The sequence below is a fragment of the Homo sapiens genome, chromosome 3, assembly GCF_000001405.40.
Source record: "Homo sapiens chromosome 3, GRCh38.p14 Primary Assembly".
Taxonomy (NCBI): Eukaryota; Metazoa; Chordata; class Mammalia; order Primates; family Hominidae; genus Homo; species Homo sapiens.
The window spans coordinates 152639728-152711816 of NC_000003.12; the positions used below are offsets into that span (position 1 = coordinate 152639728).

The 72089-nt window shown below is 37.2% G+C and overlaps 1 long non-coding RNA gene across 1 annotated transcript, besides 1 other annotated feature; it reads left to right on the forward strand.

The window, feature by feature from the left end:
- The first annotated feature begins 10758 nt into the window (after window positions 1–10758).
- LOC102724289 (uncharacterized) lies at window positions 10759–39733 on the forward strand. The gene is made up of 4 exons (XR_924590.3): window positions 10759–10874; window positions 12079–12257; window positions 38434–38530; window positions 38684–39733. It is a non-coding gene; the product is annotated as an uncharacterized LOC102724289 (long non-coding RNA).
- Window positions 48889–49417: an enhancer, noted in NCBI's record as "H3K27ac-H3K4me1 hESC enhancer chr3:152406405-152406933 (GRCh37/hg19 assembly coordinates)". NCBI's record gives its function as "activates a minimal SCP1, AML or CMV promoter by ChIP-STARR-seq in primed H9 embryonic stem cells {active_cell/tissue: H9 hESC(primed)}" and the evidence as "EXISTENCE:reporter gene assay evidence [ECO:0000049][PMID:30033119]".

Consider the following 72089-nt stretch of genomic DNA (forward strand, 5'->3'; position numbering starts at 1 on the left):
TTGGATATATAATATATAATACCTTTGTACTAGAAAAATAGCAATTTTGGGTATTTTAAATATGTATGATATTACCTGAAAAAGAATACATTTAACAGTTTGGAAACTTCCAAAACTGAGATACCTTCCAAAGAAGTAATTTAATGATCTCTTCTAATTTCAAAGAATTTCCTATGCCCTGATGTTTATTTGCAAGAAGTAAATGGATGAGAAAGAGTATCCATTACTATTTTTCAGGAAATAAAAATAGTAGAGCAAAATACCTTTTGTTTTCACCACAAATTTTCAGTAACAAAAAAATAAGCCAAACAAAAACTGCAATTAACATGACTATGAAGAAATATTAGTGAACATCTACTATATGTCAAGAACAATAATTGACACATAGTAGTTACTCATATTTGTTGAATGAATGAGAGTTTTTGGATATTAATTCCTAGTGAGAATGTAAAGAAACAGCCACATACATAACAATCAGGGTTTTAGAGCTAGTTTATTTAAGCTGAGTGCAGTGTCTCATACCTGTAATCTCAACACTCTAAGAAGCTGAGGCAGGAGGATCGTTTGAGCCCAGGAGTTTGAGACCAATCTGCGCAAAAAAAAATGGGATACCGTTTCTACAAAAAAATAAAAAAATCAGCCAACCGCGGTGCACTCCTGTGGTCTCAGCTACATGGGATGCTGAGGCAGGAGGATCCCTTGAACCCCGTAGTTCAAGGCTGCAGTGAGCTGTTTTTGCGCCTCTGCACTGCAGGCTGAGTGGCGGAGTAAGACCCTGTCTCAAAAACAAAAACAAAAAAGAGAGAGTTTATTCAACTAAAAACGAGCAAAAATATGAATCAGTATAGTTTTCAAAATATTTAAACATGAAATCTGAAAGTTATAACACTGAGTTCAACAAAAACTTGAAATTCTTAAGATGTCCAAAATAAAGCTTTACATCTAAAGAGAAGTTTTGAATAGTGATTTTGTTATGTATCTAGTATTTGGGCCAAAAATAGTAACATATGTTAAAATTACAAACAACAACAACAAAAAATATATTTCAGAGCAGAGCTGAGGAAAAGATAAGATGTAAAGCAATTGAGAAATAAGGAGATAATTCAATGTGATTACTAGCATCTTAGTATAACGTAAACAGTAATTTCTAAGAGCTCTGTTGGAAAAAAATGTATAGCAGAATTGATTACAAGGAAATATCTATAAGAAAATTGAAGTTATGGAAATTGATTTTTAAAACATCAATTTAACCTTTCCAAGAAAAATAATGAAAGATAAACAATAGGGCACTGATGGAGGATAAAGGGAAAAAAAATCTATCACATCTTCAATACTTAATCATAGAGCTTGTAAATCATAAAGGTGTAAGCCCAAAATTCATCTGTCTTGCTTTTAACAATTTAAGTAGCTTTGTTCCCATTTTACAGACAAGATCATTAAAGTCTAAAGAGATTTCTGAGTGAAAAAAAGCTAGTGCAGTTTTTCAATGTAGTAATTTTTACTTCTACCTCTAATTTGAATTTTATTTAAAAATTTGTTATCAAAATATAATTGTGAGGAGCCATTAAAAAAATCAGGAGACACTTTAGGGGTCTATCAGATATCTCTATCTATATCTCTATCTATCTATCTATCTATCTATCTATCTATCTATCTATCTATCTATCATTTCTATCTATCTATCTGGAGATTGTTTGCTTAATATTTTTTTCAGCTCTTCTAAACACATTTAGCTTAATGTTATAAAATACCGTAATATGTTCCTGGTGGTTATCTGTCATTTTATAGAAGTGGGATGCTCTAGACTATTCACTGCATCTTTCTGTGACCCCTCCCTGTCCTTTTAGGAGTCTCCTGCAATGCCTGTACCCTCACATAGTATGTGGTGTTAGTGGCAGTTGGTGTCAGCCTCCCACTGGACAGCCCATGTGTGAGACCTCCCTCACCCTCTAGCCTACTCTTAAACTCAGGACTCCCACAGTTAATCAAGAAATTTTCTTTAGGTTATCCAGGGTCATTTTCTGATGCTTGCAGTCAAGAACATTGAAAAATCACAATATTTATTTGTAGAAAAGATAATGATCATCTTTTCAAAATAATACTAACCCTTTAGACCTTGAACAGTCTTTAGTGATACTCAAATCAATTCACACATTTTTATGAATAAAGAAGCAGAAGCTTAAAGGGTGTTATGGGTTGAATTGTGACCCTATCTCCAAATACAATCACATTCTAAAGTACTAGGATTAGGGCTTTGACATATGAATGTCATAGGAAATTCAAAAATAATTTATTCATATGTTGAAGTTCTGACCCTAGTACTTCAGAATGTGACTGTATTTGGAGATAGAGCCTTTAAAGAAATAACCAAGGTAAAATGGGGTCGTTAGGCTGAGACCTCATGTGATTGATGTCCTTGTAAGAAGAGATTAGTACACATACACAGACAGGCGACCGTGTGAACACACAGAGTGAAGGCAGCCATATGCATACCTAGTATGGAGGCCTCAGAAGAAACCAGCCCTGCTGACGCCTTGATCTCAGACTTCCAGACCCCAGAATTGTGAGAAGATAAATTCTGTTGTTTAAGCCATCTAGTCCGTGGTAATTTGTTGGGCAGCCATAACAAACTAATACTAAAGTTGCTTGGCCACTTTAGTGGCCACTGTTGCTTGGCCACTGTTAGTCATGGGAAACTAGGACAGAAATCCAAATCTAAGAAACCCCAGTCTAGTGCTTATGCTGATTCATACATGCAGCAGTAAATCCGGGGCATGTATATTATGAGAATCACAGATATTATTCCAAGCAGTCCTGTAGCTAATGATGTGACTGAGTAGCATGTCATTTAAAGTTTCCAATTATGTTTACCAATCTGTAAAAATGGCTCTGAGATGGAATACAGGAATATGACGATCCACATACTAATATTCACACAAAAAACGGCTCCCGATTTTCAAACTCCCAAGTCATATGACTTCCAAAACAATCTATTAAATTTGGATAGAGACTTGTTTTTCAAGACCCACATTCTGGAGTATGATTCAGTGTGTCTTAAGAAAAGACCACACTCAACTGTGATTTCAGAAATAAATTACATTCTAAGCTTCTACCAGACAGCTTTATAGCTTCTGCCAAAGTCCATAATCAATCATTTTCTTAACTCATTTTGTAACTTAAATGCTGTTAAGCTACCAAAGGAATAATGCTAAATACAAATACACAAAAAAGAAAGAAAATGCAGCCTCTCCTTAATTCAGTGGAAAAGGGAGGGTGAGTAAAAGCTTCTCTGGGAGAATGAATTGATTCAATTAACTGTCTTAGTTAAATTAATCCCATTAGAGAGCCAAACACCATCCACTGGTCTGGAAAAAGTAACTTACTAAATGGTACTCTGGTCTCCTAGCAATTAATATAATATAGGTAGATAAACACACATACCCTAGAGTGTTTATTCATTGTAGCTCAAAGAAAACAATCAAAATATTCTTATTTTCTGTTCTGTCCTTGAAAGAAGTCCAGTATCTAGACTATTATTGTTGGATGAATCACACTCAGAATTTTATAAAAAGAAATTTCCCTTAAAGCTACCTTCAAAATAACCTCATTCAGTTTCTTACTAAGTACCTTTCCCAAACTTTTATTATATAATACTTCAGAAAAACAGGAACTCTTAAATAAAAAAAAAAATAAGACTTTTTTTTGATGGATTAAGTGAGAGATAGAAAGGAGGCCAAAGAATGTCTTGAAAATTTCAGCAAGAATTTTGAATTAATGAACAGTAGACAATAGTTTCTTAGAAAATTAAAATGAGTGATATGTCCTAATGTAAATATGTAGTCTCCTTAGGAATTAAAATTTAAAAAGCAAGACCATTTAAAGTAGCATCAGAAATATAGAATAGGACTAAATCAGACAAAAATCTGTACATTTAAAACTACATTGCTTGAAGAAATGAAAGAAAATACACTAAGAAAAATTCTTTGAGGTAGAGATGCAGTGAGAGTTTTTGTTGTTGTTTATAGGTTGCAAGACTCAATAGTATTACAATGTCAGTTTTCCCAAAATTGATGAATAAAGTGACTGCAATCTCAATCAAAATACCAATAAACCTTTTTGTGGAAATTGCCAAGCTGATTCTAAATTTCAAACAAAAATGCAAAGACATAGAATAGCTAAAAAAAGAAGTTGGAGGGCTAAAACTACCTGGTTTCAAAACTAATTATAAACGTCTCTGTATATAAACATGTAACAGTGTGTCATTTGTGTCAAGATAGACAAATAGACCAAAGGAAAAGAGGAGAGTGCAGAAATGGAACCACAAATATATGAACAGTAATTTTTTGACAAAAGCTTAAAGGCAGTTCAGTAAAGAAAGCATAACGTTTTCAACAAATAATGGTAGAACAATTAGATATTGATATGTAAAAAAGTTTATTTCTATCTTGTTTAATGTATAAACAAGTAACTTAAAGTAGATAATAAACCTAACTGTAAGACTGAAACCTGTAAAACTTTATAAAAATTTTGTGACTTTGGGTTAGGCAGTGATTCCCTAGTTTTGATATCAAAAGCACCATCCAAAAAAGAAAACAAATGGATTAATTGTACTTCATCAAAATGGAAAATGTCTGCTATTCAAAAGATACTGAAAGGAGAATGAAAAGATGAGCCACACACAAAAATATTTGCAAAGCATGTATTGGATAAAAGATTTGTATCCAGAATATATCCAGAACTTTCAAAACAATAATAAAACCCAAAAACCAAAGTTTAAAAGGATACAAAAAGTTGAAAAGACATTTTACAAAGAATATATATGGTTGACAAGTACATGACAAGATGTTCAACATCATTTGATAGTAGGGAAATGCCAAAAAAAAAGCCACAATAAGATACCACTAAACATCCATAAAAATTGCTAAAATTAGAAAGACTGACCATATCAAGTATTGGTAAGGATATGGGTGAACTGAACTCTTATACACTGAAGTTGAGTATGTAAAGGGGTACAACCACTTTACTGGACCAATCAGATTCACATTGAGGTCTCTTTTAAGTTTTTAGCCTTTTTATTCCTTCAATATCAAAAAGCTATATATATATATATATATATATATATGTCTGTGTGTGTATACATATATATATATAGAGAGAGCAATATATATATGTGAGTGTATATATATATATATATATAGAGAGAGAGAGAGAGAGAGAGACAGAGTTCTTCAATCTGAACTAAATTACAGTAGCCTCCCCTCTTCTGCAAGGGATATGTTTCAAGACCTCAAGTGGATGCCTGACACTGCAGATAGTACCAAGCCTTACAAAAGTACTATGCTTTTTTCTTATATACCAATGACAAAGTCTAACATAAATTAGGTACTCTAAGAGACTAGTAATAATGAATAATAAAATAGAACAATGATAACAATATACTGTAATAAGAGTTACGTGAATGTGGTTTCTGTCCCAAAATATCTTATTGTACTGCATTCACCCTTCTTGTGATGATGTGAGATGATAAAATGCCTACATGATGAGATGAAGTGAGGCAAATGGCGCAGGCATTGTGATGTAGCATTTGGCTGCTGTTTACTTTCTGATGATACACCAAAAAGAGGATCATCTGTTTCAGGAGACCTTGGAACATCTAGCCATGACAATGTCAATGGCAGGATGTCAGGAGCAGGTGACGATGATGACTACTGAGCAGGTAGGGTATGCAGCCTGGATACGCTAGACAAAGGGATGAGGCATGTCCTGGGTGGGATGCAATGAGCCAGCAAGAGATTTTATCACACTACTCAGAACGGGGTGAAACTTAAAACCTACAAATTGTTTATTTCTGGAACTCTCCACTTAGTATTTTCAGACCATGGTTGACTGTAGGTAACTGAAACTGCACATAAAGGGATCTACTGTACCATGTATTATTTTATACTATCAGTAGAATGCAAAATGAGTTAAATTTCTTCAAACTTTCTAACACCTTTCTTTTCATTCCCACTTTTTGACCTACAGAAGCCTTATTACTTTATTTTCTGCTTGTTTCACCAGCTCATGACTCCAACATGACTTACCTGATTTACATTCAGATAGACAACCCCCCTCCTCCTTGATCACTTTAGTCACTTCTGCTAACTTTGCCATGTTCCTTGTGTCCTTTGTCCTTTTCTACACCTCACCTCTTTCGCTTACCTAGCCTTAATCTTAAACCAATCTAATATCTTAAGTCCTTCAGTTCTGGTGTGGAAACCATACCAACCCTATCCACCAGGGCTGGCCTGCAGTCCACTCTGGCCAACCATGTATATGCTCACCGTAAGTAGTCTCTGCCATCCCTCACTTTGGCAAGTCAAAACCACCCACTAGCAAACTGTTACATTGTCCTTCACTTTCTCTGGTGACCCTCCATCCTACTTGCTCTGTGAAAGGAGTATCAGCAAAGTTGGGGTGGACTTTAATTCGGGATCAAATATTTGAATTGGCATTATCTCGAGTTTCCTGGGCTTTGATCACCGGAAGTACATCTAGGAACTGTGCCAAGGCAAAAAGAAACATGCAGAGGAGCATAAGGAGCAAGGTGTGATGCTGGGTGAGAGGAGTGAGATTGACTGGGGAAATTAGGAAGACATAACCTTCAATATAAGCCTTGAGATGGAACTAGTGGAAAAGAAGTTTAGAGAACTTTTCCAGAAAGGAAGACAGTAATGCAAAAACGTGGAAGCACGAGCATATTTGGGGGAGTTCATTAGCTATAGCAAAAAGCCCAAGAGCTCTAGGAGATAGGCACAGTGGAAAGAAGTGGGAAGAGATAAGGCTGCAGCTGAAGGTGATGCAAAATTTTGAAGCCTAAGTTTTGCTAGGTTAAGACACTTTTACTTTATCCTAGAGTAATAGCTGGTAAATAAAAATTAAGAAAACTGCAGAGTAAATTTTTTTCCTAAAGTAGTAATTAACAACAGTAAAAGATGATAGAGTGGGAGATTGGTAGGAAGGAGCAGGACTGGCCATGTGGGCATAAAGCCAGTGGAATCACATAGGGCCCAGCTCAATGTGCTCAGAAGGGTCTACTAGAAGGGATTTAATGCTCTGAGGTTGCTGTCTTGGTATTCTAAATGATAATTTTAACTTTCAACAATAAAGCCTGTGCAGGGGCTTGGAACCTCAGCTTTCAGGCATCCTCCTCCTGCCACTTCTCTTGGACAGCACACATTTTCCACCTCAGCTAACACTGCCATTTTTTCCACCTTCATCCCGGTGCCATGGGCAAGGAAGTGGGGATTAGCAGAGGCAGGCACAAACGCTCCAGGACATCTTTGGGGCCAGACAAGGCAGGGGCTGTCACTGCTCCTAGTTAGCAGCACAATGACATATTCAGCAGGCAATTCAGCCCATGTGGGCCTCTCACTTAGCTCCAATCCAGGTACCAAGTAAGTCCCATCATTGCTACATCGCATTTGCTACCTTCATGGAGGTTACTATAGCTTGGGAGGAGGCCCTGTAGGAAGGGAAGATGATGCCCGGCTCGGCTTTCCTGTTGCTGGTGAAAGCACCATGCATTACTTATTCCAAATGGCATAGGTGCAGCGGCTGGTGGGAAGAGAACCCAGCAACTGGAGGGCTAAGTCAATGTGTATGCTCCAAGTCATGGGGTGGACCACTGGGGGGGACCTGTGAAGGTTGGCTCTTGCATCACTGTGCTGGGGGAATATGACATCAAATAGTAAGTATAAAATACTGTGATAGGTCAGGAGACAGGGACCACAGAAGAAAGGAAATTGTTTTATGTTTTAATACCTTTAAAGGCACATTTTCATTTTATACTGGGCCCCACAAATTATTTAGCAGGCCCAGAGAGGAAATTAGTCGTACCTACTGTGGTCCAGGAAGGGGCCTAGAGTGGGAGAAACAGGATGATTTCTTCTCACCCTGCACTAGGTCAACTGAATTCTAGCAGCTCCTAGATTACTCAATTCCCTAAAATAATATTATGCACACTGCATTGTATTTAGAAGTTCCTAGTCAGTGTAACCTTCCTCCATTAAACTGTATGCTCCTTAAGTGTAGACTATCTTTTTAATTAAGACGTAATCTCAGCTTTCAAAGAGAACAAAATAATGAATCCTCAAAAATTGTGTGTTAAATAGCAGAAGACTTCAGATAGTGAAATACAGAAGAATAAGAAGTAAAAATTATGGATGGATATGTGTGTGTGTTGCTTTAACAGAGACCATAACCTCTGATATTAAGAAACGTGTGTAATCTAACAACCGTAGAGTAGTGGAAGCTTCCCTCTCCCTTATGCTAGAAGCTAAGGGCTATTTTTGCCCTGAAGGTTGTTGTTACCTAATCAGAGAAAGAAGTCAGGATAATTAATATGTTAATGGTAAAGCATCGGTCCTCCTTTCTTGCAGTTTAATAGAAGTTCCACATATCTTGAAAACAAAACTAATATTTGAGGAGCTTATGGGAGGGAAAACTCTATTGCCTTCATTCCCTACCCAAGACATAAAAGGCACAGGAGAGAAAGTGAAGAGGGTTTGGCTTTTTTGAGACACAAATTTCATTATTTTTCAGTTTGGGACAATAATTGTTTTCTTTCCTAATATCTAAAATTGTAAACAATTAAAATATTATGTCAGTAACAAGTGTAAAATATTCTGGCAAATCAATATCTTTACTTAACACAATCTCTGGAGTCCATTACTTATTACTTTGTCGTATGATTGGGTTCCTGCTGAATCTCACCAAATCGCACCAAAAGGGTGACAAAACAACTTCCTGTAAGCAAAGGACAAACAGTTAAGTAAGGTAAGTAAAGGGCAAAAGACATGTGCCAGGGGCAAGGAATTGGGGAGGGCCAGGGGCATGTAGGGCACTCCAGGGCAGACCCCGGATTTAAAAATACATTTTTAAATTTGTATAAAAATTTAATGTAGTTGGAGGAATAGAAAAAGCACAAGGACCTGAGAAAGGGCCTTTGCAGGCAAAATTTATTGAATTTTTAAGCTAAAGAGAGTGAGAAAAAAAAACCTCTAAGCAATACAAACAAATTAAGGTACTGTGTATGTTAGAATGTTAAGAAGTGCAAAGGATTTGGAAAACATTGCTGCAGAGCCTGAGAAGCATTTGCAGGTTGAGGTTACTTGTGTCTCAGAATCCATTGTAAACAAAACATAGGAAAGATAACAGAGTCATGGATCTCTATGGCTCTGTGACTTTAGGCAATTTCAACCTCTCAGATCCTTAATTTCCTTATTCACATGAAGGGTTGGATAATAATAGTTGATAGATTGATAATAATAATACTTGCCTTATAAAATTGTTATAAGGGTTAGAAATAGTTAATGCATGTGAAAGACTTAGCTCAACCTGGCATGTAATGAACATTCGTCACATGTTATCTGTTGTGAATGACAAGAATTAGTGAGAAAAATCTCAAAATTGCCTTTGTGATTCTGGAACTGAAACAGAGGGCAGGTTTTGACTTAGTTCTATGGTGATTAAAAGCTAAATGCTTCTACCTTTGTTTACCATCAACAGCTATATCTCTTTCTCATTTTTTTATCTGTCAAAATTCAATGAAAATATGCAAGTTCCTTTCTCACTGAGTCTTTTTTTTTTTCCTGTGTGTGTGTGCTTAGGGAAACAATATATTTACAAGCATTTGTCTTTCTCCTCAATTACATACTTAAACATTTATCTTTTAAAGAAACGAACAGTAAACACACATACACACACACACACACATGCACACACACTAATGGCAATACTCTTGGACAAATGATAGTTGCTTTTTTTTTTTTTTTTTCATGGAAAGAAGGAGGTTTAGTTTACAGATGTTTGAACCAGCTTAAGCTCCCCCAGGTCTCAACCTCTGTAAGTCTTCTGTTTTCTTCCTCTTTACCTTAGAGTCTTTTCCAATGATACAGTTAGACATATTAACTTTATTTTTTAAATCCATGCCTAATTGGTATGATTGTAAAAGCAACAGTAATTAGTTATTTCTTTGAAGGAGGAGATTAGAATAAAAAGTTATTTGTAAAGGGAATGAAAACAATTGTTTTATCACTGCTATTGTTATTTAGGGGTGGTGAAATCAAATAAAATTTTGTTCTTGGAGAAAGAATGGAGTCTCTTCAGAAGTGCCAGGAACTTTATAGGAATTTTAAGAAAGCCTGACCCAAATTACTTCTAGATCTAAAATATTTGTTCTTTTCTATGTAACATTAAAGTGAAAGTGATAAAATATTGTAAAGGCTGACATAATAACTGATGTTCAGAGCAGTAACTGTAAGTGACAAGGAGCTGTGGCTCATGGAAAATAAAAGCAAAACAGCTTTCCCAATGCTCTGATGATATTGACTAACTAGCAACGAGGGGTCTCATGATATATTTATGATATTTTCTAAATAACTCATGCATTTTTTAAAAAATCGATTCATTTTTCAGGGTGATAAGAGTAGCTGTGGTTTTCTTTCACTTAGGGTATGTGTGTTTATTCCTGATGTCTTTGTAAACACAGAGCTGAGGATGGTGATCCATCTTCATGAAATTCACTAGGCGCAGGCTTCACTGTACTTAAACAGAGTGCCAAAGCTGACATCACCTTCCTTGTTCTCACAGGGCTCCAGCTGGGTGAACTATGGGGCATTTGCCCGGAGTTCATGCTCAGCATCAGGGTCAAAGCAAAGGGAACTCTGACAATGATTCCATTGTGAACTTGTTCTGGGAATGCCATGATGATTCTCTATCATGTTCCTCGTACACTGCACCAGCACCACTGCTTCCCTTCCCAGTGAGAACCCGATCAAGCTTTATCATGCAGCCCAGAAGGGTGGGGGAAAGAAAAAGAATTAGGAGAAAATGTAAGTTGAAACAGTTGCTGTACTAACCTGTTGCATCCCCAAATGATGAATCTTATTTTTCCTGCTTCTGTAATTTCTGCCATCTACTCTAAAATAGAAATATTAGAATAGAGAAAATGTAAATGTCATTTTACATGTAAGGAAATCAGGACACACAGTGTTCAAAGTATTGACTCTAGAAGTGGAAATCAGGGGTTCTGTAATCCATTCAGGAGCTGATTCCTATATATTATTTTAGAAACCCTTAATACATTCTAAATCTGTCTCATTATTGGCTAAGTAGAAATAATCTGAGTACAGTATCAAGACATAGAAAAATGTACAGTTGGTATCTTTCCTAGCTTTAAGAGTTAAACTGTTAGGAAAAAATGTGAAAAACATTTCAATGGACAAAATCATTACTGAATGTTCTGTTAGAGTTATCTCTTTTCCTTGTCTTTGAACTATTTCACAACTCTATGTGTTGTAAAAAAACTAATAATAGGGGCTGGGTGCAGTGGCTCATGCCTGTAATCCTAGCACTTTGGGAGGCCAAGGTGGGCGGATCACCTGAGGTCAAAAGTTCAAGATCAGCCTGGCCAACATGGTGAAACCCCATCTCTACTAAAAATACAAAAAAATTAAGTGGGTGTGGTGGCACACTTCTGTAATCCCAGCTACTTGGGAGGCTGGGGCAGGAGAAGCGCTTGAACGCAGGAGGCAGAGGTTGCAGTGAACCGAGATAGCACCCCTGCACTCCAGCCTGGGTGACAGAGTGAGACTCTGTCTAAAAAAGGAAAAGAAAACTAATAATAGGTATCCATGGCAATGCAAATGAATTGTGTGTGGTAGAACTTAATTAGTTATTGTCAGGTGGATATTGACAGTATCACAACTACATGTATATTCACTTCCAAATTTCTGGGGATGTCTGTTGTATATGTGTGCTCTAAGAATTCTCCTTTGACGTGATTATAACATCTTAGTGGTACTCTCATTAATTAATGAATTAAATAAAATATTTGACAAAGTTTGCTTTCTATTTGTGTGGTAATAGTTTTACAATAAAAAATCCTTCATCAAGAGCTTTAAACAATTTATAGAAGCTTTGTTTTTTCTTTCAATTATAAACCTATAAGTAAAAAAATTCGCCACAAAATTAGAAATGTTCTGATTTGCTTAGTCAACTCCTATTAAATGTTTCTGTCTTTGGTGTTGAACAAAGGTTGTAAAAGTAATGAGATAATATGAGAATGTGCTTTGGGAACTGCGAATCTGGAGTCACTGGTCCATGAGGAATCTAGGATAAGAAGAAGGAAGCTGTGAAGAATGGTTGGCTAACAGTGCTGGCAAGGAATTCAGATCAACATACCTCTCAAAAGAATGGAAGTCTCTTAAACTCAGGTAATTGTTAAATTGGTTCAAGTGTATTATGGCAAGAATGCTTCTCTCTCCTTCCCTAATATAACACTGCCCTAAATGACTCCCTACCTCCCTGTTTTGTCTCACGCTTGACAGTGAAAACAAAGATAAATATTTGAGGAAACATAAACTCAATAATGTCATTTATTGGAAAGCTACAGTTTACAGATTCTTTGCATTTATTACCAGAGCTGTTCCTTACAACAACTTTATCTGAACAGTATTATTAGCTACATGCTGTAGATGAGAAAAGCAGTGCTCAACGAAACTAACTTGCCCTAGAGTATCCATCCAGTAACTGGTGAAGCTGGGATTTCAACTTCCTTTTCTTTTTTCTTTCTTTTTTTAAAAATCTTAATTCTGAAGCTGTTATGCATTATGGAACCTGTGTAGTTCCGTTCTGAGTTCTACTATCTGGTTCAGAATCTTGGCTCTACCACTTCAGCCCTCCCCCTCGCTCCAGGAAAGAAATCACACAAGCTTTTGGGGGGAAAGATTAGAATGGAAAGGTCTGAAATACAAGAGGAAAACCATAAAAGTGTGTGTGCCCAGAGGGAAGAGAGGAGAGAATTTCAATAAGAATGGGATGATTACCTGTGTAATCAGGTAATCAGCTAATATAGATGAAAACAGTATTTTGCATTGCGATATTAGATAGTTATAGGCCAACTTTGCCAGAAAACTTTAGCAGAGTGCAGACAGAAATGAGATAATAGTCTGTTATAGGCAGGGAGAATGTGGAGACAGGAGAAAGAAACTGAAAACACAGGAGAGGGATGAGACGCTGGTAAATATTTCTTAACAGACCCCAGAGAAGTAGGCAAGACCATCTAAAGGAGAGACAGATGCATGAGTCTTGGAAATCAGATGGTAAAAACCTGGTGGCAGGTTTGAATGTCTCTGTGAAGTAAGAGAGAAGGGTGCTGCTAGGGAAAGGGATTAGGGTGAAGGAGCAGCAAGGAAGGTGAAGGACAACTGGACAGTTTGCACGTGGATGGTTTTGACTTGCCATTGTGAGGGATGACAAAAACTGCATTCTCTGAGCATAAACATGGTTGGCCAGATAGTCTGCAGGCCAACTGTGAGTGTAAATTTGGAGCAGCACCTATCTGAAGGGTGGTGTGGTTTCCCCACCAGAATTCAAGAACCTAAAATAATGGAGTGGTTTAGGATTAGGGCTGGGGCCAAGTGTGATAGCTCACGTTGGTAATCACAGCACTTTGGGAGCCCAAGGCAGGAGGATCTGTAGAGTCCAGGAGTTCGAGACCAGCCTTGGCAACATAGCAAGAACCTGTCTCTACAAAAAATAGATAAATTTTTAAAAATAAAAAAAAGATTAGGGCTAGGTAGGTAAAATAGATAGGTTTAGGAAAGGACAAAGAATATGAGGGAAACAGGAATGCTAACAGAACTGGCTAAAGTGATAAAGGAGAAAGAGGGCTGTCTATCTGAATATAAAAGCAGTCGAGCTTGGTTGGGGTTGTGAGCTGGTGAAACAAGCAGAGTACAAAGTAATGAGGCTTCTCTAGGACAAAAAACGGTGGTGATGAAACATCCTCGGTCAGATTTCATCTAAAGGCAAGGTGAGCACACATAGGACATTGCTGATTAAATTGGAAAACTCCCTCTGTGTCTCAACCCTGGAAATATTAAAATGAATACATTATTAAACACTACTTTTTATCCTAATATAAACCATTTTAAACAGACTCCTCTTCCAGCTAAATCCGAAATAGCATTAGAATATGATGAGCTTATAAATCAGTAATGGTCTGTAGATGTATCTTATTATTTCTTTTTCCTTTGGGGGTAGGTAATATTGTTTTTGTCTGTCCGTGCTTTGCTTAGAAGCCATCCAAGTCATCTACCCAAACCCAAGAAACATGATAGCAGAAAGCCCATTTAAGTAATTCTTATAAGTGATATCTTTAGAGTCTTCTTGAAAATATAAAAGGGAAATGAGAAACCACCACACAAATCTCAATGTTCAAATTTCAAGATCTTAATCTATTTTATTTATGGACTTGATTGGGAATAAAGAAAAGCTAGTCACCTTTTTTTCTTTTTCTTTTTCTTTTCTTTTCTTTTTTTTTTTTTTTTTTGAGACAGAGTCTCATTCTGTCTCCCAGGCTGGAGTGCAGTGGCGTGATCCCGGCTCACCACAGCCTCCACCTCCTGGGTTCAAGCGATTCTCTTGCCTCAGCCACCTGAGTAGCTGAGATTACAGGCATGCTCCACCATTCCTGGCTAATTTTTGTATTTTTAGTACAGACAGGGTTTCACCATGTTGTCTAGGCTGATCTGGAATGCCTGCGCTCAAGTGATCCGCCTGCCTTGGCCTCCCAAAGTGCTGGGATTACAGGCGTGAACCATCGTCCCCGGCCCCCAAAACTAGTCACTTTCTATTCACGCACAGGAAAACAACCTATTTCCAGTCAGATCTCTGGTTCTCATGTTGAAAGATGGCAGAAAGCAAAAGGAGGAGGAGCAATTTTGATAGCTAAATAAAACTCATTTATCACCAGTTTCTATATTTTTGTGTGTTTGATAGATTTTCGCCTTGTGTTACTTGTTTGTTTAAAAACTGATGAAAATCTTAAGAAATTTAAAAGGAATTTGTCATTACTTAAGGACAGCAGAAGGGTTTCTTTTTCTTGTTTTCCTCTCACCTCTTTATGAACTCAGTATTAGTTGATTCTCTATGTTAATAGCAATATAGACACTATAAATACAAATCTAGAGAAAATCCCAGACTTAATATTTGCTGAAATTGCCCAAGAAAATGAGACATCAATTCTACTAGTCTTGAATCTGCTTAAACTTTCTCATCTTTAAGGAAATATTAAGTTAAAGTATCAATTTGGAAAACTTGCAAAATAATTTGGGGCAGGGTGGCAGGGCTGGAGGGGTCAGTGGAAGTGTTAATGATGGACTCCCTGAGATGGAGTTGGCAGTGGCACTCTGCAAATCAATCCAGAGTCAGAAGGCTAATGTATGCACACGAGTCTATTAAGCTCTTCTCTATAACAGGCTCAGCATTTTCCTTTCCATTTTTCTACCTGGAAATACTGTTAGTCAGCTAATGCACCTTGCTACAAGAAGCAAGAAAGACTTTTGGGATTTGGAATATAATAATGCCTTTGGTATTGTACAGATTAATTTTCTTAGCATTTTGCCTAACGTAAACTGGCCTAATGCAAAAAGGTTAACTTCTTTTAAATATTATTTTCAAATCTTAATTTTCATTTCAATATTTTAATATATAGCAATATAATTTTAATAATCAATTTCCCATTCAAATCCAAAGGGAAAGGAATGCAAACGAAACAAATGCAGGGAATCATATCAGAACCAAAAGAAGTTAGATGGAATTTAAGGGCCTTCTACATACTTAGTAATAGTTAATTATTTTAGGGATTTCAAATTCTATCTTAATTCAGTAAAATTTTAAAATGAAATTTAAATGAAAACATTTCAATGAATAAAATTTAAATGAAAAATTTTAAGATGAGTCATTCTTTTTCTGAATATGTTCCTTTGGGTTTTAATTAGAATATAGCATATGCACAAGGTAACCATCTGGGATGAGCCCTGAGCAAAGTCAGAACTACATCAGGAAAAGGTGGTTTTCACATTTGCTGCCTTTTCCCATTATCATGCTTTCTGGTACTCCTATTTCATGCAAGTGTTATATAATCAAATATCTTCATTCTTGAATTAATTTGGGGGAAAATTTTAACTTTTTTTCTGGCTTTATTGAGGTAAGTTAACACAAACCGTATAAATTCAAGGTATACAATGTGATGGTTTGATATACATATACATTGTGAAATGTATCTAATTACAATTAATTACAATTAACTAATTGCTGTTAATTATCAGATTAATTAACACATTCATCACCTCACATAGTTAACATTTTGTATGCATGGCAAGGAAGGAATGAGGACACAAGTTCTATTCTCAGCAAATTTCAAGTAAACAATACGGTATTAGTAACTATATTCACCATGCTGTATGTTAGATCCCCAGGACTTACTCGTCTTGTAATTGAAAGTTCTGGATTAATGTATTTGAACATTAACTTGTAAATCATTTTTTTGAGAAAACCTAAAGTGTTCTAGAATGCTATATTTTAAAGAAGAATTCTCAAAGTTTATTTATTTATTTTTTAGCTTATTTTCTTTATGGCTGCCCCATAGCCAGCCCCCTAGCAACTGTCTGCTCTTCGGCCTGATGCAAAATGTCAGGTCACTTGCTGGGAACAGAGTTTGGAGGGCGGGGGTCTGGAAATGAATTTAGAGCCGTAGGATGCAGGTTCACATTTTCTCCTGGATCAGCTATGTTTCTCCAGGCTTCCGGGTACGGATCTTCAGGGAAGAAGTAGCTAGGCACTCCCAAGAAAGCTCTCAGTCTCTTCAACTTCCTCATTTCAGCTTCCCTGCACTCTGGAATTAAACTTTTGTGCAGCCAGGCTGTGAGAACTGATGCATAAATCATGAGATAGGGCTTTATTAGGGGGAGTAAAGAATTCTCTCACATGGAAAATGTTCACAAACAGATCCTCAACAGTTGTTTAGAATGCCTGAAATTTGTTATTAATATATATGTACCACTGAAGAGTTACAGTGAATGTCAATAGAAGAATATAATTTTGCACGTCTCCATTTTGTCACCGTATCTTCAGTGTTTCAAAATCCTTTGCTCCCTTCCAAAAAAGATTCTGGGATTTAGTAACATAATGATACTAAGTTACTTTCTACTTAAAAACATATTAAAGGTAGAACTGAAAGATATTTTACAAGCCAAGACAGAATCCCGGCTCTGGAGTTCTGTTACTCTTGTAACCATTGATAAAATCACTCGACCGGAAGCTGCTGCTTGGAGCTGCATTCTGCAGTGCTAATTTTAAGTGTTTGATGTTATCAGCTGTACCAGGGAAAACCAAAGCAACAATGAGTGTCAAGTCTTGGTAGACCAAAGAAAAAGTATGCCTAGACTATTTTGTGAAAATTCAGATATCTCTAATTACTGTAAATCCAGATTCATGTGCCAGCAAACATTTGTTGCTAAAATTGTTTAAAATTCACTTCCATCACCTTCTTCATGAAAGCAGAGACCAACTTGACTATCATTGTTTATGCTGCCCTTTGAAAACTTTTCTGTGATCAAAGATGACAAAAGCAATGCAACAGCCTACTTCTCTGGGAAAAGCTAGCCCCAGTGCCTAAGGGAAAACATTCACTAACTCTTTTCATATGAAAATCAGTCTTTGTTCAGAGAAGGAGGGGAACAAGCAGAGACTTTTACTGGGACAAGTAAATCAAGCCTTCAGCAACTCAAGGAACAAACATACAAGACAAGCTCAACTCCTCGTTAAGACCAAATTAGGACAACACTACAAGAAAATAAATTGTTTTATCTGGTTGTGGTGCTTTGGGGATAGTTAATTGACTACTCAAATAACAACTTTGATAGTATATGAACTGTGACTGTGTTAGTAGGTTTTAATTAGCAGGAACTTTTTGTAAATTGGACAAAAACTTTTTTTATTATGACTAGGAAAACTGCTGTTTTCTATTTTTGTTTTGCTCTTTTAAGTGATACCGAACTTTAGTTAATCCCTCAGTCCTAAATTATGGCTGTTGCGAATGAGGGCTATAATAGTTATCCCATTTTATTTTAAATTTTGTATTAATGTTGATAGAGATGAAAGAAGAAAAATATTTGCACTCATGCTGAAATTGCAAAGGAACATGTGTGAATGACCTCTTGGATACTTGTTGCTTGGAAATGCGAGCAATAGTTTCTTTATTTTTATTTTATTTTAGTTTTTTGAGACATGGCCTTGCTCTGTCACCCAGGCTGGAGTGTAGTGGTATGATCAGGGCTCACTGCAGCCTCAACTTCCCTGGTTCAAGCAATCCTCCCACCTCATGCCTGGCTAATTAAAAAAATTTTTTTTTGTAAAGACACAGTCTTGCCATGTTGCCCAGACTGGTCTCGAAGGCCTGGGCTCAAGCGATCCTTCTGCCTCTGTCTGGAAAGCAGTAGTTTCTATGCAGTGACACCTATACTACTAACTATAATTGAACTTAACCTAGAAAAGCATTTTGCATGTTTAGCTTTTAAGTGTGTTTGACAGAAAAGGAGAAAGGAACCTGAAATAAGAAATAATCTAGTGATAAAATTGTTGATGTTCTCCTTCACTGTAATCCATTCCAAATATAGTTTATTTTGCTACAGAGCATGTTCTGTAATGTAAATGGAAATAAGATTGTTAAAGAGGGAATGATGTGAACATAACTTGGGTGATGAGAAGGCTCCTAAGGGATTTTCCCCCTGCATTTTGCACTGCCAGCATTTACACTGCAGCAGAGTGCAAAATATGCTAACAAAGCTGCATACAGCAAACCTTAGAAGAATACAGTACTGTACACCATGTCCATTCATCCTATCTTCCCAGGAGGTTGATCATGTGCAAAAGAAACAATGACAAGATAATGATCCAAAATCACCAGCCATATCTTTGCTGTGGTATGTGTGAAACTTGCATCTACTTATTACATAAAATGCTACACCTGTAACTTCTGATGGTGTTGTGCTTTTTTCTGTAATTCAGCAGTCTTTCTTTTACCTCATTCTGATAGCCTACTTTCATTTGTATTTGGAATAAAGTCATATTAGTTACTGTAGTATTGCTTTCTTTATTATGATTTTAACATTTTTTAAAAACTGTGATAAATTGTTATTGAGTAGGATTTGTTATTGTTGTTAATGCTCTGGTCATCAAGTGCATTAAGTTTTGAGTGGTCTATGCTAATTCTATTTTTTCCCCCATTAACTTTGTAACTTGAAGTGTGCAATGTAGCTTAATGCAAGCTTTTCAGAAATGCACGTGTATGTTATATCAGATGTTTGTACTGTGGTAGGACTTTCTCCCTAGTTCAGCTAAAGATGGGGTCCTTGCCATACAGCTATGTAGTATTAGGCCTGCAGACACTTTGAAGGGTGAGAAAAATGGAATTTATTGGAAAAAAGGAAAAAAGGGGAAAGAGGGACCCTCAGCAGAGTGAGAGTCCTGCTAGTATATGCTTCCCGCGTCACAGATTGAATTCCAGGTTCCACCCAGGAAGAAGAGGGGCCAGGCTCCTCCCCAGGGCAAACAGAGTGAACTTCCTGAGGCTCCACCCCAGTGTGCATTCCTCCCAGCACACAGGCCAGTTGGGGGTTCTCCAGTGACTCCTTTATATTTGGCTGTCTCGTTACTTCTAAAATATTTCATATTCATAAAATAAAAATGTTTTAATAATGTTATATATTTGTAAAGGCATTTACAATCTTCAAACTTCTGCATGAAAAATCTCTCAGAAGTCAAAAATGGATTTACTGTCCTGATGTAAAATAACCTGCAAATCTTACTTTCTAATTTTGGTGATATATGTGTAAAAAGAAATAAATCATCTCATGAACAAAATTAAAAAAAAAACAAAAACTGAGAAGTTGCGGTGAGTTCTGAGGCAGTACGGTGTGGCATGAGAATGCAGGCTCTGAATCTACAGACTGCCTGGTTCAAATACTAGCTCTGCCAAAAACTAGTTACATAAATGGAGCAGATTATTTAACCTCTCTTTATGCCTCAATTTTCTCATTTACAAAATTGTTGTTAGCATTAAGTGTGTTAATACTTATAAAATACTTCATATTTATATGTATGAAGTATTATTACTGCTTTAAAATACCATTGACTGATCACATTATTATACAGTACATATCTTCTACTGATATATGAGTTCCTTGAAGTAAGACCTATGTCTTATTGCTGTTACATCTTCAATGCATGAAACATAAGAAATGTTCAATCAGTGCTAGTTGAATTGAATTAAATTTTTTAATTACTATTTTTTGTTTTCCTTTGACTAGATAATTTGTTTGGAGATTCTTCCAAAGATAATCACTTTTCTTCCTGTGCAACCTATATATTTTTTAAAACTATTTTAAATTATTTAGTTTTAGAATTCTTTCTTATCTCTAAAATGTAAAAAGATATCAACAGATAGCATCAACAAATAGGTATCAGATGGTGAGATAAGAGATAACAAAAGCTGATAAATGTAAAAGCAAACAACAGTGAAAATTTGTGATATACAAGTTTCAGTTCCAAAGAAACAACGGATTAAGCTTTTATAAATAGCTAAAATGAATAACAATTCAAGTGAATACCTCTTAAGATATGCTACTCAACAAATGCTTTTTGAGCCAAACACTCTTTTGGATGCTGAGGACTCAGAAAAAGAAAAAAAGTGCTTTTCCTGAAAGTCTTCTGATATTATTAAAGGGATGAAACATATATATTATAACCCTTGACTAACACGGAGTCATAAAGTCTTGAATATATGAAGTCATGTCATAGGTAATTAACCAGATTGGGTTCTAACCTTTAAATAATCTCTCCAAGCCCGTCAGCTGTAAAAAAGTTGTTAATGTTCCTTCAAAATGTGAAATTCTAGAGCTTAATATCTATAAATAGAGCTTTCATTGTTATGCCTCAAAATTCAACAGCTTTCTCAGTTGACAGACATTTGTCTCATATTCCTTAAGTTACCTTTTCCTACTCAGGAATAACCTTTTCTTACTTTTCAAAGAATAAAAGACATACAGATTTGGCAACAAGTAGGTTATTAGTAACATTCAAGCAAATAATAGCGCAACTTTTTAATGATAGTAGATTTAATTATAAAGCCTTATAAAGGAAATTGATAATATATTCCAAATGAGACATCTTATTCGAATGCTCTGTGGATCATTAAAACACATTTATTACTGTTGGTCAAGGAATGCAACCCTATTCCACTTCATATTAAGGTGAGAATTATGAATTAATTCCTTAGTATTCATAATGTTTAAATAGATTAAGATCAATTTCCTTAAACTCCAGTGTCTCTAAATACCTTTCTAATTTACTGTTTCCATTGTCATCCGTTGTATAGCATGGTGTCTTTTACCTGGTCAACATATCACCTCCTCTTGCTGGCTAGTCTATGTATGTTCCAGTTTGACTGTTCAGCTATAGTCTGAGTAAGAACTGGATATGTCCTTGCTTTTTTGATGGCATAGTCCTTGTTGATTAGCTTTTCTTTCATCAGTACTCTTGATTCAGTCTTACTGTGCTCTGATCATGCTGTCTACAAGTAATGGTAAAGGGGGTGTTTTGCCTCCTATACACCTTAACATAGAAAAATAGATCACATAGTTTTTCACTGTGCATGATATTGAGTGGTTGTGTCTGCATTCTTTCTTTTGTGTCTCATACAGCTTGGCTCTGTGTCCCCACACAAATCTCATGTTGAATTGTGATCCCAAGTGTTGAAGGAGGGATCTGGTGGGAAGTGTTGGATCATGGGAGCTAATTTCTCCCTTGTTGTCCCTGTGATAGTGAATGAGTTCTCATGAGACCTGGTTGTTTAAAAGTATGTAGCAATTCACCCTTTGCTCTCTCTCCTGCTGGCCATGTGAAGAAGTGCTTGCTTCCCCTTTGCCTTCTGCCATGATTGTAAGCTTCCTGAGGCCTTCCCAGCTATGCTTCCTGTACAGCCTGTGAAACTGTGAGCCAATTAAACCTCTTTTCTTTATAAATTACCCAGTCTCAGGTAGTTCTTTATAGCAGTGTGAGAACAGACTAATACAATGTCATTTAATAATTTGACTTTCACTTCATCCTAATTTCCAGAGAACTTTGCTCCTAAATTACTTACATATTTATTATTTTATAGGGTTTCATACATATGTAGTATATATGTATGAAATATATATATAATAGGGTTTATATATATGAGAAATACATATTTTGTAGGGTTTCATACATACATATATATACACACACACACGTATGTAAGATTTCATATATGTATATGTATGTATGAAAACCTAAAAAATAATACAGGCAAAATAAGAGTAAATCTTCATGATCTTGGGTTAGGCAATAATATCTTAGATACCACACAAGCATAAGCAATTTAAAAATTTGATAAATTGTACCTAGTGAAATTTAAAACTATTGTGCTACAATAAACATGGTCAAGAAAATGAAATACAATCCATTGACTGGGAGAAAAGTATTTGAAAATTATATCTCTCATAAGAGACTTGTATTCAGAATTTATAAAGAATACCTATAGATAAATAATGAAATAAAAATGGACAAGAATTGAATAGACATTTTTCAAAGTGTATACACATTAACACGTGAAAATTTGTTCAGCACCATTAATCATTAGGAAAATGCAAATCAAAACCAAAATGAGTTACTACTTTACACCACTAGGGTAGCTATAATAAAAAAAACAGAAAACAACAAGTATTGGCAAAGATGTGGAGAGATTGGAACTCTCATACATTGCTTGTGGAAATGTAAAATGGTGTAGCCACTTTGGAAAACCATCTGGCAGTTTCTTAAAAAAAATTAAGCATAGACTTCCTATATGACCCAGCAATTCCACTGTTTATTACCTACCTAGGAGAAATGAAAACATATGTTCACTCGAAGACAAATTTACACAGCAACATTTTTCATAATAACCAAAATGTGGAAACTATTCAAATGTCAATCAACTGGATAAAAGACATGAAAAAACATGCCTTATACACATATAATGGAATATTACACAGCAATAAAAAAGAACAAGGTACCCATACGTACTATACTATGGAGAAACCTCAAAAATATTATGCTAAGTTGAGGGAGCCCAAAACAAAAGAACACATCTTATAATTTTATTTATATGAAATGTCTGGAACAAGCCAATCTATAGAACAAAAAGTAAATTAGTGACTGCCTAAGGCCAAGAGTTTGGGATGGAAAGGGTGGGTGGTGGGGAAGGGGAAGGGGTAGGAATAGGAATAGGGAATAACTACAAATAAGCAAAATATTTCTTCTCAGGGTGATGGAAATATTTCAAAATTAGATTGTGGTGATAGCTGTGCAACTCTGTAAATACACTAAAAAAAATCACTGAATTGCAAACTTGAAACAGTGAATTTTATAGTATTTAAATATCTCAATAAATCTCTTTAAAAGTAATAAGGTACATCCAAGAATTATAAATTCAACTGCTATTTACATACTGCTGAAGTAAAATAAAATATAGAGATGAATGTCTGAAATTAAAATGTTTTTTCTGGGAAGAAAGAATTGCAATTTGGGGCATGTATGCAGACTGGCTGGTCTTGAGTATGACAGAACAAAGAGAAGGTAAGAGGTATTATTAAAAGGAGAAATGTTATGTATTGCTCTTTAAGAAACGTCATTGGCAATAGTGAAGTTTGGGGGAGCTGGTAAACTCTGACTAGTGAGTGATTGAACTGGGTAAAACTCGTCTTAAAGTTGCAGCAGGTTGTTTCAGTAGTCTTTAGATAAAACTGGCATCAGGTTACAGTTGGCAGGTTCAGCAGCCAGGCTTACAGACAATTACATTTTTGGAGCAATGTTATGTGCCCTGAGAGCTTTTCCCTGCTGGCTTTTCAACTCTGTTTTAGTTGGGTGTGATAAGAATAACCCAATATGTATTATCAACTTTCGCAATACCAAAGATGCTCATAGCTTTAACACAGATGTATTGTGAGGGAAAAAGACTCAGTAGTGTTGGAAATTGGAAATTATTCTATAAATTCTTTCTCTCTATAGTACACAAATTCTTCATAAAGTTTTCTGTCTTTTTTGGGGGATAGGGTCTTGCTCTGTCTCCCAAACTTGAGTGTAATGGCACTGTATTAGTCCATTCTAACTTTGCTGTAAAGAAATATCTGAGACTGGGTAATTTATAAAGAAAAGAGGTTTAATTGGCTCACGGTTCTGCAGGCTGTACAGGAAGCATGATGCTGGCATCTGCTCAGCTTCTGGGGAGGCCTCAGAAAACGTTCAATCATGGCAGAAGGCGAAGGGGAAACAGCCACATCAAATGACCAGAGCAGGAGCAAGAGAGCAAGTGGGGAGGTTCCACACTTTTAAATGATCAGATCTTGTGAGAGGTCACTTACTATCACGAAGACAGTACCAAGGGGATGGTACTAAGCCATTCATGAGAAATCCATCCCCAGGATACAATCACCTCCCACCAGGCTCCACTTCCAACACTGGGGATTATATTTCAACATGAGATTTGGGTGGGGACACATATCCAAACTATATCCAGCACCATCATAGCTCATTGCAGCCTTGAGCTCCTGGGCTCCAGCAATTCTCCCACCTCAGCCTTTCGAGTAGCCACCATGCCCAGCTTATTTTTAAAACATTTGTTTTTGTACAGTTGGGGTCTCCCTATGATGCCCAGGCTAGTGTCTTACACCTGACCTCAATTGATCCTCGCACTTTAGCCTCCCAAAGTGCTGGGATTACCGGCATGAGTCCTTGTGCCTGGCCCTACAAAGTTTTTTTTTGTTTGTTTGTTTTTTTTTTTTTTTTTTTTTTTTGAGATGGGGGTCTCACTCTGTCGCCCTGGCTGGAGTGCAGTGGCGCGATCTTGGCTTACTGCAACCTCCGCCTCCCAGGTTCAAGTGATTCTACTGCCTCAGCCTCTTGAGTAGCTGGGACTACAGGCTCACGCCACCATGCCCAGGTAATTTTTGTATTTTTAGTAGAGACAGGGTTTCACCATGTTGGCCCGGATTGTCTCAAACTCCTGACTTCGTGATCTGCCCACTTGGGCCTCCCAAAGTAATTTTTAAATAAAATTTAGTTAAAACGAAAACCAAACACTTCCCATTAAAGATGATACACTAAATTTGCTGTTTGTTTTTCTCACTGCATGATATGTAATTTACTCTTTTGAAAGTATAGACATTTGAAACACATCAGGAGTCTAATACTTCACTTGCTTTCAAATTTATTTTCACTTAAAGAATGAAAGCCACAATTATGAATATGATTTGCTTTATGTTTCATGTACCAACAAGTACATAGGAATGTGTATTTCTTAATCCAAGCTCTGTTACTAACAAGCAGGGTGACCTCAAGCAGGCTTCATAAATTCTATATAATTTTTCCTACCCTTAAAATGACAATAATAAAGGTATAGGCCCCACAAACATGTTGTGGACATTAAATCAATCAATACATGTAAGCCACTTTGAAGAATGCCCAGCAGATAATAAGCACTCAATAAACATAAATTATTATTGCTATATTTCTTTACTAAGATGAAGAGTTTTCTGAGGTCTTTTGTATACAAGAACTCCGTCAGAAATCATTTAATCCTCGTATTCTTTTGCTCACTTTAGACGTCTGTGAAGAAACAGGTAGATACATCTGATTCTAACCAGGTAGGAAAATATAGGCTGTTTTCTTTCAATGGACAGAGCAGTAAGGTAAAACAGAAATAATTGTGTCTACAAACTTTTGTTACAATGATGTGGGGCCTGGTACAATGAGAGCCTCATGGGTGTTACTCAGAGTGGTTTATTTCTTTTCCTTCCTCACAGTGGTACTGTGAGGTTGATGGTGTTGGCTACAACTTTACAGCTAAAGATGACAATGGTCAGAATAGAGAAGGTGATGAGAGGGTAAATGGTGTCCTTAAGGAGGGCTATTATATGTGAGCTAATGTGTCCAATACACTAGGCATATTAACTCTGGGCATAGTGTTACACCTATTTATACATGGAGACACTAGAGCTTAGCGATGGCAATATTCACTCAGTCAGCAAGCTAGATAGTAACAGAGACAAGACTCAGACTTCAAAGAAACTCCTATTATTCCCACAACAACACTCTGTCTTTCCCAAATACCAACCACACAGTCTGATACATTGAAAAAGTCAATTCTTTACTGCTTGAGATAAGTTGCAAGCCACCAATCCTTCCCTCCTGGAAGATTTTATTTGACAGCTGGGTACAGCTTGTGTCTCTTTTTTCTTAATTTTGAAATCTGCTCTTCCCTTTACCCTAGATCTATATAGTTCATTTTAATGTGGTTCTCTGCAGCCCACATTTTCCTGTTTAAATCTTTCCTCTGACAAGTGATCGTTTATAAATGCAATAACAGATATTAGTTGTGACAACTACATTGAAATAATTTGTATGGTAAAATTACTTCTAAATTAGTTTTTGGTAGTGCATAGATTTGCAGCTTAGTATTGTATAATTTGTACATGAAATTGGGTTATTCTGTCTGTGATTACAAAAACAGTCAGGGGCATGGGAGACATAAGAAAAAATTAAATTGATTAGTTTAAAGAGGATACATTAGTATGGCAAGAATATTTTTTTCCTGTCCATAAAATCCCACTTTAATCGTGTTATTCCCCATATCAGAACTCTCAATAATTCCCCAGTCCTTTTAAAAAGCAAACTGTTTATATAGTTTTCAAGTTTATCGGGTACTTCTCCAGTCACATCTCTCATAGCTTCTCTTAAAAACTTCCTGCTCAACCCACTGCCTGTTCAGCACATATCCACCTCTTTCATTTTATGTACTATTTACTTTCACTGTAATACTCCACATTCCTCTCTGGCTATATGCATCCTACTCCTCCTTCAAATCTCACTTACTTCATGAAGAGCCTTCCTTGCCTTCTCTCTCCTCTGAACTCCTATGTTCTTAGTGTAGTTGTCATTTACATGATTTTAGAGATAATTTGTAAATCCTGTTATATTTTAGAAGAGGAGAATGAAGATAAATTAGGTTGTGCAACATGACCTCTTTCTGATTGAGCTCATTAAGAACAAGGCTCATGCTTTCCTACGGTTACAACATCAAAAGGAAAAAAAAAAAAAAGAAGAACAAGGCTGATTTTAATTGCTCCAGGTGGTGGTGGATGCCTACAATACGGAAAGCATTGTGCTAAGAGCTTCTGGGATGCAAAGTGAATAAGATTATCTATATGAATTACCTACTTTCAGAACAAGGCTTTCTATGTCTTAAAATAAAGGAAGAGAAGGTATTGTCTGATATTTTCTGGCTTTATGACTCTGAAGGCCCTTTTATAGACTTCAGGAAAAAGTTTATATTAACACTAAGGAAAGATGTGAATGGTTTATTTGTCATCCAGCTTGGGAAATTCACTTCTCTGAGTGTCTTTCCAAATGTGCATATTGGCTGATGTGATGATTAATTTTATCTATCAACTTGGCTAGGCCAGGGGACCCATATATTTTGCCAAACACATCCTGATGTTGCTTTGAAGGTGTCTTTTGGATGAGATTATATAAATCAGTTGACTTTGAGTAAAGCAGATAACCCTCCATAATACAGGTAGGCCTCATTCAACTCATTCAATCAGTTGAAGGCCTTACTGGAAAAAAAAAAAAATAAAGACTGACTTCCCTAGAAGAGCAAACTCTACCTGTAGTCTGTCTTTTTATTCTTTCTTTCTTTCTTTTTTTTTTTTTTTGGATATGGGGTCTTGCTATGTTGCCCAGGCTGGTCTCAAACTCCTGGGCTCAAGCAATTTGCCTGCCTCAGCCTCCTAAAGTGCTAGGATTACAGGTGTGAGCCACCATGCTTGGCTCCTGCAGTCTGTCTTTGGTCTCAAGTGGCAATATCAACTCATCTCTGGGTCTCCAGCCTGCTGGTCTACCCTGAAGAATATGGATTTAGCCTCCACAATTGCATTAGCCAATTCCTTAAATAATCTCTCTCTCCTCTCTCTCTTCTCTCTCTCTCTCCCTCCCTCCTTTCTCCAACTTATTGATTATTTTTCTCTGGAGAAACAATACAGCTAAGGCCCAGTTTAGCACTAGTTGCCTATGATTTATGTATAAAATAAAATTTATTTTTCAAATTAGGGTTCAACTTTGTACACAAATCCTTGTCTGCATTAATTACTTTTCCTTAGTTTATATCCTTGAAGTGGAATCACTACATCAAAAGATATTAACATTTTTAAGATCCTTGATACTTATTTAGGTTGTATAAAATACCACAGGGCTTTGTGGCATGTTCCCTGAATTTATAATTTTGCAATTTGAATAGCGTAGAAGAAATAATTACAGAATTTTTGCAATTTGCATAGTGTCATTTATTTTACTTCTCTTTCTTTTCTATGAGGTGCTCCCTTTTCATTCTATGCCTTCGTGGATAACAGCAGCAATACTAGTCTATGAATATCAATTTTTTCCCATAGGCCTTAATCTTTTTCTGCTTGTGGCTGAGAAGATACCTCTGTCTAAAGCCACTCATATGAGAAACGAGTAGCTTCTAAAATACTGTTGGAGCAAAAAGGCACTTTCTAGCTACATGTGTAGGACAGTATACCCTTACAAAAAAGTTTAATTCAGTTCTCCTAAATATTATACATTCATTTTTACTGAACATTGACCTGAATGCACCCACACCTGTTATGCTGTTGTGCCATGTTTTTCTCTAAGTCTCCACTGATAGGACTTAGATTCATATTAATGCATTTTTCTTTAATATATTTATTCAGCAAATAGTTACCCAGTTTTTAGTATATGCCAGACACTGGGATACAGCATGGAGAAAACAGACTTTTGTCTGCTCTGTGGAGCTTACATTCTAGTGGGAAAAGCATATCTTTGCCAAATGCACAAAAGTTTTAAAAATTAAGAAAGTAAAAAAAAAAGGTAAAATGAAATGGTTGGAATTACAAAGTAGGAATGGGTTGCAGCTGATTTTTCTTCTTTTTTTCTAAGGTACATGAGCCATGGGAACATTGTATTCATGACCCTTTTGTAACATATAGCCTTTGGAGGGTCTGGATTCTACTTCCGAACTCTCACTGTTCTCTTGGGCTTGGTGGCCTCCCAGAACCCTGCCGGGTAAGCTAGAAGACGCAAAGCTTTCAAGGGAAGTGTTAGTACATTTGATAGAGTTATTTTAAATTTATAAAACTAAATTATGTGCATTATCAAAGCTTCATAAAATAATCAAGGAGAAAGAAAAATTGACAGTTCAACTTACAATCAAGAGAGAACCACTATAACACTTTAATATATTAAAATATGTAATTGAAATAAAATATGTACATATAAATGTACATACTTTCAACACCAGGCTCATATTGTACATAGTATTTTGTAGCCTATGTTTATACTTAAAATTACGTTGTGGGATTTTTTGCTGTTTTTAAGTATTTTCTCAGAACATGATATTGAATGACTGTAAGAGTGTTCGTAATGCACCTAACCCATGTACTATTGGTGGGCATTTATCCTTTCTTTATCTGTTTATCTTATTATAGCACCTCTGATTACTTCCTTAAGATAATTTCGTAGAAGTAAAATTATTTTATCATTCTTGATGCATATATCTACATACTCCCACCAACAATGTGTACAAACACTAAAGAGGTTATATTAAAGGGCAAAAATCAACCAAAGACTGGAAAGTAAGATGAACAGATAAATGACAGCAGTGCACAGTCTTACAGGTATCCACAGTGATAATTGCTGTCTTTGGTGAGGACTGTCTCTGTTCGGGTCCAACCATGTCTTTAGGTCCATGTTCACATTGGTTGTTTAATGGGCTGAGTAGTATTTTACAAGTAAGATTTGGGCATTCTTCCAGCTCTGGCCAGTATTTATATAGTCAAACTCATTTCTTTGCACAAAACAGCTGAAGTGAGACTCTTCCCTTGAAGGTTTCTGGGAGTCTGTAATGTGTTACTGGCAGGAGAATCGCTTGAACCCGGGAGGCAGAGGTTGCAGTGAGCTATACCCTCAGCCTCATAGACCTTCTTTCTGTCCCTTGAACTTAATTAAGCTCATTCTAATTCCAGTACTTTGCACTTCCAGTTCTGTATTTCTCTTTTCTCATGTCTCCTCTTCTCGATTTTACTGATTCTGACGTAAATGATCTAAAACATCTCCCTCCCCCCATTACTGCTCTCTTTCTTAATACTCTGCTTTATTTTCTTCTTAGTGCTTAGCATTATTGGAAATTACACCATTTATTTATTTGTTTTTTTCTTGTCTGTTTCTTCTTGATGGAATATAAACTCTATGAAGGCAAGGATCTTCTGTGGCTTTTTCAATATTTGCTATATCACTCTGCATTTTGAACTGTGCTGAATATAATAAATATGTGTCAAATGAATGAAGGCAAAAAGGAGTAAATGACAAGTACCAAATATACTAGCTCTGGGCTGGCAAGACACTCTACTTTTCTCCTAGTGTGCTCATTTTAACACAGAAAATTTAGCCTTTAGTTATCTCTATTCATTCAGTCTCAGCCTGTTTCTAAGTAAAGCTGTATTCAAATATGCAATTTAAAAAATCTTAATCTTATATGTCTTGAGAAGTGCCTTCCGTTCCTCAAGTAAAGCTGGAAGTTCTTACCTTTATCATCAGAGATAACTTTAAAATAATCCTATGCAAGTTTAGAGTTGTCCTACATCCTAATATTTGCCCTACAACATATTTAAGAAATTAAAGTCACACATCATTTTTTTAGTTATTCTTTAATTATTTTTAAATTTTTGTGTAAAGTTTCACATTACATTTTTGATCTCATTTTATTTACTGTTTATCTACTTTACTCTCCAATTTCTTAAATAAGATTAAAAGGCAAAACATACCAAAAGTCCTAAAGAAGTTGATTGGCACATGGCAGGCCCTCAAAATGGATTAATTATCTCTCTAGGAGTGTATCTCTTTATTTTCTGAAAAGACATAGAATGAAAAAAACCAAGAAGCAGATATCAAAACAATATGTGAAGGAGGGAAAATACTGTTATTTTTCCTTTTTAATCTCTCTTTTTAAAAAGCGTTATTGCTTTCTGTATCTTCTTTTCCAAAATTTGATAAATTGGGAAACTCATTCCAATAACAGTTAAGGAATATTCAAGAGAAATAGGATTTATACATTGATCTGAGCTCTGCCTGCTAATCAGCATATTGCTAATGGGCAGACATCTGGAATGCTGTTTTCTTAATGCAAAACTAGAGGTTTCAAACTGGTGGTCTCTAAGATGATGATGTTAAAGAAAAACTAACTGACTACAAAACTGGGTTACTTTACACACGTACAAAAAAATTCTTGTTTTTGGTTCTCTCAAAATAATGATTAGAAATCGGACAGCACTAACACCATAGTTCTAAATGGCAATATTTGGCTGCAGATATATACTGTCAGCTCTGTCCACATGGGGTATATTCTCTGCAGTGACCCACACTCATTTTTGTTAGGCTTTGCTCATTTACGCCACATTCTTGGCCCTGGAGACATCAGAATATGTTCTTCCTGAATGATGCGCTCTCCCAGGTACCTTATTTCCCTGACTCAATGGGACCTTGAGTATCCACCCCTGGCTTTGTTTTGCTTAGCCCACTGCCCCAACCTTACCACATTAAGAGAGACCAGGACTATTTTGTGCATTCTGGACTTGGGCCTGCACCATGGGTGAGGGCTGTGGTTTGTCTTCAGTTTGTGCCCAAGTTGAGGTGAGACACTTGAGAGAAAAAAAGAAAGGGGTGGGGAACCAAACAGTCAACCAAACAAGCAAAATGAAACAACCAGGGAATTAAGAGAAAATGGTAGAGAAGAGAAGTAAATCAGAGTTTTGGCTTTTCTCCCTCATCTGTCTGACTAAATTTATGTTGACTTTGTCTGTATTTAATTTATAGTGTGCCACTCATTTAGAATAGGCTTCAAAAATGTGAACTCCCCTCCAAATTTTGGCCTCGTTAGGAAGTGGAGAGTGTGTGATAGCGTTATCATTAAGAGGAAGTTTAAAAAAAAGCCAAAATTACACTTATGTATGTATTTTTGAAGAAACTCATTTTTTGTGCGTGTGGTTTGAGAAAAGCAAAATTTGGGAGGAATTTGGAAAAGAGGATTACTCATCAAAAGGTAGATGATGCTTAAAAACAAAATGGGAACGACGACCTTAAAAATGGGAACGACTGGGGAGAAAACTGACAAGGACACATTAGAGCTGCACTTCACTAGCAGCATGAATGTGGTAATGGTGAAAGGAGAACAATATCTGAAAGGAAATGAAGGTCTTATCATAGGAGCCACAGAGATTTCATTTTTGTTTTTCTGAAAATTATCATTATCAGCTGTGACTGCTGATGAAGGACCACTTAGCATTCCCCCCAAGGAATAATTGCCAACCTCCTCTTTGGCCCGACCTCACATGGACTAACACGACAAAGACATAATTTTGCCCTAATTCTGAAAAGAACAGGAAACAGTGATGTAATCTATTTGTTTAATTCTAGGAATCTTTCCCTAAAGTCTGCTTTTGCACTGCCAAACTGGGAAGGGATGTCTGGGGGAGTAATTAAAGGCTTTAAATGTGGAAGAAAGAGATTCTTAGTGCAGTGTGGGGAGTCTCAATGAGATTAATGGGAAACAAGGGAAATTTAGATGGACAAGCAAAAGCCAGTGGGAGTTATGTCAATACTGCACAAGGTGTTTAAGGTCGGTGCCCATGAGGGCTGGTCAGCTCCAGTTTACCCTTGCACAGTCTGTGCTTAGCAAATGAGTACTTTAAACAAGGTTGCCAGAGGCAGAGAAACGTCTGGGAAAGAGGTCTGGGAAAGAGAACAGGCTCCTGAAGGACTTGCGCTGCTTCCTGTTGCTTATAGATTGGTGTAGATAATGCATAAAGTCCTTTCCTTAGAACTTCTAAGTTTAGACTCATTAGAGTTACTGGTAAGACCTGAACACATAAAGTGTGCATGTAAAAATTACATTCTGTAATGCTAATTATATATATATATACCTTCAAATATATATACAGTCAGAATCTAATCTGACACACACATATATATATATATATATATATATATATATATATATATATATATACACCTTCAAATTAGCATTACAGAATGTAATTTTTATATATATGACAATTCTACAGGCAATCTCAGCTGGACATAGTCAAAACTGAAGTCATTTGTTTTCCTCCTGCTTTGCTGGCTGATTTGTTTTTCCATCTCCTTTACTAGTCTTTCCTCTTCTTTATAACCCATATGTGTTTGCCGAATTCAGAGACTGGTTCTCAGTATTCATGCTTCTCAGGTGAACTCACTCAGATTTATGGCTTTAGTGGTAGATATACTCTTACTGCCAAATTAATATCTGCATCGCTGACCCAATTCCTGAGTTTTGGGTTTATATGTTTAACTGCTTACTGAACGTCCCTACTTTACGGTTTCCAATCTTTTCAGTATCTAATAGATACTGTGTTACATGTATCTATTAGATACAAGTGTTACATGTTCAGAGAACTCTTGAGTGTAAACTTGATGATGTTTGGGGAAGATTTTTTTCTAGAGAAGTGCTAGAGATGTAGTCAAAACTTGCTACATATGTGGTGAATTAATAAATATCCTGATTTACTCCCAAACCTGTCTTTTGTCCAGTATTTTTTAAATTTTAGTTAATTTTACAGCTGTATATCTAGCTGCCTAAGCTAGAAAACTTGGAGGCATTCTCAACTCTTCCTGTACCTCACCTTCCATGTCAGATCAATCATTAAATTATCTTAATCTACATTAGAAAATTATCTGTAATCCATTTTTTTCCTATCACCACCATCACTGCATATTCTTGTCTTCTCTAACAAAGGCATTATACCTTTTGCTATGGACTGGATTGTGTTCTCCTTAAAATTAATATGTGAAGTCCCAACTCCCAATACTTCAACATGTAACTGTACTTGAAAATAGGGCCTTTAAAGAGGCCAATGGGGGGGCCTGAATCTAATCTGACTGATGTCCTTATGAAAAAAGAAAATTTGGACATACAAAGAGACACAAGAGATGCATGCACACAGAAGAAAGACCACGTGAGGCTACAGTGAGAAGCTGGCCATCTGCAAGCCAAGAAGACAGGACTCAGAAGAAACCAACCTTGTCAACATCTTGATCTTGGACTCGTAGCCTCCAGAAGAGTAACAAAATAAATTTCTGTTGTTTAAGCCACCCAGACTATAGTATTTTGTTATGGCAGGCTGAGCAAACTAATACATTCTTCCTAAAAAGATCCTCCAGTCTTCCCTAATAAGATGTCATCTTATCTCTCTCTCTCTCTCCCCCCCCACCCCCCACCGCTTTCTCTCTCTCTCTCTCGCTCTCTGTCTCTCCATCCGTCCGAAGTGGATTATAAAAAGAAAAAAAAAGTAAAGACAGAAAAATAAATATAAATAATACATACTCAAAGAATAAAACAGGGTCTCATGTATCTTTCTCTGTGGTCTTTATGCTTCCCTATGTGATCTTTCTTAAAGATGATCACAACAGTAAATGCGGATGTTACTTCATTGCTTCAAAGTGTTTGGCTCCTTATATCCTGACAAATTGCAAAGGCTTAGCAGTGTATTCAAATGCGATTTACCATTTGTTTTCCCCCACTTGCCTTTCCAAATCCATCTTATCTGTGGCCTAAGAAAGAGTAAAGCAAGAATCAGAATTCCAGAGAGAAGCAAAGAGGAGCGATAAAGACACAGATAACCGGGCTCCCATTGGAAACATGTCATTAATTAGAACACATTGACAATTCCATATTCATTGTCGTAGTAAATAAAGAGTAAAGAATATTATGGGAGGAAAAAGAAATAGAACTAAATTTCAAATGGGAAGCCTTAGGAATTTACCTGGAGCTGTCAAGGAATGATGCCTTCTGCCTGGAAAAACTCTTAATATCCCATAGATTCTAGGACTGGTTTAGAAGAGGCATGTGGAATCCAGAATACTGGAGATTTCTTTGATTGCATCTCTGTCTCCTCCTCTTTTGTCTCATTTTGCTTTTTCCAGATGTACTTGTAATACTCTTAGAGAGAAATAGGGTGTTTTTTTCTTTTTCTTTTTTTTTTTAAGGTTGGGCTGGAAATAGAGGGCTTTGGTCTTCTTGTAAATCTACTAGATACATGGTGCTAACATCCTAACTCTCTGCTCATTTCAATTTTGAGCTCAGAATATAGGCTTACAAAGATTGCCTGGGATTTGACAATTCTTGAAGCTCTAAGCATTTTTGAAGCATAAGGGTTCATTGCAGTTTTCTATACCAGAAGAACGAATATTACAGCTCTAAAGGTTAGTAGAAAGGATCTACTCTTATATAGATTGAAAAAACAATAAGGGAAAGAACTGCTTCCTGGAACTGATAAAATTTTATATTATCAGCATTACTAACTGAACAAACCCAAAAAATCTCCAGATTTTTTTTCTTTTTAGCTTGTGTTCCTTGTAAGTGTTAATTCCATAAAGGAGTATAGGTTTGGAGACTGAATAGAAGTAAGGTAATCTGGTGAATTCTAATAATTCCCCCTTCTTTGTCTCAGAAGATACAAGGGTATCCCATGTACTTCCCATAAAGAAAATATTAGAGAAGGCAGGTATATGAATTTTAAGTATTTCCTAGCAGAGGACCTTATGGTAAGAATATCTGATATCTCTACTGTTATGTCTCAGTAGGTAAACATACACACTTGCCTATTAATTAGCAGATGTTTCTTCTGTAACAATTACCAATATATTAAGACCTCTAGGACTGTGAGTGATACTCCAGGACAGAAAATCATTGAGTAGATCAATTTTTTGAATACTAAAACACTTATAAATTTTTTATTATAATTCTTACGAGAAAGTTAAACAACCTCAGCACTCAGCATTCAACATAATTTCAAACATATGAGAGTTCTTATTTGGGCAATTGTGACTATCATTCCTAGAAACAAAAGGGAGAAGACCTCCTTAATCAGCTCAGCCACATTCCCAGAAGCTAGGGTTGTGGAGCCAGGCTCAGTTTTGGCTCAGCCTCTAAGAAGTCTCCACCTGTAGGATAATGGGTTCTGTAGGTACTTGTGGAAAGTGACTTCTGTAGCTTTACAATGCCAGAAATAGTGCCATTGATTTTAATGATTGTACTTTTTCCAAGAAACTGAGTGAGTGGCCAAGAATCTGGGCAAAGTCACAGACAATGAGACATTACAGTCACCATGGATAGGTATCCACCTGGGGGCTGGCTGGAAGCCTTGCAAAATCTATCTAGAGTGGTAGACGTTAAGTCAGTGAGTGTTTAGGGGCTGAGGAACGTCAACGGCAGTAGAAAACTTTCTGGGCTGATGGAAATGTTCTATATTTTGACTGGGGGCTTGGTTACATGGTTATATACATTTGCCAAAACTCATCCATTAAAACTCATTCACTAATTAAAATGAATGAATTTTATTGTAGCTAAATAAAATTATGCCAAAGAATTGTTTAAAAATAAAAATCAGAGTTAGGATGGTGACTAACTTTAGAGGCAGGATCCTGAGAAAAAATAAGGAGGCAAAGAATATCCTGGAAATTTCCCTTTTCTGAGCCCTATGAGCCTGTTGTTCTTTCTCTCCCTGCCCCATAGGTAGGGTTCCCTGGAGGACCCCTCAGACTCCTCAGGCAGAACTTGTCTGCCTCTCTATTCTCTTCACAAAATTATTTACCCTATCTTCCCATGTTTGAGCTTATGATCTATTTTCACTCCTCATTTTAACCCTAGCACCTAGGTACTCTACAAATATGTGTTGAGTCAATTAATAGAAAAATAAATAAATGAAGGATGGAAAGAGCTCACTAAATTTTCAGCTCACTAAACTAGTTTCCTCATCTATAAGAGGCAGTTAATATTGCCTTTTCCATGAAACTGTAAGAATTACATGAAATAATAAGCTTGACATTTGATAGTTATTTTATCTTTTTCTTTCTTGATCACTAGATACTCCCCACACTAGAACAACCAGTTGTGCACTAAGAGTCAACAGAAACCCTGACAGAGAACCCCAGAGACAGGTGGTCATTGGACAGAAATGACAGGGTCAACTAGAGGGAGAATGATGGTGGCATAGACAGGGCTGTGAGGTGTATGTACTAGGTGATAGAGATGAAGGAGTGTTCCTCTACATCACAGTGTCCCTCCTTAGTTAAATGACAAATATTCTATTATAAGAAAATTAAGAGTTAAATATATCCTGTGGTGTAATGCTCTGTGAAGACAGGAATTAATGCCTGTATTGTTCCCTGCTTTATTTGCAGGGAATAAAGACTGGCACATTATAGGCACACAAATATTTGTTGTATGAAAGAAAGTCAAAACCAAAAAATATAGTCACTTTAAGTAAGACCAGAAGAAATGGGTAATACTTTTCTTTTTAAATGGCTTAGGATTTGGATTGCCATGGGAACTTTTCAGAATGGACTTTCACAAAAGCTTTGCTCTGAGAGCATGGAAGTTGGCTACAACGTTGCCTGGGAACAATACAAAGGAGGATGGTTTTGAATGTCAGTAACTTTTCTGAATATCCAGCCTACAAAATAAAACTTTTTCTTTAATTGTAAAGTAACAAAAGACCTCTGTAAATATTTGAAAAAGAATAGAGAAAATTAAACCATACCATTCAGATATATATAAGTTTAAGTTGTCGGTGTTTTTCCTTCCAGTCTGTGTTTTTAAGCAGAACATGAATAAATATATGCATACATTTTCAGAGTTGAAATTATAGTGTGGATGAATTTTTGCTTTCTGATTTTTACTACAACATCTTTTATGCATTTTGTCCTTAATAATTCTTCATACATTTTTAAATTTCTTCATATTCTATAGAGTGGGTATCCAACATTTATGAGAAATGAGTTTAGATGTATTGCAGAAAGATCGAGTCCTGGGCAGGTGCCATCAATAATGGCCAGCTCCAGAATGAAGCACGTGTACCTCTGTGATAATGATGTCATGCCCACCATGCCACTGAGAAGTAACACTTCCAGGAGTCAAAGAGAATGCATGTCAGACTAATTATATTACAAAGACAGCTGAGGACCTAGAGTTGTGAGGAAAAGAAATAACTTGTGAGGAAAAAGACCTACAGGAAAGCCAGAAAATCAATGCTTAATGCTCTGTCAGCCTGTCAAAAGTATTTTTGGCACCAAGAGTACTGTCCATTATTAAGGAATAGAGGTAATGACGTATTTGTATGAGTGCTGGCATCCTTCTCCACCTACACACTTGAGCAGCCTTGAAAGAAGAGGTTTCTAAGTGAATTGTAAAAGCTCTCTAAGATGGATTATTTTTGCTGTAATGATAGCTAACATTTACTTATTGCTTATTGTGTACCAGTATCTGTTCTATGTTCTTTCCACCCATTAACTCATTTAATCCTTACAACAATTCCAATAAGTACTTTCCATTATTATTCCATTATCCATATTTTACAGACAGAATAAAGGAGGCACAGAGAAGTTATACAAATTGTCCTGGCACAAAAAACTGATAAGACTTAAGCCCAGGAGTACTGGCCCAAGAAGATATTAGGTTGGTACAAAAGTAATTCTGGGTTTTGCATTGTTGGAATTTGCCGTTTGATATTGGAATCCATTCTTAAATAAATGTGGTTATGTTATACATCAATTTAACGGGCATTTCTTACTTTATGTTTTTTTGCTGCTTATTTTATGTTTATTTTAGACTATGGAAATGATGTTGGAGAAAAAGCAAATTTGAGCGATTTTCTTATTTGAGTTCAAAATGGGTCTTAAAGCAGTGGGGACAACTGGCAACATAACAATGCATTTGGCCTGGGAACTGCTAACCAACTCTTAGTTCAATGGCGGTTCAAGAAGTTTTGCAAAGGAGACAATAGCCTTGAAGATAAGGAGCATAGTGGCCGGCCATCAGAAGTTGACAACGACCAATTGAGAGCAATATTTGAAGCTGATCCTCTTACAACTACACGAGAAGTTGCCAAAGAACTCAGTGTCGACCTTCCTATGGTTGTTCGGCATTTGAAGCAAATTGGAAAGGTGAGAAAGCTCCATACATGGGTGCTGCATGAGCTGAGTGAGAAGAAAAAAATCGTCATTTTGAAGTTTTGTCTTCTCTTGTTCTTCACAACGGTGAACTATCTCATGATTGGATTGTGACGTACGATGAAAAGTAGATTTTATATGACAATGGGCAATGACCAGCTCAGTGGTTGGACTGAGAAGACACTCCAAAGCACTTCCAAAAGCCAAATTTGCACCACAAAAAAAGGTCATGATCACTGTTGGGTGGTCTGCTGCCACTCCGATCCACTACAGCTTTCTGAATCCTGGCAAAACCATTACATCTGAGAAGTATGCTCAGCAAATAGATGAGATGCACTGAAAACTGCAATGCCTGCAGCTGGCATTGGTCAACAGAAAGGGTCCAATTCTTCTCCCAACCGCGTGTTGCAAAACTAATGCTTCAAAAGTTGAACGAAGTTTTGCCTCATCTGCCATATTTGCCTGATCTCTCACCAACTGATCACCACTTTTTTAAGCATCTCGACAGCACAACTTTTTGCAGGGAAAATGCTTCCACAACCAGCAGGATGCAGAAAATGCTTTCCAAGGGTTCATTTAATCCTGAACCATAGATTGTTAGCTACAGGAATAAACAAACTTATTTCTCACTGGCAAAAATTTGTTGATTATAATGGTTCCTATTTTGATTAATAAAGATGTGTTTGAGCCTAGTTATAATGATTTAAAATTCACGGTCTGAAACCGCAATTACTTTTGCACTAGCCTAATAAGTAAGTGTGTACTTGTGTGTGTGTGTGTATTTAATATATATTTGTATATATAACTCATAGTGTGTGTGTTTGTGTAGTTTCCCTATTGGTGTCTTTCCTAATCTAGTGAAACCTTGCCTGTGTTCCCCTCCAACTATGGCCCAACTTCTTATTATCTGTTTACAAAACTTGGAGAACTGCACTGGCTATAGCTAATTTTCTTACCTCACATGTTTATTCCAGCCCACTGGAAACTTTATTTATTTCTCACGTTGTATTAACATAGTTCTCTATAAGACCACCAACAGCCTTCCAGATGCCGTGAAGACTTTTAAGACATTGTACTATTGGAGCTCTTTGTAGCTTTTAAAACAGTAACTTCTTTCAAGATATTCTCTACCATTTAGTTTCTATATTGCTGAGCACCCTTGTTTCTTTTTGTATTTTTATAATACTTCTTCCTCTATCTGCTTAATACTTTCTTCCACTTGGGACCCTTAACATTGATATTCTCCAGATTTTCATTCTCATCCCATCATTTTTCTCACTTTACACATTTTCCAAGTCTAACATCATCATTTTTGAAGTTTTTGTCTATCGCCTTTATGTGATAATTCTTCAGCCTGTACTTTCCAAAACTGGACATAAGTCTATTCAGACTTTTATATCCACCTGTCAACTGCATGTGTTCTGAATGGCTGATAAGCACCTTAAATTTAACATGTGTAAAGCTCAACTCATTATCTTTTTCCCAAAACTTGCTTTTTCTTCTGTGTACTTTATCTCAGTTAATAGTACCATGCTCCATCCTTCACTAGCTAGAATATTAGTATCATTTTCATTTTCTCACTTTCCCATCCCCACATGGCATTAGTTTTCAAGACCTTCTTATTTTATTTCCTAAATATTACCCAAGTCTTGTATAAATGATGACACTTTAGGTTCTAAGTAACTGAAACAAAACTCAGCTTCAATTTCTCTTAGGCAAAAGGGAAACTATAGGCTTATGTCACCTTGATTGGGGGAAATATAATTGGGAGAGAAGGGAATTAATGCTATCAGGTGTCTCTTAATTTCTCAGTCTCTCTCATATTACCCCCACACTGTTTTCTGCCTTTCTCTGTGTGTTGGCTGTATATCCTTCCTGGAAATTGCAGAGTTACAGCTTCATATAGAGATGAAAGGGTCCTTCTTCTTTTAATGCCAATCCTAGAACTGATTTTTATTGACCCATCTAGTGTTATGTCTCCCCTGCTTGGCCCCAGTTAGTGTGGTGGGCTGGAGAATAAGAAGATAGAAGGAACTGACAGATTTGATCCATCCACATAGTAGCCCCTGTTAGAACCACACTGTTGGCATGGTGGAGGGCAAGTATTTAATCCCTAAATGGAGAAGTTGGTTTTATCAGAAGAATCAGAGAAAGGGGTGCTGCACAGGAAATCCTACACGTCCATTACAAATTAATTTCTCCCTCTCTAACCTTATGCTTCTCTTGTCTTTCTTTTCGCAACTAAAGTACCATTAGAACTTTCTTTCTTAACTGCCTGAGTCCAAGTCTTTTCCTCTCTAAATATATTAACACAGAGATCTGATTTCATAAAAATGAATAAATAAGATTTGTGTGTGTGAAATCATTACCCATCTACACAACACTCTTCCAATGGCTCCATTCACTTCCTGGTTAAAGTGCATATTTCTTCTTCCTCCAAGAAGCCTAGACTCATACTTAGCAATTCAACCTGAAGAAGAGCTTTCATTTCAGGTCCAATATTTTACCCTGTAGTAATATCAATAGGTTTTGTTTGTACTGAACACAATTAATTTTTCCTTTGTTTCTGCTTCTCAGATTAGTTTGCCCTTCTGTCTTTCTTCTATGACTGATTCCTTACTCTCTCTGCCCAACTCCTATTCAGTCTTTAATGTTCAGTTCTTATATAAATCACCCAGGAGATCTCTCTAATAGGTGTTGAACTTCCTCAATAATTTGTGCATATTTGTATCTTTGCAAACGAATGCTTATGTTTTTATCTTCTCCACTCAAATGCAAGCTCCTGAGAACAAGAACTAAATTAAATTATCTTGACATCCCTCATACAACAACATTGTCTGGTGAATGATAATCACTCTAGAAATACCATGAAAATGAAGTTAAGAATGGAAATACCACAAACTCAATCAATCATATGAGTTATTATTTCTGAGCTACCTGGAAAAATTCTACTCTAACACATTTATAAATCACATTTTTTACTTATGTGAAACCATGTTACTTTTTAAAAATTATACCCATTATATCTGAGGTTCAATTTAAAGACCTTTTGTTTAATTATCTGTTTTGAAAATTAGATGAACTGATTATTTTGATTTTTTAAATAAGTGGATGATTTCCAGAATCATATGCTAGTCTATATTTTCCAACAGAGCATATTGGCCAAAATAAAATTTTTCTTTGATTCTGAAACTTATACTATCCCAGCAACACCATAATTTTGTCACTTATATGATGCTTTTGTCACTTATACAATATTTGAAGAAGGTTTTGGATTTTAGGTCGGATCTCTACTAACCCTGGAATTCTTTAAAAATGAATACTTTGGCCTGGCATGGTGTCTCACACCTGTTATCCCAGAAATTTGAGAGGCTGAGGCAGAAGGATCACTTAAGGCTAGGAGTTTGAGACCAGCCTGGACAGCCTGTCTGTACAAAAACTTTTTAAAAATTAGCTGGACGTGATGGTGCCTGCCTGTAGTTCTAGCTACTTGGGAGGCTGGGGTGGGAGAATTGCTTGAGCTCAGAAGGTCCAGGATACAGTGAGTGAAATCCTTCCTCTAAATAAGTAAATAAATAAATATCTTTATCAACCTATATTAGTGCAATCTGTTCCATAGCTTTATTTGTCTAAACTGATCACTCTTTTTTTCCTTTTTTAAAATAATGCTTACCTTTTCCTTCACTTGCTTCATGGAAAACTTTCTCAGTCTCCTTGGCTGCTCCATTCATTCATTCAACAATTACTTCCTGGGTCCTTCCTGGGAGCTGTCTGTCAGTCCCCCTGCTCACCAGCCACTTTCTCCCATATGTCTCTCTTGTTTACTCCCATGAAGCCATGTTGTGCTGAACAGGGACCTCTCTTCTGAGCTCCAAAACCATATATCCATTTGTTTGCTTTATATCATGGATTTCAATTGCTACCTCTGACTCAGCATATTCCAAACTGAACATAGGTTTTCCTCCCCAGTTTTTGCTTTCTTTTCAGTGAATGTCACCATTACTCATGAGATATACAAGCCCAAACACTGGGAATAAGTCTTATCTTTTTCCTGTCCTTCATCATCCTATCAATCACCAAATCACATTGACCTTGCCTACTTGATAGCTATGTAATCATTCCTTATTTTTATCTCTACTATCACGATCATAGTCTCAGTCACCATTACTTATTTTTTTGCACTACTCTAATTCACTAGTAAATAGTCCCTAGCATCTATTTTTACTCATCTCCAATCTATTATTCACATGTTTACCCAGTGATCTATTAAATAAACATTCATTTGATCATGTTGCTCTCATGCTTAAAACTCTAAATAATTTCCCATTACTTTTAGGACAAGATTCAAAATATTTAAAATGGCCCACAAAGTCTTACCTTCCTTTCCAAGCAATTATTATTTCTCTTCTGCATCTGGCTCTATGCATCAATCATGAAAACTTCCTTTTGTTTCTCAAAGAATGCTCTTTCTCACCTCAAGGCCTTTGTACACATTTTAAAATTGCATTTCTGTTCATATTAAGGCAGAAATAAATTATCCACATGGCTAGAAAACTAAAGCAGCACAAAAATCTGTAAAATAAAAAACTAAAAGCTTTCCTCTCACTCCTCCATGTCACTCTTCTCCAAATAACCAATGTCATTTGCCTCTTGTATATTTTCCTAAAGTGTGTGTGTGTGTGTGTGTGTGTGTATTTTGGGAGACGTGGGAGAAATGGGTGTGCTCTATACTCTGCAATATAGTACAATGATTAAAATACAAATTTAGGAACTTGCCTGCCGAATTCGAATCCCATTGTCTCGGGATGTTTAGGGTGTTGGTTTTCCAGCCAGAAACCTCTGTGGCCAGTGGTGCCTTTGCCCAAGTTTTCGCTGAGGCCTGCTGGGCTCATTCTGCCCATTTGGCCTGGCAGGCTGCACTCAACTCATGCTACCAGCCCAGATCCCACAACTGCTAAGGGTGAGCCAGGCGCAGAGTGGCAAGCAGTGTGTGAGCGAGCATGGGGTCCAGCCACTGTGCACAGCCAGGCATGCCAGCTGCAGTGGGGTGGGCAGCTGCAGGCACTGGAACAGGTGCCGGCTCCCTGCAAGGCTGCGGCTGGACCAGGCATACCACAAGTGGCTACCACTGCAGGCACCAGGGAATGTGGTGGCACCCAGAAGCTTGGAGTTGCCAGGAATTGCAGAGCCCCAAAGAGGGAGTCATAGCCCTGGCTCAGGGAGTTCCTAGGTCTGGGGTCACCGAAGGGCTGCAGTTCTTCTCTTCTTCTCATCACCTGCAACATGGCAAGTAGGGAGTGTGTTTCAGCCCTGTTTGTGTTACAGCTCTTTCAGTCCCATCATTTGGCAGGTCCTGAGTTCTTGCCCTGTGTCCAGGAGGAATGAGGTATGCGGACAACTGGAGGGTGAGCAAGGTGGAGAGGTGCCTCATTGAATGACAGAACAGCTCTCAGGAGACCTGAAGTGGGTAGTTCCTTTCCACAGGCAGGTCATCCCAATAAGCACCCAGCTCTCAGCAGAGAGGATACCCATAGTGGGTATCTCCTTTCTGCAGGCAGATAGTCCCAAGTGTCCAGCTCTCAGTGGAGGGAGACCCAGAATGGGTAGCTCCTTTCCACAGGCAGGTCATCCAATGAGTGTCCAGCTCTCAGAGAAGAGGGGACCCAGAATGGGTAGCTCCTTTCCACAGGCAGGTCATCCCAACAAGTTGGGGAGACCCAAAATGGGTAGCTCCTTCCTGCAGCCAGTAGTCTCAATGTCTGCGTGAGTCTGACTGAGTCCAGGATTTTTATGGGCTCAGAAGGGAGGAAGTGCATGCTGATTGGTCAATGGGTGGCCATGGGCAGGCCCAGAGAAAGCATCATAAGTTCTCATTCTGGGCTGTGGACTCTACCTGGAACTGACAGCTCAGCCTCCAGGCTTCAGGCCATCCCTGGCTTGAAGAGACCAGGGACCCACCCCTTTCTGCCCAGGAACCCGTCTGCCTCCTGCCATCAACATGTTGTCCATGGTGTCCAAGCTGTTCATGCCAAGGGATGCCTGCAGGCCCATGCTGAGCTGCCCTCAGCATCACTCCTGGCCTCTCTCCCACAGTCATCAGTGCCTGTAGTTAGGAGGGGACTGAGGAAGTGGGGGGGCTGGCATGTCAGCACCACCCTGAGTGCATGCACACTCAGCTGGGTTGTGACAGCACCCAGGCTCGGCCACAAATTTGCTCCAAAATTGGAGTGGGCATTGGAAGCAGGGAGAGGTCAGGGAGCAGGAGAAGGCACTTCTGATCCTGTGAGGGCAAGGGGGGTTTCCCGGGCTCCCAAGAGTGCAAGGATGCCCAGGTCAGGAGCCGTGGCTGGGTGGCTGCAGCTGCACCCAGAAGCTTGGGGCTCCCACCCTGCCAACTCAGTAGGGGGCGTGGCTCCCACCTGTTCCTGCCTCCCACCAGCTCCATAGAGAGCACAGCCCTGGATGCCCTTCCCCTGCTGCAACTGGCATCCCTGCAGTGGCTGCTCCAGACAGGCTGCTGGGAGCATCACCATCTCTGCCACAAACTTGGCTTGTGACCTTAGGAGCAAGTTACTTATTCATTCTGGGTCTTAATTTCTTTATCTGTAAAATGAAAAATCAGTGGGCTCTGCTTTATAAGTTGTGAATTAAATGAATATATATACACACAAAAAAAAAAATACACAGAGCCACATGTAGCTGATGCTGATTCTGCCCATAGCTGAGTATATTTATTTTGTTAATGTACACTAAACTTCAAAAATATCTATAGAATAAACACATGGGCCTAACATTTCTACTGCAAGATGGTCCCAAATCCAAATCCCGTTTATCACTGAGCCTCCAAAGGCTCAGTCTAACTGGTGGTTATATTCTGGGTTAGCTAACAATCAGAAAGGTCTGGACATTTCCTTTACCAGCAATGTATACTTACTTTAGCAAATAGGTACATGTCCTTTTGAGAAAGGAAAATGGAAACATTATAAAACATATTATTGATGCTGCTATTATGGCTTTTTCTCAAAGTGGCTGGTCCTCCCCTTCATTTGTGAGCTTTGAGTCTAAGAACTGTCCCAGGACTCAGTAACTGTCTACTTACTAAGAGGCTTTGGGGATTTATTATTGTGGGTCGAGTCAGTTCTCTGCTCACCAGGTGAGTTACATGTCCCAGACAGAATCTTGGTGAAATCCTATGATCCACTTAGGAAGCCTATGATCAATTAGCCACTACCTATGATTTCTGTAGATAAGACCATTATGAGAATTACTTTGGCTCTGCTGCTTGTTATGGTAACTACACCCCTTCTGCCATGCTGAGATTCCTGCAGTGTCTCCCACTAGCTTCTTCAACCTGTAAAAAACCTGCCACTTCACACTTTTTAAGCACTTTGGTGCTTTTCTCACCAGTGCATTTATCATGAAGACATAAGTTTCTGTCAACCCCTTTGAGGGGACACAGGGAGTGGGTTCATTGGTCACATATGGCACATATGATCTAAGACTTAGAGTGCCTTCCTTTGCCATACACTGATTATTTTTCTCATATCAACTTTATTCAGTGTGGATCACCATTGAATATAGTTTTTAGTCAACTGAGTGTTACTGCTGTTCAAGCTGTCATGATGAATTCCAAATCTCTGATGAATTCATATATATTGATGAATCTGACTGATGTAAAATTATATATTGCACCTTGGTCTAGCACTTTGGAATTCTATTGTCTCAGATATTCTCTATGTTTTGTCTAGAAAAATTATCAAAGTTTTGCAATTTCTTTGCTAGTAAGCTTTCTCTTTCAAGGTACAATTTGTGTTTATGACCAAGAGCCACATAGGGATTGATTCTACTTACAGGTCTAGGAATTTTAAAGATGGTGGTGGTAAGGCATAAAAAGACTTAACTTCCCATTACATTGTCTTCAAGCAAAGGAGGAACAAATTCTACAATAGACTGGAGATAAGGTGTTGCTTCTGCTAGCGAAGCATTCTCAGTGGAATCTAGGAATTTTGGATAGTCTGAGTCATCTAAAACTCTCCCATTTCAATTAATGGAGACCCATTCTTTCCCAAAGAATGTCTTAATTTTCCAAAGGAGACTTAGTGAGTCTGTGAATTCATTCTAGGTTACCTCATGTGGCAAATTATCTATTCCTTCCCTTGTGCACCATGGGCTACCCAAATCCTGTCCCTAGTGCTAGTTAGTTTTCGAAGCCATCGGCACCTATCTAATCCAATCTTAGTTTTCCTTAGTTCCATGAAGTGTGTTGCCCACACATTTTTTGATAGCCATTTCTGGATTACTCAAAGCTCTTAGTTTTATACAACAAAAGTTGAACCTGGGTGTTATTTTAAACATGATTTTTCCTTTTATTATATTTTGCATTGGGTTACTTTTTGATCCAACCTATTGATTTTTGTAGCTCTTTGTTTTAGCTGCTATTCCAATATGCAATTATTATATATGCAAACATTGGTAGTTTTCTCTTCCCCTTCAGTGTTTATGTCTCATTCATTTCTCTTGTATATTTGCTTTTGCTAATATTTACAAAACAATTTATTTAACGGATGTACATAATGGAGGTATTAGTGGGCATTCTTGTAGTGTTTGTGCCTTCTACAATTGGCTCACTATTAAGTTTATTGATGCTGACTTTTGGATTGAGGGAGATACATATGCAATAATAATTATAATGATTTCAAAGGTATCTATACTTACTCTACTAAAGATGTTTATGAAGTACAGGCATACCTCATCTTATTGTGCCTGACTTTATTGCACTTCTCAGATAACATATATATATATATATATATATATATATATATATATATATATATATATGTTATCTGAGATACACACACACACACACACACAGAGTCTTGCTCTGTCACCTGGGCTGGAGTACAGTGGTGCAATCTCGGCTCACTGCAACCTCTGCTTCCAGGGTTCAAGCAATTCTCCTGCCTCAGCCTCTCGAGTAGCTGTTATTACAGGTGCCTGCCACCACGCCTGGCTAATTTTTGTATTTTTAGTAGAGACAGGGTTTCACCATGTTGTCCAGGCTTGTCTTGAACTCCTGACCTCAAGTGATCCACCCGCCTCTGCCTTCCAAAATGTTGGGATTACAGGCGTGAGCTACCATACCTGATGATCCAATATTTTTTTCAAATTAAAGATTTGCAGCAACCCTGCATTGAGCAAGTCTGTCAGCACCATTTTACAAAAGCATGTGCTCTGTATCATACTTTGATAATCCTCATAATATTTCAAGATTTTTAATATTATTATATCTGTTATGGTGCTCTGTGACCAATTATCTTTGATGTTACTATTGTAATTGGGGGACATGACAAACTGTGTTAATATTAAATGGTGAACTAATCAATACATGTATATGTTCTGACTGCTCTACCAGCTGTTCTCCTATCTCTTTCCTGCTCCTTGGATGTCCCTATTCCTAGATAAAAAATATTGAAATTGGGTCATTTAATAACCTTATAATGGGAAAAAATGAAAGATAGGAGGCAGGACTAACTTCCAGCTCCCATTCTGACAGACAGAGTGGTGTGTAGAGACTCACATTGTGAATTTCTGCTCCAAGAACCACACAGGAACATACCAGGGAAGCCAACAGAATCCATAGACCTTTTGAAAGGGTGGATTGTCACTGCAGGCTCCATGGGACAGCGAGGAACTGTGAGTCGGCTTACTTTCTCAGCTGGGAGGCTCGTAGCCTGGGGCAAATTCTCAGCCTTGCTCACCAGCTGCCTGGAAATAAACTTGGTGCTGTTGAGGGGGCATGGTGGGAGTGAGACCGGCCTTTCACGGTGTGAGCTCTGTGGGAGCTGGGTGAGGCCTGTGGCTGCCAGCTTTTCCCACTTCACTGGCAACCTGTGTGATGCAGCAGAGGCAGCTATAATCCCCCTGGGAACATAACTCCATTGGCCTGGGAACCACACCCACATCCCCCACAGCAGATGCAGCAAGGAGAGTCTGAGCTCAGACATGCCTAACACTGCCCCTACCTGATGGTCTTTCTCTAGCCACCCTGGTAGCTGAAGAGAAAGGACATAACCTCTTGGGAGCTCTATGGCCCTGCCTACAACCTGAGAAACCTGAATACGTATCCAAAGGCAACACTAGGGAAAATTTGTATCCTCCCTATACTACCGCAGCTGATGAGCTCTTGAAAGAGCCACCTCCTGGCTGGCCACCAACCAACACAAAACTGGTGCACTCAACAAAATACAACTTAGAACCCTCACAGAGTCCACTTCACTTTCCTGCTACCTCCACCAGAGCAGGTGCTGGTACCCATGGTTAAGAGACCTGAAGATGTATCACATCACAGGATTTTTTGCAGACACTCCCCAGTACCAGCCCAGAGCCTGGTAGCTCCACTGGGTGTCTAGACCCAGAAGAGAAATAACAATCACTCCAGTTTGGCTCTCAGAAAGCCCCATCCCTAAGGGATAGGAGAGAGCATCACATCAAGAGAGGAGCCCGAGGGACAAAAGAATCTGAAGAGCAGCCCTTGAGTCCCAGACCTTTTCTCTGACATAGCCTACCCAAATGAGAAGGAACCAGAAAAACAATTCTGGTAACACAACAAAACAAGGTTTTTTAACACCCCCCAAAAAATCACACTAGCTCATTAACAATGAATCCAAACCAAGATGAAATCTCTGAATTGCCAGAAAAATAATTCAGAAGGTTGATTATTATGCTAGTCAAGAAGGCACCAGAGAAAAGTGAAGCTCAGCTTAAAGAAATAAAAAAAAAAGGATACAGGATATGAATGGATAAATCTCCAGTGAAATAGATAGCATAGATTAAAAAAAATCACAACTTCTGGAAATGAAGGACACACTTAGAGAAATGCAAGATGCATGGGAAAGTCTCCACAACAGAATGAAACAGGTAGGAGAAAGAACTTCAGAGCTTGAAGACAAGGCTTTCAAATTAACCCAATCCAACAAAGGCAAAGAAAAAATAATTTAAAAAATGAATAAAGCCTCCAAGAAGTTTGGGATCATGTTAAATGACCAAACCTAAGAATAATTGGTGTTCCTGAGGAAGAACAGAAATCTAAAAGTTTGGAAAATGTATTTGAGGGAATAATCAAGGAAAATGTCCCTGACCTAGCTAGAGATTCAGACATCCAATACAAGAAGCTCGAAGAGTACCCAGGAAATTCATCACAAAAAGATCATTGCCTGGGCACATAGTCATCAGCTTATCTAAAGTCAAGACAAAGGAAAGAATCTTAAAGCTGTGAGGCAAAAGCATCAGGTAATCTATAAAGGGAAACCTATCAGATTAACAGCAAATTTCTCAGCAGTAACTCTACAAGCTAGAAGGGATTAGGGTACTATCCTTAGCCTCCTTAAACAAAACAATTATCTGTCAAGAATTTTGTATCCAGTGAAACTAACCTTCATAAATGATGGGAAGATACAGTATTTTTCAGACAAAAAAATACTGAGAGAATTCACCACTACGAAGTCAGCACTACAAGAACTGCTAAAAGGAGCTCTAAATCTTGAAACAAATCCTCAAAGTACACCAAAATAGAATCTCCTTAAAGCATAAATCTCACAGGACCTATAAAACAATAACACAATGAAAAAAAGAAAACAAGGTATACAGGTAACAAATAGCATGACGAATAGAATAGGACCTCACATCTCAATACTGACATTAAATTTAAATGGCCAAAATGCTCCACTTAAAAGATACAGAATGGCAGAATAGACAAGAATTCATGAACCAAGTATCTGCTGTCTTCAAGAGACTCATCTGACACATAAAGACTCACATAAACTTAAGGGAAAGGGGTAGAAAAACATATTCCATGCAAATGGACACCAAAAGCGATCAGGAGGAACTAATCTTATATCCGACAAAACAAATTTAAAAGCAACAGCAGTTAAAAAAGACAAAGAGGGACATTATATAATAAAAAAAGACTAGCCCAACAGGAAAATATCACAATCCTAAATATATATGCAAGTAACACTGGAGTTTCCAAATTTATAAAACAATTACTACTAGATCTAAAAAATGAGATAGATGTCAACACAATAATAGTGGGGGACTTCAATACTCCACTGACAGCACTAGACAGGTCATCCAGACAGAAAGTCAACAAAGAAACAATGAACTTAAATGTTACCTTAGAACAAATGGATTTAACAGATATTTACAGAACATTCTACCCAACAACTGTAGAATATACATTCTATTCATCAGCACATAGAACATTCTCCAAGATAGATCATATGGTAGGCCACAAAACAAGTCTCAACAAATTTAAGAAAATTAAAATTATAGCAAGTACTTTCTCAAACAACAGTGGAATAAAATTGAAAATCAACTCCAAAAGGAACCCTTAAAACCATGCAAATACATGGAGATTAAATAACTTGCTCCTCAATGATTGTTGGGTCGAAAATGAAATCAATAATGAGATTTAAAAATTCTTTGAACTGAACGATAATAGTGACACAACCTATCAAAACATCTGGGACACCAAAAGCGGTGCTAAGAGGAAAGTTCGTACATTAAATGCCTACATCGAAAAGTCTGAAAGAGCACAAATAGACAATCTAACATAAAATCACACCTCAAGGAGCTAAAGAAGCAAGAATGAACCAAACCCAAACCCAGCAGAGAAAAAGAAATAACCAAGATCAGAGCAGAACTAAATGAAATTGAAACAAAAAAAAATACAAAAGATAAATGAAATAAAAAGCTAGTTCTTTGAAAAGATAAATAGAATTGATAGACCATCAGCAAGATTAACCAAGAAAAGAAGAGAGAAGATCCAATTAAGCTCAATTAAAAATGAAATGGGGGATATTACAACCAATACAACAGAAATACAAAAGATCATTCAAGGCTACTACAAACATCTTTACATGCATAAACTAGAAAACTTAGAGGAGATGGATAAATTCCTGGAAATATACAATCCTAGATTAAACCGGAAAGAAGCAGAAGCCCTGAATAGAGCAATAACAAGCAGCAAGATGGAAGTGGTAATTTAAAAGTTACCAAAAAAAAAAAAAAAAAAAAAAGTCCAGGACCAGAAGAATTCACAGCTGAACTCTACCAGACATTCAAAGAAGAATTGGTACCAATCTCAATGAAACAATTCCAAAAGACAGAGAAAGAGGAAATCCTCCCTAGATCATTCTGTGAAGCCAGTATCACCCTAATACCAAAACAAGGAAAACACATAAAAAAAAAAGAAAAGAAAACCATAGACCAATATCCTGATGAACATAGATGCAAAAATCCTCAACAAAATACTACCTAGACAAATCCAACACCATATCAAAAAGATAATCCACCATGATCAAATGGGTTTTCATATCAGGGATGCAGGGAGAGTTTGACATATGTAAGTCAATAAATGTGGTAGACCACATGAACAGAATTAAAAACAAAAATCACATGATTATCTCAATAGACACAGTAAAGGCATTTGACAAAATCCAGCATCTCTTTATGGTTAAAACCCTCAAAAAATCAGCATAAAAGGGACATAACTTAAGGTAATAAAAGCCATCTATGACAAAACCACAGCCAACATTATACCAAATAGGGAAAAGTAGAAAGCATTCCCCCTGAGAACTGGAAGAAGACAAGGATGCCCACTTTCACCCACTTCTATTTAGCCTAGTTCTGGAAGTCCTAGCCAGAGCAATGAGACAAGAGAAAGAAATAAAGGGCATCCAAATCAGTAAAGAGGAAGTCAAACTGTCACTGTTTCCTGATGACACGGTCGTATACCTACAAAACCCTAAAGAGTCATCCCAAAAGCTCCTAGAACTGATATATGAATTCAGCAAAGTTTCAGTTTACAAAATTAATGTACACAAATCAGTAGCTCTGCTATACACCAACAGTGACCAAACTGAGAATCAAATCAAAAAGTCAACTCTTTTACAATAGCTGCAAATAAAATAAATAAAATACTTAGGAATAAACCTAACCAAGGAGGTGAAAGGCCTCTACAAGGGAAACTATAAAACACAGCTGAAAGAAATCATAGATGTCACAAACAAATGAAAACATATTCCATGTTCATGGTTGGGTAAAACCATTATTGGGAAAATATCATACTGCCAAAAGCAAACTACAAATTCAATGCAATTCCATCAAAATACCATCACCATTCTTCACAGAACTAGAAAAACATTCTCAAAATTCATATGGAACCTAAAAAGAGCCCACATAGCCAAAGCAAGACTAATCAAAAAGAACAAATCTGGAGGCATCACACTGCCCTACTTCAAATTATGCTATAAGGCCATAGTCACCAAAACAGCATGGTACTGGTATAAAAATAAGCATATAGATTAATGGAACAGAATAGACAACCCAGAAATAAAGCCAAATACTTACAGTCAACTGATCTTTGACAAGGCAAACAAAAACATAAAGTGAGGAAATGACACCCTATTCAACAAATGGTGCTTGGATAATTGGCAAGCCACATGTAGAAGAATGAAACTGGATCCTTATCTTTGACCTTATAAAAAAATCAACTCAAGATGGTTCAAAGATTTAAATCTAAGACCTGAAACCATAAAAATTCTACAAGATAACATTGGAAAAACCCTTCTAGACCTCAGTTTAGACAAATACTTTATAACGAAGAACCCAAAAGCAAATGCAACAAAAACAAAGATAAATAGATGAGACTCAAACTGAAAAGCTTCTGCACAGGAAAAGAAATAATTAGCAGAGTGAACAGATAACCCACAGAGTGGGAGAAAATTTTTGCAAACTATACTTCTGACAAAGGACTAATATCCAGAATCTACAAAGAACCTAAACAAATCAGCAAGGAAAAAACAAACAATCCCATCAAAAAGTGGGCTAAGGACATGAATAGACAATTCTCAAAAGAAGATATACAAATGGAAAAAATGAAAAAATGCTCAACATCACTAATTATCATGGAAATGCAAATCAAAACACAATCTACAATGCGATACCACCTTACTCTGGCAAGAATGGCCATAGTCAAAAAATTTTTAAAAACTAATAGATGTTGGCATGGATGTGGTGAAAAGGGAACACTTTTACACTGTTGGTGGGAATGTAAACTAATACAACCACTATGGAAAACAGTGTGGAGATTCCTTAAAGAACTGAAAGTAGATCTACAATTTGATTCAGCAATCCCACTACTGGGTATCTGCCCAGAGGAAAAGAAGTCATTATACAGAAAAGATATTTGCACATACATGTTTATAGCAGCACAATTTGCAATTGTAAAAATACAGAACCAGCCCAAATGCTCCTCAACCAATGAGTAGATAAAGAAAATGTGGTATGTGTATATATATATATATGGAATATATATATATGGAATATATATATATGGAATATATATATATGGAATATATATATGGAATATATATATATGGAATATATATATTTGGAATATATATATATGGAATATATATATATTTGGAATATATATATGGAATATATATATGGAATATATATATGGAATATATATATTTGGAATATATGTATGGAATATATATATGGAATATATATATGGAATATATATATTTGGAATATATGTATGGAATATATATATTTGGAACATATATATATATGGAATATATATATTTGGAATATATATATATGGAATATATATATTTGGAATATATATATATGGAATATATATATTTGGAATATATATATATGGAATATATATATTTGGAATATATATATATGGAATATATATATTTGGAATATATATATATGGAATATATATATTTGGAATATATATATATGGAATATATATATTTGGAATATATATATATGGAATATATATATTTGGAATATATATATGGAATATATATGGAATGTATATATGGAATATATATATGGAATATATATGGAATGTATATATGGAATATATATATATTTGGAATATATATATGGAATATATATATATTTGGAATATATATATGGAATATATATATATTTGGAATATATATATGGAATATATATGGAATATGTATATATGGAATATATACATAGAACATATATATATTTGGAATATATATATGGAACAGATATATATATATATATCTATATATCTATATATATAGATATATATATATACACCATGGAATACTACTCCACCATAAAAAGGAATGAAATAATGGCATTTGCAGCAACCGGGATGGAACTGGAGAACATTATTCTAAGCGAGGTAACTCAGGAATGAAAAACCAAACATTGTTGTGTTCTCACTCATAACTGGGAGCTAGGCTATGAGGACGCAAAGACACAAGAATGATACAATGGACTTTGGGGACTTGGGGGAAAGGGTGGGAGGTGGGTGAGGGATAAAAGATTGGGTATAGTGTACACTGTTTGGGTAACGGGAGCACCAAAATCTCAGAAATCACCGCTAAGAAACTTATTCACGTAACCAAACACCATCTGTTCTCCAAAAACCTATTTAAATAAAAAGTAAATTATATTACTTTAAACAAATATTAAATAACCTTACAATGGACTCTAAGTGTTCAAGTGAAAGGAAGAATCACACATCTCTCACTTTAATGAAAAGCTAGAAATAAATGAATAAGCTTAGTGAGAAAGACATGTTGAAAGTTAAGATCGGCCAAAAGCTAAGTCTCTTGTGATGAACAGTTAGCTGAGATATGAATTAAAAGAAAAAAAGAGTTCTTGGAGAAAATTAAAAGCACCACTCCAGTGAACACAGGAATGATAGGAAAGCAAAACAGCCCTATTGCTGATATAAAGAAAGTTTTGTTGGCCTGGATAGAAGATCAAACAAGCCACAACATTCCCTTAAGCCAAACTCTAATCCAGAACAAGGCCTTAACTCTATTCAATTCTATGAAAGCTGAGAGAGGTGAGAAAACTGCAGGAGAAAAGTTGGAGGCTAGCAAAGGTTGGATCATGAGGTTTAAGCAGATGTTGTCTCCATACCATCAAAGTACAAGATGAAAGCAGGTGATAATATAGAAGCTGCAGCAAGTTATCCAGAAGATCTAGCTAAGATCTTTCCTGATTTGGAACAACTGATAAAGATTCAAAAGAAAAAGGAATTAAAAATGAAATTCTAAAAAACGATTTTAAATGTAAGCAATACTTGTTATTTTTCCCAGTTTAACATTTCTCCAGGAATGAAATTTAATGTTTTGAGCTGCCTTATAATGAAATGCATAAATAATTAGCATTTTGCCTCCAGAGGGTGATATTATCCAGCTAACTGGTGAAAGCACAATATTACATGTCATTTTAAATCAATCCCAAGTAGCTTTTTAAATGTAAGTCCCTAATTTTACAGCATCTTTATGTAAATTTTGGAAATAGATTTCTCTCCATCCTAGAAGAGCATCAAGTGTAATAAAGATTTTTAATGATATACCATCTGTTGTTAGAGCATATTATACAGACAAATGGATGTAAGTCTGGAAGTTACAAGTTGAGGGGCACTAAACGCATTTATTTGAGTACTATATTTTGAGTAGAAAGTGTCACATATGAAAATCACCCTCCTCATAAGTTTTCAGTCTTTGTTAAGTGCTACTACTAATGATGACATTGATGATGGTGTTGGGAGGAGAGTAAATGGTGATGCCAGTCTTGGGAAACATGTGTAAGACCCTCTCAGGAAATTGTTTTTAGAGAAACATAAGTTTGAAGCCATATCCAACCTTCTGCCCTCAAATGACATCACTAATTTTGTTGCATATCTTACACAGGAAATTCTCTCTAAGATAATTTTTGATGCTTCAAAAAATCAAATTTACTCCTTAAGACTGAATATTTGACACTTCTAAGGATATGTATAAAAATGTATTGTAGGTGCCAATGGAAGTTGAAAACTATGGCAATGACAGCATTATTGGAACTTAGCCTCCTGGGATGACCATTTTGTATGGGAAGACATTCAGATGGATGCTTTGATAAAAACTGCTACTTGTCCCCTATATCCATTTTCTTTTCATACATGGTAGTAGAATCCCTGATTTTTAGCTGGATACATGACTGCATGGAAGAAAGGCTACATTTCCTTGCCTCCTTCCAAACAAGATGAAATCATGTCACTTGGTTTTGGTCAATGGGATATAAGCAAAAGTGTCATGTGGCAACCTTGAATTTTCATTACTAGACAAACATCCATGCATTTTTTGCCCTTTCTTCTTTGTCCACATCTTTTTCCTACAGGCTGAAATGTGACAAAATAGTTGGACTGAAACAGTTACTTTGGCCCATGAGATGATCTTGAGATTGGAGGTCACATAAATAGTAGAGCAGCAAGAGATAGAATTCATATGCTTGAAACATTCATGGGATCCAGCCCTATGCAAGTCCTAGCCTGCATAACTTCAGACTTTTATGTAAGAGAGAACTAAGCATACCTCTTCTGCAAGTAACAGTCATTAGGTGCCTCAGCAACTCAAAAGGAACCTCACCCTATATAGTAAGTGTGAATAAGTTCCAGTGTGTTTGTTTAAAATATATACTTTTAGAATAACAGTAAAAACTCAATGTATAGTTTTAGAATAACAGTAAAAACAGAAGTGTTTTGTAATTTAATAAACTCAGTTATGCTTTATACTCATGTTTGTGTATTATCATTTAAATACTAATTTTCAAAAAACTTTGGGAGTTGGGAAAAATATTGGAGTACACTGAGGTAGCCAGGAATGGGAGTGGTGGTAAGGAGAAGCTGCATTCCAGATTTCCTCATACAGAGTTTAGGAGAGGATATGAGGCCTCTTGTGTTTTAACTGAAATCTAGAGTTGCTCAGTTCCCATTTGTTAATTCTATCACAAATATTTATTTGGTGACCATTGTGCTATAGGCAGTATTAGAGGGGATTACTATAGTGTAATGATTAAAACAGACAAGTTCTAAGTCCCATGGAAATTTTATTTTAGTGGGAGGACACAGATTGTAACGAGTAACCAAATAAATATATAATACGTGAGAGGTGATAAGCGTTATGTAGAAATTAAGCAGGATTAAGAGGTATAGTGGAAATGACTGTAGGTTAAGAGGGAAAGGGTGAAAATTCAGAGATGTTCTTTCAGTCAAGAACAAGGCAAGTATTAAATAAACTTATACTTAGGTCTACTGTTCTTAATATGTTCCAGCTCCTGCATGGTCCCTGTTGAGCACACACGAGCAAACAATGACCACCTTCTTCTTATCCCAAGAGCAATATGAAACTTGTGATAGTTAATACTGAGTGTCAACTTGATTGGATTGAAGGATACAAAGTATTCATCCTGGGTGTGTCTGTGAGGGTGTTGCTAAAGGAGATTAACAGTTGAGTCAGTGGGCTGGGAAAGGCAGACCCACCCTTAATGTGGGTAGGCACAATCTAATCAGCTGCAGTGTGACTAGAATATAAAACAGGCAGAAAAATATGAAAAAGAGACTGACCTAGCCTCCCAGCCTACATCTTTCTCCCATGCTGAGTGCTTCCTGCCCTTGAACATCAGACTCCAAGTTCTTCAGTTTTGGAACTTGGCCTGGCTCTCCTTGCTCTTCAGCCTGCAGATGGCCTACTGTGGGACCTTGTGATTGTGTGAGTTAATACTTCATAAACTCATATATATATATATATTCCATTAGTTCTGTCCCTCTGGAGAACCCTGATGAATACAACAATCATAAACTTGGAATCTCCTTAGAGCTTGGATTTTAGGATGAGAAAGAGGAGATCCAATATTTTTTCTCTGTTTCAGGTTACTTTTAAATTCAAACACACATCTTGACCATAACATTGGCCTTTTGTAAGATCCTAATCTGTGTTCACTATTATTATCCCAGAGATGATACCACTCTATTATCCCAGAGATGATGCTTTTATTTCTCATCACTTTTATCAACTTTGATGGATAGATTTTACAAATCTTTTGACACTGGGAAAGTAGTCCTATAACAAAAAGCACAGAATTCAAGGTGCAAAGAAAACTACATGTGTTTACAGGCATACCTCAGAGATACTGCAGTTTCAGTTCCAGACTACCACAATAAAGTGATTATCACAATAAAGTGGGTCAAATGAATTTTTTAGTTTCTCAGTAACTATAAAAGTTATGTTTACACTATACTATAGTCTATTAAGTGTTCAATAGCATTATGTCTTTAAAAATCTATGTATCTTAATTAAAAACACTTTATTGCTAAAAATGCTAATCATCAGCTAAGCCTTTAGCAAGTTGTAAAGGGTCTTTCTTCAATGCTGATAGCTGCTGATTAATCAGGGTGGTGGTTCTTGAAGATTGAGGTGACTGGCAATTTCTTAAAATAAGACAACAGTGATATTTGCCACATTGATTCACTCTTTAGTATATGAAAAATTTCTCTGTAGCTTGTGATGCTGTTTGATAGCCTTTTACCCACAGTAGAACTTCTTTCAAAATTGGAGTCAATCCTCTTAAACCCTACTGCTACTTTTTCATCTAAGTTTATGGAATATTCTAAATCATTTGTTGTAATTTCAACAATGTTCACAGCATCTTCACCAGGAGCAGATTCCATCTCAAGAAACCACTTTCTTTGCTCATCCACGAGAAGCAACTCTTTATCCATTCAAATTTAGCCATCTAGTCACATCATTAGACTTCACTTCTAATGTAGTTCTCTTTTTATTTTCACCTTTGCAGTTACTTCCTCCACTGAAGTATTGAACCTCTCAAAGTCACCCATGAAGGTTGGAATCAATTTCATTCAAGCTCCTGTTAATGTTGATATTTTGACCTCCTCTCATGAATCATGAATGTTCTTAATGACATGTAGAATGGTGAATTCTTTCCAGAAGGTTTTCAGTTTACTTTGCCCATATCCATCAGAGGAATTCCTATCTATGGCAGCTATAGCCTTAAAAAACATATTTCTTAAAATAATAAAACTCGAAAGCCCAAATTACTCCTTGATCCATAAGCTGCAGAATGGATGGTGTATTCGTCCATTTTCACACTGCTGATAAAACATACCCGAGATTGGGAAGAAAAAGAAGTTTAATTGGATTAATAGTTCCACATGGCTGAGGAGGCCTCAGAATCATGGTGGGAGGTGAAAGACACTTCTTACATGGTGGCAGCAAGAGAAAATTAGGAAGAAGCAAAAGCGGAAACGCCTGATAAACCCATCAAGTCTCATGAAACTTATTCAATATCATGAGAATAGCTCAGGAAATACCGGACCCCATGATTCCATTACCTCCTCCTGGGTCCCTCCTACGACACACGAGAATTCTGGGAGATACAATTCAAGTTGAGATTTGGGCGGGAACACCACCAAACCATATCATATCATTCTGCCACTGTCCCCTCCAAATCTCATGTCCTCACATTTCAAAACCAATCATGCCTTCCCAACAGTCCCCAAAAGTCTCATTTCAGCATTAACCCAAAAGTCTACAGTCCAAAGTCTCATCTGAGACAAGGCAAGTCCCTTCCGCCTATGAGCCTGTAAAATCAAAAGCAAGCTAGTTACTTCCGAGATACAATGAGGGTACAGGTATTGGGTAAATACAGGCTTTCCAAATGGGAGAAACTAGCCAAAACAAAAGGGTTACACAGCCCATGCAAGTCCAAAATCCAGTGCAGCAGTCAAATTTTAAAATTCCTTTGACTCCATGTCTCACATCCAGGTCATGCTGATGCAAGAGATGAGTTCCTATAGTCTTGGGCAGCTCCACACCTGTGGCTTTGCAGAGTACGGCCTCCCTCCCAGCTGCTTTCATGGGCTGGTATTGAGTGCCTGTGGCTTTTCCAGGTGCACGGTGCAAGCTGTCAGTGGATCTAGCATTCTGGGGTCTGGAGGATGGTGGCCCTCCTCTCACAGCTCCACTAGGCAGTGCCCCAGTAGGGACTCTGTGTGGGGGCTATGACCCCACATTTCCCTTCCTCACTGCCCTGGCAGAAGTTCTCCATGAGGGCCCCGCCCCTGCAGCAAACTTTTTTCTGGGCATCAGGCCATTTCCATACATCTTCTGAAATATAGGTGGAGGTTCCCAAACCTCAATTCGTGACTTCTGTGCACCTGCAGGCTCAACACCATGTGGAAGCTGCCAAGGCTTGGGGCTTCCACCCTCTGAAGCCACAGCCTGAGCTGTACATTGGCCCCTTTCAACCATGGCTGCAGCAGCTGGGACACAGGGCACCACGTCCCTAGGCTGCACACAGTACGGGACCTTGGGTCCAGCCCATGAAACCACTTTTTCCTCCTGCTTCTCCAGGCCTGTGATGGGAGGGGCTGCTGTGAAGGTCCCTGACATGGCCTGGAGATATTTTCCCCATGGTCTTTGGAATTAACATTAGGATCCTTGCTATTTATGCAAATTTCTGCAGCCAGCTTGAATTTCTCCCCAGAAAATGGGGTTTTCTTTTCTATCTCATTGTCAGGCTGCAAATTTTCTGAACTTTTATGCTCTGCTTCCCTTATAAAACTGAATGCCTTTAACAGTACCCAAGTCACCTGTTTAATGCTTTGCTGCTTAGAAATTTCTTCCATCAGATACCCTAAATCATCTCTCTCAAGTTCAAAGTTCCACAAATCTCTAGGGCAGGGGAAAAATGCCACCAGTCTCTTTGTCAAAACATAACAAGAGTGACCTTTGCTCCAGGTCCCAACAAGTTCCTCATCTCCATCTGAGACCACCTCAGTCTGAACCTTATTGTCCACTATCACTATGAGCATTCTGGGCAAAGCCCTTCAGCAAGTCTCTAGAAAGCCCCAAACTTTCCTACATTTTTCATTCTTTTTCTGAGCCCTCCAAACTGTTCCAATCTCTGCCTGTTACCCAGTTCCAAAGTCACTTCCACATTTTCAGGTATCTTTTCAGCAACACCCCACTCTACTGTTACCAATTTACTATATTAGTCTGTTTTCACACTGCTGATAAAGACATATCTAAGACTGGGAAGAAAAAGAGGTTTAATGGGACTTACAGTTCCACATGGCTGGGGAGGCCTCAGAATGATGAGGGGAGGTGAAAGACACTTCTTACATGGTGGAAGCAAGAGAAAATGATGAAGAAGCAAAAGAGGAAACCCCTGATAAACCCATCAGATCTCGTGAGACTTATTGACTATTATGAGAATAGCATGGGAAAGACCAGCCCCCATGATTCAATTATCTCCTCCTGGATCCCTTCCATAACTCTTGGAAATCTGGGAGGTACAATTCAAGTTGAGATTTGGGTGGGGACACAGCCAAACCATATCAGATAGTTTGTGAGCAGGCATGAAAACAGCATTAGTCTTCTTGTACAGCATTAGTCTCCATCAGAGCTCATAGTTGACCAAGTGCATTATCAATGAGCAGTAATCTGCTGAAAGAAATCTTTTTTTCTGATCAGTATGTCTCAACAGTGGGTTTAAAATATTCAGCAAAGCCTGCTGTAAACAGATATGCTGTCATTCAGGCTTCATTATTCCATGGATGGAGCACAGGCAGAGTAAGTTGAGCATAATTTTTAAAGGTTCTGGGATTTTCAGAATGGTAAATAAGCTCTGTCCCCAACTTAAAGTCACCAGCTGCATTAGCCCCTAACAAGAGAGTCAACCTGCCCTGTGAAGCTCTGAAGCCAGACATAGACTTCTTTCTAGCTATGAAAATCCTAGATGGCACCTCCTTCAAATAGGAGGCTGTTTGTCTACATTAAAAATTTGTTGTTTAGTGTAGTGATAATCATCAATGATCTTAGTTAGATCTTCTGAATAACTTGCTGCAGCTTCTACATCAGCACTTGCTTCATCTTGCACTTTGATGTTATGGAGACAGCTTCTTTCCTTATGAACTAGCTTCCTCTTCTAGCTTCCAACTTTTCGTCTGCAGTTTCCTCACCTCTTTTAGCCTTCATGGAATTGAAGAGAATTGAAGCCTTGTTTGGGATTAGGGTTTGGCTTAAGGGAATGTTGTGGCTTGTTTGATATTCTATCCAGACCAATACAAGTTTCTCCATACAAGCAATAAGGCTGTTTTGCTTTCTTATCATTCCTGTGTTCACTGGAGTAGCACTTTTAATTTTCTTCAAGAATTTTTTTTTTTTTGCATTCACAAATTAACTAATTGTTTAGCACAAGAAACCTAGCTTTTGGCCTATCTTAACTTTTAACGTGCCTTTGTCACTAAGCTTAATAATTTATTTCTAGCTTTTGATTTAAAGTGAGAGGTGTGTGACTCTTCCTTTCACTTGAACACTTAGACTTCCTTTCACTTGAACATTGTAAGGTTATTAAATCACTCAATTTCAATATTGTTTCTCCAGGAACAGGGAGGCCCAAGGAGAGAGTGAGAGATGAGAGAATGGCTGGTGCAGCTGTCAGAGCACACACAACATTTACATATTAAGTTTGCCATTGTACATAGGTGTGGCTTGTGATGTCCCAAAACAATTGCAATGGTAACATCAAAGATCGCTGATTACAAATCACTAGAACAGTTATAATAATAATAAAAAATTTTGAAAATATTGCAAAAATTACCAAAATGTGACATAGAGGCAGGAAGTGAGCACACGCTGTTGGAAAAAATGACTCCAACAGACTTGCTCAACACAAAATTGCCACAAACCTTTAATTGGTTAAAAATGCAACATCTTTGAAGCACCTTAAAGCAAAAAAAATAAAACGAGGTATGCCTGTAGTGGTCATGCCATCCTACTCACTACCCAGATGTGGTTGAGCAAGTCACTAAGCTCATTTCTCCATATGTAAGATGAGACAACATTGACAAGCTTTAGTAGTTAAATGATATCTTTCCAGTGGAGGAATGTGAAATTACTAAAAGACCCTTGACACTGGCAGTTATTATTATATCTATTGTTCTCTGAAGGACCAGGGAAAAGGACATTTTAGGGTGTTGAAATTCCTTGAAGCTCATGTGAATGCTGTGTGGGCAGGAAGAGCAGCAGCTTCTGGTAGGCAGAGTTTGAGTAAGCACATATTTGTTTAAACTTGTTTCCTTAATTTACTACAGCTATTACTCTCTGCCAGTAAGCACATATTTTTAACATTCTAGGAATAATTGTGAATTAAAGGGAAATTTGTGGAACATACACCTATCTTCGTATTTCATATTTCTATACATATGTATTAAATATTTGTCAACAAAAATGAAACGCAAGTATCTAAAAACAAAATTAGAAGATAATATCTAGCCAGGTGGAAAATTGCATCATATGTGACAAACAAGGTAAATAATCCCCAGCATAGAGGAAACTTTTAGACATGATTATGGAAGAGGTATATATCCCAAGAAAGTTAAGAAAGTATCTGAATTCACAATTTAAATAAAGGGCATATATGAGATATACGAGAAATGTTCAGATATATGGGAAATTTTCTTCTTCATTGATTATCAAAGAAAAGAAATTTACAGGTATGAGATGCTTTTTTTTTCTATTTGCAAAGATTTTACAAAAATTTATTTTGAAGGCTGGGTGCAATGGCTCATGCCTGTAATCCCAGCACTTTGGGAGGCCAAGGCGGATGGATCGCTTGAGGCCAGGAGTTCCAGGCTAGCCTGGCCAACGTGGTGAAACTCCGTCTCTACTAAAAATATACAAATTAGCTGAGCATGGTGGCACACACCTGTAATCCCAGCTACTTGGGAGGCTGAGGCACAAGAATCATTTGAACTCAGCAGGCGGATATTGCAGTGAGCCGAGATCATACCACTGCACTCCAGCCTGGATGGCAGAAGGAGACTCTGTCTTAAAAAAAAAATTGTTTGTAAAGCAGTATGTGTTCAAGAGAAGGGAGAAATGGACATTTTTGTATACTGCTGGTAGGTGTATGAATTGGCATAGCTAGAGAGAATTTCGTGATATGAACAAAAAGTCATCAAAATGTTCAAATGATCAAAAAGACTTGAAAATGGAACTCTTTTGTTTTATTTCTATAAATTTATCTAGTTAGAAATAATACAAAATGCACGCAAAGTTTTATAAACCTGGATATTCATCAGAGTATTTTTTAGAAAAGAAAAGAAAGAAATCAAAATACCTAACCACAGGGTATTGATAAAATGAACTATGTGATTAATAGTAAAGCCACTTAATGGTATGGAAAATTTCTTTAAAATATTGTTAATATACATAACATATAGTCACTAAATGAATGCATGGAGAGATATATTCAAAAAATGATGCGAGAGTCAATGAGCTGTTTTTCTTTATATTGAATTATAAATATTCCAATTAATTTATCTGCAATAAATATGCATTCATTTATAATTATAAATAAATCCCAACGAAAGTAATTTATTTGTTTTAAAAACTATTAAATACTGGGACCTAGGGTAGAAAATTCTACTCTCTAAATGTGCTTCCTTTCTCTGAAATTTATATACCATTCAGTGGCTAATGTGAGTTCTTTGTGGGTCAGGAGAGGTTAAATATTTCAAATTAAATACAGCAGAATTTGTCTTGGTTTAAAGGGTCATTTTGAGATACACATTGTGTCAATTCAAAGATCTGACAATTTCCCCCTGTCAAGGAGTCTCTCCTGCCATCATCCTTCCCTGAATGTGTTCAGGATGCAGAAGGAATACCATATGTCTAGGATGAGAGAGTCTTCTCCAGGTTGGTCTATGAATACACTGTCTTGTGCCACTGATTTCTGAGTATTGGCCTCTCTTTTAATTTTATTATTACTCAGATATGGTAAAGCCAACAGATCAATAGGTAATTCCCATTGAAAAGATAGTTTGTTACTCACAGTTCCAAGAGAAGGGGACACGTCACTTCACATGGGTGGCCACATGGGTAAGTACCAGGGTCAGGAGGTAAGGGAATTGAGGAAAAAGCAAGGGCAAGAGCCATTATTATGATATCTGAGGGAAGAAGTGGATGAGGTAGGGTAAGCAAGCTTAGGATTGGCTGGTTTGAATAATGTCAGCAGCCTCTAGGTTTAGGTGCTATTTCTAGTTATTTGGCACCTGGTGGTGAGGTGGTTAGGGCAGGGGGATAGTGGCCCTGAATGTAAGAGTTTAATAGAAATGGTTGGGGATGTAGGCATTGGATTGGTTGGTTTGCATATGAAAGGTGCACTTGCATGCAGCAAGCCCTTTACCATCTCTAGAAACTGGCTAGCCTTTGGAAGGGCAGACTCTCCAGGGTTAGCAAGGCCCCAGATGTGAAAACACCAGAAACACATGGTTAGTTCAGCCTTTCTTCCTGCACCAATCCCTAATAGAACTTCCCTTTCCTAATCTCCAAGTAGCTGATAACTCCAACACCCGTGGATCCTACGCTTAACTCACAAGGTTGCACCTCCTGCCAGTTTCTTGCCTGGATTTGCCTCTTCTGGCCCCTGGTTCTCTTGACGCTTTCACTTCACCTTATGTGGGACTGGGGCAGTTGCAGAATCTTCTGCTAACACCACATATGCCTAGGAAACTGAGGCCTGAATTCAGGCTTTCTGCTTAACCACCGACAATAAATTTTGTTCCTTTTCTGTAGTCCAGCAAATACTGGAGTCCTATACTGGTGGTAGTATTGACCCAAAGTAGCAAAGTCAAGATGACACAAACACCTCTGCTTTGGAAATCTCCCTCAGCTGTGTTTCTGGAGAACAGATATTTGGGTCTGATCTCCTGACTTTCTTTCCTCTCGTCCGGCCCTTTCTTTCTCTCCACTCCACCCTTTCCAATTTATCTCGTCCTCTAAACACCAGGAGAGCTTTCCTCTTTCCTGATAACATCCTTATTTCTCCATACTCTACACCTTATAAAAGCAACACTGCGGCTGGAGTCACCTGGGGCTGGCTTTTATTATTGAAGCTGTGAAAAGTCCAAGAGTTAGGTTTCACTGCTGACGTTAAACACAATGGTTTAGTGTATGTTACGGACGGACGTTTGTCCCCACAGTCTTCATATATTGAAACCCTAACCCTCATTGTGATGGTATTTGGAGATGAGTTCTTTGAGCACTGATTAGTTTTAGATTAGGTCTTGAAGATGGAGCCCTGGTCCAATAGCATTAGTGGCGTTATAAGAAGAGACATCAGAGTGCTTGCTTGCTTTCCATAAGCTCTCACTAAGGAAAGGCCATGTGAGCATACTGCGAGAATTCAGTTCTCTGCAAGCATGGAAGAAAAGGTCCTCACCAGAACTTGATCATTCTGGCACCTGATCTCAGACTTCTGGCCTCCAGAACTGCGAGAAAATAAGTGTCCATTGTTTAAACCTCCCAGACTGTGGTGTTTTGTATAGCAGCCTGCACAGATTAAGGCAGTATGTTGAAGTATATTATTCTTGCTACAATCTCATCCTAGTAAATTTTGCATGCCCACAAAGGACATTTAGCTCACCTGTATATCTTTCCTTTCCAGAAGAAAAATTTCTCAGGCTCTGTTATTCTTATCTCTTTAAGTTGATCGAGGGAAACTTTGGTACTGTGCAAAGTCCTCACCTTTCTCTGATAAAGGATGTTAACACTTTTCTCAGAGTGCTGAGCTTCTTTCTATTCCTAGCTCCATGCTTATCCTTTCAGGTGCCCTCCTTTACCAATGGGAAGCTTAGCCAAAACTACAAGCAATGCTTCCCCTGAGGTGGTATAAAGTATGGATAAGGCTTGCAGTCCTGGGGTGGAGGCATTTAGCAGCGGTCAGATGAAAGTCAGCAGGGCAGCCCCAGCCCAAATCTCCCACTGTGCTTCCCATTTGCCCAAGTCACTGTCTAATGTCTGGCCCTCAGTCACTGATTGAAGAGGGATAAATGTACAGATGGAGCCTCAGGGACCATTTCATCTTTCCTGCGATCTTACCAGCAGATGGTAGCTTCCACGTATGCATTGAGGTTTCACTTTCTGGCTCAGCTACAGTCTTCTATTTCAAAATAGTCTGCAAATATGCCTGAGGTCTCAGTGCATCTCCCTGAGCTGCTACTTCTGAAATTAAATTCTTCTCAAAAGAGTTGTTTGAAAGTTTAGACTCCATGTCAGGGGACTAAAAGATGACTTTCCAAATCCCTGTCTCTTTTGTTTCCCATATAGGTGACCCTGTATCTGGTTTTGCATATGGTTGTATTCACAGAATCTTGACCATCACCTAAATATGACATGGCTTCTGAATTCGGGTCTATTTTAGGTATAATACATTTTGACCCCTACATGTTGTAGTTTCAATATTTGCATATTAATATACAGATATAAAGTAGCCCAAATTTTCATTTTTTATTAAGTGAAAAAACAATAACAAAATTTGAGCAGAATATACACATATATATCCACATTTAGAGCCATCATAGCAAACCTGCAGAACATCAAAACTAAAGCAAAAACATTAAAAGATATCAGAGGAAAAAACTAAATTCATCTGAATGAATGAAGAAAGGAATGAAGTTTGAACCTTGGAAACGTTACACAGTTAGCTATCATTCAAGAATTGAATAATAAATGCAGATATGGAAGGCCAAGATAATTTACCATTCATGACTCTTACTGAAATAGTTAATAAGGGAAGTAGTTCAAAACGAAGAAAAGCAAATCATCACAGAAGAAATGGAATATAGGAAACAATGAAAAGAACAGAAATTTTCAAATATGCTGGCAAAAATAATAACAGAATGTCATATGTTTTGAAAAATATAAAACCAGAGGAAAAAAACTAATAAATAGTTTAGGAACTATTATCTGTCTATATGCAAATAGTTTGACCAATTGATGTTTGACTTTTAATTCGTTATTGTGGCTTTTTTTTTTTTTTTTTTTTTTTGTGAGTTGGCGTCTCACTCTTGTTGCCCATGCTGGAGTACAGTGGTGTGATCTCAGCTCACTGCAACTTCCGCCTCCCAGGTTCAAGTGCTGCCTCCCGAGTTCAAGCGATTCTCCTGCCTCAGCCTCCCAAGTAGCTGGGATTACAGGCACCCACCACCACACCCGGCTAATTTTTGTATTTTTAGTAGAGACGGGGTTTAACCATGTTGGCCAGACTTGTCTTGAACTCCTGACCTCAGATGATCTGCCCACCTCGGCCTCCCAAAGTGCTGGGATTACAGGCGTGAGCCACCACACCCGGCCTACTGTGTTTTTGACTACACTAACACTCCACATTTTTGTAGGGTAAATCTACCAACCTTCTCCTTTATGCCTTTTTAAAATTTTGATACATTATTTGGAAATTGTTTCTGGTACTCCAAGGTTATGAAAACTTTAATTTTTAAGAACTTATGTTGTTCTCCTATTTATAAAACTAAGAGGCACAGGAATCTACTAGTGTAGGAAATAAGAATATCCTTACACACTGAAATACAGGACAGGAGACATATTAAAGAAGAAAATTATAATTTTAAGGATTATGAGGCTAGAAAGAGATGAGATTTTGTTATAAAACCTTGAAGATTATTACAAAGAATTTAAATTTACACTGTATATTGCAAGTAAGGATACTAATTATTTCTTCTAGTTTACTGAGAGGTTGCTCTGTCTCCAAAGGGAGAACAATACCATCAATAGTCTCACTGGTAGGGTATTTTTAATTAGAGATTGACAGCATCAAATGTGACAAGACATTGTGTCTACTTTCTTTTTTTCAGATATTTTAGATTGTATTTTTAAGTGCTACAGAACAGCTTAAATGTGTAATGGAATTATTGGGTTGGAAAAAGTTCCAATTTGATGACAGTTGATTGAAGCAAAAGGTTAATTTTATTAAAGGCACATGTAGCTATCTACTCCAAAAAAAAAAAACCCCAAAAAGCTCCTTCCTCATCTTCAGATCAAAATTATACTTTTTTCCAAAGTGTGGATTGTGGGCCACTTTCATATGTATTATATATATGGCAACTAAAGTAAATTAAATTACAGAATATGGGCAAAAATATTTTCTGAATTTGCATGTATTTCCTGATGTATTGAGTGCACATTGTGGGACGAAAGGAGCACAGCCTTTGAGTCCAGATGGCCCCGGATTAGAGTTGCCAGATTTCACGAATAAAAATACAGGATGCCCAGTTATATTTAAATTTCAGATAAACAATGGATAGTTTTTTTGTGTCTGTCCCATGCAATATTTGATCAGGAAATGCTATTCTGGATTTAAACCCCAGCTCCACCTTTCCCTGCTGCATGACTAGGAAGTTACCTATTCTCTCAGACCTCAATCTTCACTTGACAAGTAGGAAGAATAATAGCTATTTTCATGTGGTTGTAAGTCTTTAAATACATTTTGCATGCAAAATACTTGAACAATACAAAAAATATGATTGCTGCTTAAGAAATGTTGTATTCTTTCCCCTCTTCTGAGACTCAATGTAGCTACAGGGAAAGAGCTGCAGCTATAAATTCACAGTCCTTTATGTCAAAAAAATATGTAAATCAGCAATTGATAAATTAATGATTTGGATATTGCCAGCCAGTGACTTAAAAGTTTGGAGGGTCAACAGGGCCTAGATTATTGCTCCAAATAGAATTTTTGATTCCCCATCCCCATCTAATTGTCTCACCAATTTTCTAACTTCAATAAAAGATATAATAATCTGTCTAGTGTCCAAGCTAAAACCTAGGAGGAACTCAATATGATCTCAATCAAAATAAGTAAATGTTTCCATAAAAACACAAAGGATATTAAAAATCCAAAACAATTTTGAAAAATAATGGAGCATACCTAACATTCAAATCTTGATTTTTAGTACTATTTTCCAATAAAAGGAACCAGAAGTCCTTGGAGAAATGGCTGGTTCTTGGACTAACACGGGGAATACACTAGATGAACCTGGAACATCTTGCTGTGCTGGAAAGTAAGAAGTGCTAAAAAAAAAACAAACCCACAAACAGCACAATGTCTTTGGGGGTATGTGAAAAAGACACAGGAGCCAACAGAAAGAGCTTCCAATGGCCAAAGCTGGAACAATTTGAACAACAAATAAAACAGTATTGGACTGTAACCCAAAGCATAAAATAAATATTCATGAGTTACTATTATAAGTACATGATTGAATAAATAAATAAATAAATGGGAAGAAGAGTCAAATTTCCCTTTCATGATTCCAAATAATTTATGTAGATACTCCACTCTCAAGGAGGCGGAAGACAACCCCCGCCTCCTTAATAGTGACTTCCTTCCAAACAGTACAGTATGGAAAGAAGGAAAAAGAGTAATTTATGTTGAAGAGACCTGGCAAACCCTATCTTACTTAGCCAGGCTATCGAGGTCAATATGAATGGTAATAAATTATATTGGTACTATGCATGCCTCATATGATGTGATGAAAATGCCACTTTACTTCTGTGATCTTGCTCCCAAAACCCCATAACCCTAATCTAAACATGACTTTAAAAGAACAAATTGAAATACAAGGGCATCCAACAAAAAATATTTAACCAATACCTTATGAAACTATCAAGGTCATCAAAAAAGAAAAGTCTGAAAAGCTGGTACAACCGAGAAGAGTCTAAGGAGATATGACAAGCAATGTCATATGGTGTCCTGGAAAAAAAAAAAAAAAAGGCAAACCTAGGTAAATGTGAAAAAAGTGTGGACCTTAGTTAACAACAGTGCATCAATATTGATTCATGAACTGTGGCAAATGAGTTTTAACACATGTATGAAACTATCTAACTACCACCACAATCAAGATACAGAATATTTACATCACTTAAGAGTTTCTTCTGTAAACTTTTAGAGTTAATTCTCCCCATCCTATCCCTGATCCCTTCCACTCCAAACACTAATCCGTTGTCTGTCACTATAGTTTGCAAACTGTGTCATCTTGCAAAATGGAACGTATGACCTGCAATTCTATTCTCCTATACTGATGTAAGATGTCAATAATATGGAAAAGTGGGTGCAGGGTATATGAAACCTCTCTGTACTCTTCTCAGTTTTCCTGAAAACCTAAAATTGTTCCACAAACTGAGAGAAAAAAGTTGAGGACTCTCAGTATCTGATTTCAAGATTTATTATACAATTACAATTGCAATAAACAAGACTATACAATTGGCATAAAGATAGACATAGTAATCAATGGAACAGAATAAAGCCCAGAAATAGACCCCCACATAAACAATCAATTAATTTCTTTTCTTTTC